The sequence below is a fragment of the Physcomitrium patens genome, chromosome 11, assembly GCF_059467195.1.
Source record: "Physcomitrium patens ecotype Gransden chromosome 11, ASM5946719v1, whole genome shotgun sequence".
NCBI lineage: Eukaryota > Viridiplantae > Streptophyta > Bryopsida > Funariales > Funariaceae > Physcomitrium > Physcomitrium patens.
Genome location: NC_143420.1, coordinates 6,875,575 through 6,946,752, shown reverse-complemented (window position 1 = coordinate 6,946,752; position 71,178 = coordinate 6,875,575). Strand labels below are relative to the sequence as shown.

Genomic DNA, 71,178 nt, shown 5'->3' with positions numbered 1-71,178 from the left:
GTTCACTAATATCATATCCGCGCCAATGAACAAGATATTCCAGCTTATTTCGGCGCCGCCTTGAGTCTAATATCTCTTCCACCTCAAATTCTTCATTATTATCTACTTCTATAGGAGGCGGTGGCATTTGTCTTCTTCCTTGTATATCCACTGTCTTATATGGTTCAAGAAGAGACACGTGGAATACAGGATGGATCTTCATTGACTCTGGTAGATGTAACCGATATGCAACTGGGTTGATCTGTTCAGAAACAGAAAAGGGGCCAAGCCTACGATAGTCCAACTTGTCACAAGGTCGAGTAGTCTTGATATTGCGACGAAGTAGCCATACCTTATCACCCATGTTGATTTGTGGTTGCTCCTTACGATATAGATCTGCGTTTATCTTTTGTCGTTCTTGAGCTTCGTTCAATTGCATCATCATTATTGCATGTAACTCTGACAACCGATTTGCCATATCTTCTGCTGCAGGATTATCAACTTTTGAAAAATCAAAAGTATCAAGTCGTGGATGATAGCCATAATTGGCAAAGAAAGGTGTTTGTTGCGTGGAAGAATGTATCGTATTATTATAAGCAAACTCTGCCAATGGCAGAAGGGTTGTCCAATCATCTTATTGGTAGTTGATAATACACCTTAAATATTGCTCCAAGACTTGGTTTACGTGCTCTGTTTGTCCATCAGTTTGAGGATGGAAAGCCGAAGATAGCTTTATGTCCACTTTTAAAATCTTGAAAAGGGTCCTCCAAAATCTTGACACAAATTGAGTTCCCCTATCCGATATGATATCTTTAGGTAATCCATGATAGCGATAGATATTATCAATGAAAAGCTTAGCTGTTTCTTCACCTGTGATAGATTTTGTACATGGCACAAAATGTGCCATCTTGGTGAAACGATCTACTATTACAAATATAGAATCATAAGATTTTGAGCTTCGAAGATCTGTGATGAAATCCATAGAAGACCATGGTTGTTCTGGTATAGGTAATGGCTGAAGAAGTCCGTAAGGTCGATGACGAGGAATTTTTGATCTTGAACAAATATCACATGATTGTACAAAGTCTTTGACTGACTTCCACATTTGTGGCCACCAAAAATCTCTTGATATGAGTTCCAAAGTCTTATTATATCCAAAGTGCCCTGCTGCTGGAAAGTCATGACGTGCTTGAAGAACACGTAAACGTGCTTCTCCTTCTGGAACATATAGGCGTCCTTCAAAATATAATAGATTATTCTTGAATTCGAACTTAGAAGGATCATGAGACTTAGAAGAATTATTCTCGATATCATAAACAAGAGGGTCTGAGGACATACTAGACTGGATTTGCTTGAGAAAAGTTGAATCAACAGTCAATGTTGATTTCATTGCTCAGAGATGAAATTGCTCCGGTTTCAAGAGGACCGTTCTTTGTTGCTCAAAAGCTGCATCTCCTTCTTTTGGAGGAAAATAAGAACGTCTAGATAGGGCATCAGACAAACCTTGTTGTTTTCCTGGCCGATAAGTGATAATGAACTCGAATCTTGACAAAGACATATTCCAACGAGCTTGACGATGATTCAACACGCGTGCTGACATGAAATACTCGAGGTTCTTGTGATTTATATACACAGTGACTGGACTAGAAGCGCCTTCTAGATAATGACGCCATTCTTGAAAGGAATCCACGATCGCAAGAAGTTCTTTATCGTGGATCTCATAATTGATCTCGGCTGCTGAGAATTTTCTTGAATGAAAAGCTATCGGATGAAGTTTGTCATCTGTTCCCATTTGTGATAAAACTGCACCCAAGGCAAAATCCGATGCATCTGTTTCCATAAAAAATGCCTTGGAAAAATCAACACGATATAAGACTGGTGCACAGACAAACGATGTCTTCAAGGCTTCAAATGCTACTTCCGCTTCTTGATTCCATTGGAATTTATCTTTACTAGTCAAGCGTGTAAGTGGAGCTGCAACTCGTGAGAAATCTTTGATGAAGATCCGATAGTAATTGGCAAATCCCAAGAAACATTGGACATCTCTTACTATCCTTGGAATCTTCCAATCCATGATTGTTTGGACTTTCTTAGAATCCATCATGAGACCATCATTTGAAATGATGTATCCTAAAAAGTCAACTTGAGTAGTGTGAAATACACACTTTTCCATCTTGGCGTACAATCCTGCATCTCTAAGTTTTTGTAATACTTGACGAACATGTATTTCATGTTCTTCGACCTTCTTAGAATAGATCAGGATATCGTCTAGATAGCAGATGACAAAATTGTCTAAGAATTCACAAAATACATCATTCATGAGATGTTGAAAAGCAACTGGTGCATTCGTAAGTCCAAAAGGCATGACATTATATTCGAAATGTCCATATCTGGTTCGAAACGCAGTCTTCCATTCATCTCCTTCTTTGATCCGTACTAGATTATATGCTCCTCCTAGATCTATTTTTGTATAGATCTTAGCTTGATTCAACTGGTCAAGGAGTCCTGATATCAAAGGTAATGGATACCTGTTCTTGATTGTGATCTTGTTGAGTCCTCGATAATCAACACACATTCGTAAAGATCCATCTTTTTTCTTTACGAATAGAATTGGAGCTCCTGTTGGAGATTTTGAATGGCGTATAAAATTCTTCGCTAAATTCTCGTCAATATATGTCTTGAGTTCAGCCATCTCATCTTGCGATAAATTGTAAATTGGTCCAAATGGTGGCTGAGTTCCTTCCTTGAGGTCGATTGAACAATCATATGGACGATGCTCAGGAAGAATATCTGCATTCTTTTTCTCAAAAACGTCTTGATACTCTTGATATTGACTTGGAATGCCAATTGAAGTCTTTACGTTTTCAGAAATAGGTACATCATAAATAGCAAAAGTTGATCCTTCTTTTGCTGCGTGTATAAATGCTTTTGCACCTATCAGTACGGGTTTTACTATACTAGACTTATAATTTTTTACTTGGTTGGTAGAACTATTAATAACGCTTTGGGAAAAGTCAAGTTTATGCAAATTCCAATCTATTCGAGGGTTATATTTTTCTAGCCAAGATAAACCTAAAATAACTGGATTGGACGGGGATTTAATTATGTTAAAAGCTATGTACCTATCATGACCGTCTATTGTTACTTTTATAGGATGAATTTCATGAGTGACATCTCCAGAAGACAAGGGACGACCATCTATGACTTCTACATGTACTGGTTTAGGTTTCTGTACAAAGGGTATTTTACGACTTTTAACAAATTGTTCATCTAAAAAACATGCTGAGGCTCCCGAATCTAATAAAGCAGAGGCTTTGTAATTCTTAGGTCCTAAATATAAGTCTATTATAAAACAAGGAGAGGGTTCTGAGGAGAGGATAGGACCTTCATTAGGAATTGTACAAGGTTCCAACTGCACGGTCCCTATTGTAGCTGAACGAATCCGTTTTTCGACATGTTGTCTTCTTTGACCGTCGTACCCCTCATTTTATAGTTGCGTCGTTTCTTTGGACAATGTTAAGTAGTGTGCTTAGCTTCTCCGCAATATAAACATAATCCTTCTTGACGACGACGAATCTTTTCTTGCTCAGTTAGGGGTTTAAAACGTACTGCGTCAATTTGCATGTCTTCTACTTCTGAATGTACGTTTGGCAAAGATGTTGATGTTGCCATTGAGTAATAACGTTGAGGTTCCCATGAATGATTCTCGGATCGAAATTCGAAAAGTCGATTATCACATTTTACCGCAAAATCGATTGCTTGACTCAAAGTTTGAGGATCAGGTAAGTTGAGCATCAATTTCTTTACTTCGTATTGCAATCCATAAAGAAATTGACTGATGAGTGCAGCATCATCTCACTTGATGTCAATTGCAAGTTATCAAAATTGTGAAGCATATACTGTTACTGAGCGGTTTTCTTGTCGCAAAATTCGGATCTTATTTGTTGCAACACGAGTTGCATCGTGTTCACCATACATAGATTGAAACTCCGCCAAAAAAACTTCCAAATTGTCCAATATTGGATTTCGTTGTTCAAGAAAAGACGAAAATCACGATAATGCAGAACCAGAAAGTAGAGTGCCAATAAACCTGACTTGTGATCCTGGAGTTGGATAGGTTTGCGGTTGAAGTTCAATTGCCAATTGTACTTGATTGATGAACCCTCAAAACTTTGATCTCGTACCATCAAATTTCTCAGGTAAGGCAATTCTTGATTTTCTAGTGCTTATAGGGTGTTGTACAATTGGAGAAGGAACGTGATTTGTTGTAGATGTTGAAGCAGCTCCGATCATCTCTATATCTCCACTTTCTGCTATTCTTGTTCTTTCCTGTGTTGGTGAATTGAGTTGATGCATCGCAAGCATTAACTCCCTCATTTGCTCTTGCATTTGTGCCATTGCACTCTTCATTTCAACAAGCTCTGTCATAATGACACTAAGAAGAAAAATTTGTTTGATATTGCTCAAGACAAAAGAAAAGAAAGACTTGATAATAAAGAAGATACTAAGAACAATATCAGTTTAGAAGTGGGTAATCCGCAAACTTCTAATACGCTTATGTCTTGTCAAGAGAAAGGGGTAATCCACTCTTACTCAAGAAAAAACAAAGCTCTGATATTGTAAGTGTACTCTTGTCAATCTGTCAAGGACAAAGACTCGATGAGGGAAAATATACACCAAAAGGCTATCTCGATATAATAAGTCAAAATATAAACAAGTAGGTATATTAAAAGGAAACTGGAATGGCTATTGCCACAAGACAAGAAACTAAAGACTCTTGAACCTGGACTAGAAGCAAGAAAGGAGTTGACAAGAGTGAAGAAGCCTTCACTCTTGTCTCTATATATACTATCTAACTAGGAGCTACGTGGCGACGTTCTATAGGACCTCCAATATGTGTTGACTTTGTAGGACACATGCCTTGACTTACAAGGCAAGTTTTTCTACATGTGGGCCACATAATTAGCTTGATCTTCAAGCTAACAACATGTGTGGCACATGGCCAACTTGTTGACCACGTTTCTAATCCAAAAAGTCAATTAAAGACACCTATGAAGTCAAAGCAGCATCTAGGAAGTTTCTAGGAAGCTTCTATATTAAATATTATAGAATTAACTTACTTTTATCTACTTTTACTTACTTCTACCTATTTCTATATGTAATTATTAACTTACATGATCATCGCCGTGACAAAAAGTTCATGATGTGAAAATGTTATTCTTAAAAAGAATTTCTAAGTAGACTTAAGAATTTGGTTTTATTAAAAAAAATTGGAATTCTTAAAATCTAAGAAGTAATAGAATTTTTCAAAAGGATTTAGATACTTGACATGTTTGAAGATACCATAAGCAATTATGACATACTTAATCAAACTTGGAAAGAAGCTGCTACAAAAAAATATTCTTAATTTTAATTTTTTGGAAATCAAATTGAATTCTATATTAAAATATGACTTTGCATTTAAGTAATATAATACTTGGTCTTAACCTTGTGCCCTTAAAATTTATTTTAGTCCTTCCATCAATATTAATTATATTATTTTTCCTTATTATTTATAAAAACTATTATTTATAGATTTTGAAATTTACATCAAGTACATCAAAATTAGAATTGAATCATTTTTATTTTATAAAAAATAACTTTTAATTTTTATAAATATGGTTACTTAAAAAGCCTTAATATAGAAGCAAACTAATTTTGTAAAACATATTTCTTTTTGATGTGAAGGATTTAGAAACATCTAGATACTAATAAAAAGAATTATACTTTTTGACAATATAGATTCAAAGAAATAAATTTATCTTTAAATACAAAGTGTGGAGTGACATCCATAATAGAAGTTTGATTTGAAAGGATTTAATAGAATATAGATAAATTAGTTGGACTAATCAAAAGAAAAAACTTACAAAATATTTTAAATAAAAGTTAAGTCTCTTCAGCAAGTAGAACAAATCTTTGATGATTAAACACATGATTGACTTTAGAATACAAAAGGTAATTAAATAAGATCCTAAAATACCACAATGTAGACTAATAATATATAAAAATATAACTTTGAATAAAAAACAATAGCAATATTTATCAGACAATATTCTTAACTTTGCCTTGATGAAATTAAGAAATCTTTTTGTAATTAGTCTTTTTCTAGTTTAATAGTTAAACTTGTAGAATTATCATAAAAAAACATGCAAAAAATTAGTTAATTTTGTTCAAAGAACTACTTCTGAAGTTCAACCATAAAAAACAAAAATTATGCTAAGTAATTTAAAGATGTATTTAAGTCAAATTTTGGAATTATAGATAAATAAATAAATAATAAAGTATATAAAAGAATTAATAATAATCAATTAATCGATTTTTCTAAAAAAATAATATTTAATATGGAATTCAAAATCTCATTTAAAAAGAGAAGAAACTTAATAGAATGGGAAGAAATACATCAAGAAAGTGTTACATAATTTGATGCAATGAATTACAAAAGTACTATTGTATATTGTGTCTACTCTTCTTTGTTCTACATCCAAAAAATTCACTAGCAACTACCTTCAACTTTAGCATCTATCTAACTCTACCTTTTGCAAGATTCTTGAGACAACTTTTGGTTTTTTTAAAGCCTTCTAAATCAACCAATTAAGTTAAGTTTAGATTAAAAAAATGAAGCAATTTTTTTTGATGAAAACTATGATAATTAAGAAATCTAGCCAATCAAAAGGTCAATTTATCTCCCCAGTTTATCACATTGATTTATACCTCCTAATATGTTTTATATAAGATATTTTACTATATTAATGCATTTTTTATACCTCATTTTTATCTTAAAAGTAAAAATAAAATAAAATAAAATAAAAGAGAATGATAAAGCAACCCAAATTTTCACTAAAGCGACCCACTTTATTTTAAGCATCATTGCACCCTTGGAGCCTCCATCCTTGTTTCCAATTCCCAATTGTTGTTAAGGACAAGGACATGAGGTTGGAAACTTCGGGAATGGGGGTGGCAGTTGGGAACATAAAAACGGCTAAGAACGGAGCATGTAGGTCGATTTAGTAAAAAAAAAATTGGTTGCTTCATCATTTCCCAAAATAAATATGTGTATATACATATATTTTAAAACATGGGGCTATTCTGTACGTGTGGTCCTGCAAGGACCGATGTCACCCGACGCTAAGGAGACTCAAGTAACAAGAAAACAATAATGCACATGTGCCATCGAAAGAGTACGCAAGAGAATCCCTCACACATTTGTCTTACATAGTATGACGTGGACGAGGAACTACAGTTAGTAGAGCCACCACCCCAATGCCGTCAGCTAAGCTGCAACTCCTCCTCCGCTTCCCAATGTCGACCAACCCCGACGAATGTCTATGGATGGATGTAGATGAAAATATTGGGGCCCTAGATGCGCGCACGTGAGTCATTTTGGGGATGCTAGGAAGAGCAAGTCGAGAATAGTGAAGTCCGCAGGTCAGAGGGTTCGATGGCGCTTTGTGTGGGGGGAGTGAGGAAGTGTTTGATTGGAGTCATTCCTTTGTGAGCATGGAGTTACAAAATGATTTTTGAACTGTGGTTCATTATTTTCAAACTATGATTCAATCTGCTGAGGTAAACTTGTGCTTCTAGTGTTCTATATATGTCTGCTACTGTCGATTGCTGAGGCAAAATTTTCCTGCACATGGTTATCTATCATACCTATCACTACATAACGTTGCAACCATATTAGTAGTATTTTACACCAAGATTGGGACCAAGGAATTTGTTGGCAAGATCAAGGTGCTCAATCTCTGAATTCCACTTTCCTTTGTTAGTGACGGTTAATTTCCCAATCTTAGAAACAATTTTTTATATTTTTATTGGATTAATTAAATAATCACGGCTCCACGGAATCCTTTGGCCATGAGGATTCGGTGGCAGTGATGAGCAGTGTGATCCTTGATGAAGGAAGTTGACTCTGGGTAAGATTTAGTCAGATGGTTACACACAGTCTTAATTTGGTGTGCAATAGTCGTAGTGAGGTCTAGCACAATCTACCATTAACTGTCATAGTAACGAGGTTGAAAAATTAAACCTTAGTTGTTTGGCTTGATGTTGCATCAGTTCTTGCAGACGGAGCTGGAGCAAATAAGTGGGTCTCAATCGATCAATAACTTCTTATTCAATAAACTTGCTACTCTTGCAACTGACACAAATTGCATGTCGGTTACACGAGGTCGGCAGAGTGCTGCTTCAGAAGGATTGTGAGTCCAGCTCTGCAGTTACAAAAGGTGGCGCAGCATCAGTGAATAGTTCGAAAGTAGATTCTGTCACAGTAGAGACTTGTTTCACTACTTTGAAGGCTGTAGTGGAGCCTCAACATAATAGATCACATGGAAACTTGAATATTTCTTAACCAATAAATAACCAATAAATCAAGACTTCTCGTTTTAATTTTTTTGTTGTCATTATTTAATTAAGTTTGAAATGACGAGTAAGAGGGTTGTGTCACATTTTTAGTTATTTACCCATTATCACCACATCTGCAGATGTATGTTCATTGAAGTGGGAGAATTAAACCTCTATGTATATGAAATTTCTTCCACGTATTTCTTAATTAGTATTTTTATTTTTATTTGTTAATGTATAAAAGATGCAAAACATAAAGTTATGTGTTAAACTATTAACCACCTTTTTTAGAATCTACTCCCTGAATGGTATTTTTTATGAAAATGGTGGAATATGGGTAGGTTTTAATATAGAGCATGTTGTAGATTTGGCTAGCCAAAAAGAATTCTTTAACACCAAATCTAGTGAGGAGGAGAGTCACAATGGTTTTGATAATGAATTAACTCAGAACATCTCCAATGACGGTCAACATTGGCTGCATGTTTAAATAGACTACATCAAATTTGAGAAGGTTTAAGGTGTGAATTGGCTACAATATACTAGAAGATAAATGTTTAACAATATGGATTGTACTCCAAAAATGTTGTCTCCTTCCCAACTATATGCTCATGCTTCAAGACAATAAATTTTGGGATCCATTAGTCAAGCAAGTGGCCACTTTAAGGATTCCATGACTAGTCATAAAAAAAAAGTATAAATTTTTAATAGTTGGGCTTTTTTTGTAACAAAATTCAAAGTATATAGCTTTCCAACTCAAAGGCCTTACTTGTATTTGCCTTGATGAGACCATGATATCCTGCAACCAAAAAGTCCTTAAAGAGGTCATAGTCTAATGCTGGAATTGGATTTATGTGAACAAGAGTAACTTATGTCATTTGTACTCCTTCCAATCAAATCCTCATAAGTACGATAAAAACTTCTTCTCCACATAAAACATTAATGAACTAAGAATGCTTTCTTGAAGTTATTACAGATTAATACTTTCAAAAAAAATTACAAATTTGTTGGACCTTGAAGAGTACAATTAAGTATAAACATGATAAAATCAAATCTTTTATTTTTAAAAACAAGCAGTTTGCCAATTGTTAAGTTCACAAATAAACAATCCAATTCAATCAACTTTAGTATTTTCTTTCATATCTGCAATCAATTAATTACCAAATTATTAATTAATAGAAAAAAAGAACTCCAAAGTCTTGTATAAGATAGGTGACTCATGGACATGAATGTATGCAATTGGAAAAAGACAATAAACTCAATTGAATTGATTTCAAGTATTTGAACATGATAATTTAAAGTATTAAATTAAAAAATAGATTACTAAATAACAAACAAAGAAGCTTTCAATTTAATACATTAACCATAATCAAGGAACTTTCAAAAGCATTAATAAGCTTTGCATATTCATTTTTCAATTTTTATTTGTTTATTACAAAAGCACTTTTTATGAGCTACAAAAAATAAGACTTATTATTCAAGCATCAAAATATAAGTATTTTTTAATATAATTTTTAAAAATTAAAAAAAATATAAAATAAGTTTTGATAGTTATATAGGATATCCATAAAAGTCCAAGTATTTATATAATTATCTAAATGTAAGAAATTATCTTGAAATTTCTTCAAAAAATTATCTATTTAATATTTTTTTATTTACTTCTATATACTTTTATGTTTTTATTTACTTCTATATACTTTTATGTTTTTGTATTTACTTGAATAATATAGTCATCCATTATATCAAGTTTAATTTAATTATTAATTAAATATTTTTTTTAATAAGCATCTATTTTGATGTTTTTTATTTTTATTTTTATTCTAATTAGAATTTATAGATAATATTTATTATTTTTATCATTATAAATTCTAATATATTAAATTCTTAATTTTTATAAAATATTTATATGATTTATTATTATTATTATTATTATTATTTTTTTTTAATAATGGTGCTCATAGGTAGGAGCTTTTAATTTGATATATGATTAGTTTTTTTGATATTTAATATACTAGAATAAAATTTAAAAAAAATCAAGTATAAACACATCTAACTTTATGACAATAGACCGTGATGCACTTTATTTTTAATACATAGCATTTAAATTCAATGACTTCTTGTGTTTATAATATAACATTATAATGATTATAAAAATATTATATTTTATATTTCTCTAGAGTATGTTCAAAAACAAAGAATTTAAAAATATATATTTTTTTTATGAATAATTTTAAATTTATTTTATATTATTAATCATTTATATTAATTTTATTTAACATCTTTTTTCGACCTTTGTCATAACAAGATGCATAGGAAATCGCTCAAAAAACTACAAAAATCTAACATCTTTGTGAATTGCATGTTTTTACTTAAATTTTTTCTTTTTTTTTGTCCACTATAAAGAAATACAATTTAATAATCCACAAAAATACAAATTAATCATAATTTTTAATCAATTAAGAATAATTTATAATACCCCTTAATTTTTATTTAATAATTGATTTTCTACTTAACATATCAATTTATAGATAAGATGGGAATTAAAACAAACACAAAAGTTATTAACTTAGATACTTTCAATATTAAACTACTTCATTTCAAAGCCAGCTAATTTTTAAGAAATTTTAATGGATCTATCTTATATAATTTATTTATATTCTTTAGCTAAATTGGTGATTAGGAAATGACCTTTGATCCTTAATTGACTTTTTTCAACCTTAATGTTGATTTTCCAACAACAATAACTCTTTATTGAATTGTTACATTGTACTAAAAATTATCAAAATTGTTAAAAACTAAATTTATATTTTGCTTACAAATATTTTTTTAATCTACCTAATAGATTAATCACAACTTAAAAAAATCTTACTAACCTTGAAATCCAAATTTATTTGATCTAATGAAAATTCTACATTTGTCGCTTTATTTGAAATATGACCAATTTTAATTAGCAATAGAGAGTAAAAACTTGACTAATATGCAAATGCCACTATATTTAATTAAGATGTGTACCTTATCACAAAAAGATATTAATTTTGTGGCAGATATGATGAATAGAATAAACTAGGTATAAAAAGATTTAATTCTAAAAAAGATTGTCATTTCTATATGATATTCTAATGAAAGGATGTATAGAAGAAAATAATGATGAAACCTAGGATACAAAAGAGTGTTGAAAATTTATTGCAAATCATATTGTTAATTGTGATAAGATTTTGACAAGGTTGGAAAAGGTTCATTTAACTTTTTTAGGGGCTAAACCAATATTTGGAGTAAGAGAAGTGATGATTATAGGACATGTATGTAGATTATATGGCCACAAGTCATCTATGGAGAAGATAGATGCTATTCAAAAGATAAAAGAACATACAAGTACAATAAAGATTTAAATGTTTTTGGAAGCATGTATCATTTATCACATTTGGATTCTATATTTTATACGTAAGGCAGATCCATAATATTTTTTGTTAAGAAAGAGGCAAAAGTTTTAATGGAAGGAAGAACAAAGGAAGGCGATAAAGAAGTTGAAGAAATTTCTTTTGTCACCATCAACTTTGAAGAAGATTGATTATGCTTTGGAAAGGTTTGGTAGTGTTGATGGTTGATGCAAGTATAATAGGAATTGATTAGGCAATTGGTCAAGATAATAATGAGGACAATAGAGATAGAGTCAAATTTGGAGCAAAAATATTTATTTCTTGTCAATGGTATCATATTACATGATATCTTGTTTGGAAATATACCAAGCACTTAATTGTAGAAGATAAAATAAAAATTATAACATCAAGATCCTAACAACTCTAATAGAATCATAAATAAACTCCAATCAAAGATTAATAATTCTTTAAATCAAATCCAATTGAAATCTTTAAAAATATATAAAATAAAAATAAAAATTAAATTAAATATTAAATAAATTCTACATAAATCCTGACTAAATCTAAATTAAATCCAAACCAAATCCTAAATCATAAATTCTAAATCAAATTCCAATAAAATCTTAAATTCTAATCAAATCCTAATGAAACCAAATCCTAATTTTTAAACCAAATCTTGATGTAATTTTAATTCTTAAATAAAATCTTAACTAATTAAAAAATATATTGGAAATTTAATAATTAATAATTCAACTATAGATTTTGACTCAAAATTTGCATACATCTCAATTACTAAATTGATAACAAAAAAAACAATTTGAAGAAGATCAAACTTACAAAATATAAGATAAATTCTAAAATCTACTTGAATATTATTTGGCCTTCTTTTCCAACCTTTATTCCAATCTCTCAATGCCAATATCTCTTAATTTTACCATCAAATGACTTTTAAACTTTACACAATTATTGAAATTCAAATCTACTACTATTATGAAATTTTTTATTTCAATTCAATTAGCAGATTATTATAAATCTTAAAAATCCTTACTAGTCTTCTAAACTTTAATTTTCAAGACTTTAATAGGTTTGAATTATATTGACTTTTGAATAAAATATTAGATTAAATTCAAATTTATAATAAAAAATTTTAAAAATGATAATTACTCAATCACTAAATTTTAATTATAGGTCATCTACTAATCTTACAAAATTTTCCAAAGTATAAATTTTTTCTATTTTTTGAAGTTCCAATGTCTACACAAAATAACATTGACTTTGCAAAGTCATTAAAAAGTCATTACAAATTCTAACCACTTAAAATCAATTTCTAAAGAACATATCTTTAGTTTGCTTTTAAATTCTACTTTCTAATAAATCAAAGAATCATAATTTTTTTGTAAATGCATGGTTTTGTATCTTAGAATCTAATTTTGACTCAAGTTCCTATTTGGTCTTCTTTGGATAGCTCTTCTTGATTTCTTAAAGAATTTTTTATAAAAATTTATTCTTAATTTGTTTTCTAAAGATGTATGTATTATTTATATTTATTATCTACATTTCTTTTTCCTCATTTATAGCCGTATAATGTAAATCGAAGCCCATTTTGTAAAGAGATAATATTAACACTTACTAGTTTTTTTATCTTATTAACTATTATCTATAATTTTAAAGTAATTTTTAATAATATTTTTAATTAAGTTATTTTATTTTATATATATATATATATATTCATTTTTCTTCACCTAATATTTATATTATAATACAACATCAACTCTCCTTGAACATGTGCATTTTTCAACATATACCAATTATTCTTCAATATATTAATATAGGATGTTCTTTATCTTCATTAAATTCTTAGTCTTCAATTCATTCTTCCACTCTTAGTTGAATATCACTTAATAGATTTTGTTCTTCATCAATATAAATACATGTACTTCTTTATTTAAATAAATTGACTTGCTTCTTTGTTACAAGTGTCTTCAATTCTATTCCATCAAGTTCCAAAAACAAGTATATACTATTGTCATAGAATTACATCACAACATATGGTCTAAATCAGTATTTAGAAACTTTTATAATATACTATATTTTTTATCTAAACTATTATCATAGACTAAGATTCAATCTCTTTCTTCAATTGCTTTAGGATGTAGTCAATATATTTTATCAAATATATCTTTTTTTTGCTTCCTTCAACATCTATATTACTACTTCAATATCCTCATGTCTTTTTTCCAATTTTTGAATTAATATTATTAAATTTTTTTCTTTATTAAAATCATTCTATTAAGGCAACACTTCTTATGTATATACTATTTTTTCTATTGGCAATATTAACTTTTATTTACACATCAATTTAAAAGATATATAATATGTTATTATACTATGAGTTGTACAATCTGCCTATAATGCAAATGGTAGTAGCATTAGCTACTAACATACTTTAAAATTACATACCTTTATTAATGCCTTAACAATAGGTGAATGTCTATGTTCACTTTTACCATTATTTTTGGATTATATGCTATTATTAAAGAAGGTTAAATTTCTATCCTACCAAAGAGTTTTCTTGCTTCTTTGCATCCAATTCACCTCTATTTGTTGAGCTTTTGAACTACACATCACCCACTATAGTGTTTATTTTCTCCACTTTGGATGCTTTTATAAATATTAGTCACATAAAAAATGAACATAAGATTTTTTATAAATTTTCTTAAATTCTTGATTTATATAAATTCTTATTGCTTTAATGTGCTTAGATTCTTTTTAATATATTTTTATTCACGTTTATATAAGTCTCTTAAAAATAATTCCAATAATGTATTCAAACATATAATGTATTCAAACATAATGTATCTATATCATCTTCTAAATCAATCCTATCTTTTTTATCATAATACCTTATCCTTAATAACATATCTATAACTAAATTATTTTTTCTTGTAATGTGCTTAAACTATAGATTTATAGATATAATATATACTATCTACCTTAACATTGCAATATTAAGAATTGAATAACTTGTAATCATGCCCAATAAAGATAGATAATCTATTTTTTTTATAACTACCAATATATTAATCAAGTAGTCTTTTTTTATTATTTTTCATAGCTATTATTACATTTTATAATTTTCTATTGATTTGTGTATGTGCCCATTGTTTTGCATTGAAAATCTTTGCTCTAAATCTTATTACATATCTTTTCTCTTATTCATCATCTTGTCCAATTGTCTAACCTTATCCAATTGAACTTACATCAACTATTAATACCACATGCCTTTCACATTTACAATTCACTTTTTTCAAAGTTAGAAATGAAAAAAGAAGTTCTTTCAATTTTTTCATAGCTTTTTTCAATTCTTCTTTGTTCTTGATTCAAGACTTCCTAAGTTCTATATAATTGGCAATAGCTACTCTAGTTTCTATCTATCTTATATCTATTTCTTATATATTTAGTTTTTTTAATGATATAAAAATATATTAGCTTTCTAAGATTTATTTATTTATTTATTTATTTGGATTTATTCCTCTAACATTTGATATATGATGTATTATTAAAAAAAACCTAATATAGCTAAATTCTTAAGTTGACTATGTAAATATTTAAGAATTTATATCATAAAAAAATCATCAACTATCAAATAATCAAAGAAATTATTATTCAAATATAACATATCAATATTAAAATTAAAAATAAAAATACTAGTCTTGGAGCTTAAAGCAACTTGATAAGAAAACTAAGAAATAACTTTAAAAATTGTCTTAATGCCAAAGACATAATTCAAGAAAAAACTCTAAAAAGACAATACATTCTTGTGTCATTGAAAGAGAGGTAATATATACATAAAAAATAGATATAAGATAGAAAGAAGTAAAATTATTAATACTAATAAAAAAAGAACTAAAGAAACTTGAACTAAGAGTAGATTATAAGATAGGTGTTGATAAGACCAAATATGGTTTTAGTCTTATCTTTTTATATACTTAGATATATAAATAGTATTGTAGAAGCTTTCTAAAAAGTAAAAAAATTATGATCTAAGTACCAAATTATAAATTGCTTTTAATGCAACTTCTTAAGAATTGTAATGAACTTCTAGTTTGATTTCTTTCTACAACAAATATGTTATTTATTGATAATAAGAGATTAATATTTAATGGAAAAATCACAAAAGGATTTATAAACGATTCATATGCATTATTCTAGGAAAAGATTTTATTTGATTTTTATACCATTTGGTTCCAATATGCAAAATAATTTAATCTTATCAAACTTATATAAAAAAGTTTAAAGTTTGGTGGTATTGAAGATCAATTGAAATCAATGTAGATGATAATACTTACTAAATATTAATGCTAGACAAAAGAAATAACTTGTATTTACAATACTTGGATTCTATACCATTCATATATACACATCTATCCTACCAACTTGATTAAACAAAATGGTTGGAAAATTATTTTTTTCAATAAATACTTAATATTTATAATATATTTTTAATTTTTAATTTTTTAAATTTAAATTTAAATTATTACTTGTACTTAAATTATTTGAACTTCTTAGAATGTAACATTACTTGAATCTTGATCAAGTGATGTTCTTAACTGTTTATATTATCATTTGATTGTGATATTAAAATTTAATTAATAATTTATTTTAATATCTATGAAGAATTCATATTCTCCCAAAAATTGAAGTATCTAAGAAAAATGGTTGCTACTTTACTATTCAAAGTTACAACTATCTTTGGTGATTTATGACTTTTCACCACCTTAAAATAATTAATAATAGTTGCATTTTTAAATTTTTGATATTTTAAGTTTTTATGATGAATAGAAATCTTGTCTAATTTATTTTTTCAATAAAAAAAATCTAAGTTGTAGGCACCATTCTAATGTTTTACTTGAATATCACTGATAAATTTATTTATCAACAAAATGTTTGTAATACATAAATTTGACTTTTATTAATATAATAAATGCTTTTATAACCAAAAAAATTGAAAAAATATTTAAAATTTTGAGATTTTTAAGATATCTAACAATATTATTGACTAAAAATTTACTCCAAATATTATGACTGGACTCATTAATAAACTTTCATACAATAATGTTGGGCTGGACGTTCCCTGAACGTAAACGTTGGAGCAGACGGAGCGTCAGCGATCGTCTCCCTCTCCGTCGGACGAACGATCACAATCTTCTCGACGTCGTCCGCATCGACGACCGTCGGTCGGAGTTCGTCGCAACAGAGCCAGCGTCGTTAGGGCAGAGTCTGGTTGCAAGCAAGCTTGGGGCTCAAACCATCTCCTCCGACTCCCGCACCGATCTGCTATTCCATCGCTGCATCTATCATCGGACCTCTTGTTTGGCAATCTTCAGCTTCGCCAGTGCAGCATACCCACCTATACATCCCTTGTTGCTGTGGGGAACCTTCAATTTCAGCTATGGGAGACAGCCAGTACTCGTTTTCGCTCACCACTTTCAGGTTTGTGCACCTCGGTCGCGCAGCCTCTTGGATTTTGTGGGATGGGCCTCTGGCAATGGTAGATAGTGATTGATCCGCATGCGAGGATTACCCATGTCTTGTTTATCTTGTTTTTTTTTTTTGGTTTTGGTTTTTTAGCTGTGATTGGTGAATAAGGAGATTATGTTAGTATTGAGGAGATGTGTACCCTGAAACTCTCTGGGGCAATATTGATGAGTTTTCGGGACTACGTGGGTAATTGAATGAGATCATAGGAAGTTGAGGATTGCGCAGGATGTGAATTGCGTGAAACAAGGCGCCCAGCTCTTGCTGTTTTTTCTTGTATAATGTTGGATTGTGCCGATGACCTAACTGGTATGAGATATTTTGTCGCTGTGTTTGGCTCTGCGGCAGTCCGTCTGGAAAATTGGTGCAGATCGAATATGCCTTGATGGCTGTAGGTGCAGGTCAAACTTCTCTCGGGATCAAAGGTAATGTGGTGTTCCCTTAGCTTGTTTTGACACTAAGGGTATGTTGTTCTTTGTGTGCAATTATCTGATTTGATCATTTCTTACTTGGTGTCCAGCTTCGAACGGGGTGGTGATTGCCACAGAGAAGAAGCTCCCTTCAATTCTTGTCGATGAATCTTCGGTGAGTCATCTCTTTCTGTAGTTTATTAGTTCATTTTTATTTTATGGGTGATGAAGGTTTTTCAGGCTGCCGAATCCCCCTGCGGCGGTCGTAGTTCCTTGCTTGTTGGTGATTTCCTCTGGAGTTGTACAGTCTTTTTGCGAAGTATTTGCTTCTGTTTATGCAAATTGGTGACGAGCGTTTGTGGACATTTGCTGTGTGTTTTCAGATAAACAAGATTCAGTCACTGACGCCAAATATCGGAGTCGTCTACAGGTCAGTGCTTGTGTCTGAGTTTCAAGGTCAGAATTGTTGTGAATTGTTGCACCTCTTACTTCACCCGCACTAAATTACTGTTCTCAACGCCTGGACTGTCTGCATAAAAAACCATTGTAGACATTTAAGGTTATTTGAACATATGTTCATGGCGCACCAGCCCACATCGTCTTTTGTAGTCCTGCCTTTGTTAAGGCGTCCTGAATTTTTTTGGTACTTGAGGGTTAGTTTGCTGATTTCAATCGGTGGATGGACAGTGTGCATTCGTCTTGCATTTATCCAATGGTTTCTCCAATTTCTATCTGAATTTTGGACCTCGTGAATTTCCTACTCCTACCTTCTTAACTGACATAGTGATGACTTGTGTGGGTTACTTCAGTGGTATGGGTCCTGATTCTCGTGTCTTAGTTCGCAAAAGCCGGAAGCAAGCACAAACGTATCAGCGACTTTATCAGGTTTGTGATCACCAATGTGAATGGTTTCATTTCTGTTTCTGGCAGAGGGTCCAAGTAATGGTTCATTTCCCAAATGTACTTGTGTTTGTTTAATGATTAGTCTCAATTTATTGCGGAGTTTGGTACTGTCGATCTGACAGTCCAATTGCATGTGTCCAGAACGAGTACTTTGTTTACGTATGTCTGCTCCCTTGTAATGAATGCAGGAACCCATTCCATTGTCGCAATTGGTTAGAGAGACAGCTGCAGTGATGCAGGAGTTCACACAATCAGGGTGCGAATTTCTTCGTGGTTATTTTAGATGCTCCTTGTCAAGCTATGACTTTGAGATTTCTATTGGTGCTTCTAAGTGTTTTGGGATATTGAGATTAATAGTCTTTGTGAGGCTCATAAATGTGTAATGAAGAGTTGCTGCATTTCAACTGGTCAAAGAAAGGCATGTTGTAGTTACCTTGCTTGTGGGTACTACTTGAGTACTCCCTGTTTAAAGAGATTGCAATTACAGATATTCCCGGTTTCTAATAATATAGCTGTTGATGATGATGCAGAGGTGTGAGACCTTTTGGCGTGTCCCTACTGGTGGCTGGGTATGATGATAATGGTCCTCAACTCTATCAGGTGGGATGTACTCACAAGCGGAATTTGTTTTTCATCATAGCGAACGGAGATCTATAGGGACCGCTACTTTTTCTTTCAATTTTCTGGATGTCGATGATTTATTGAGCTGGGTTTAGGACGAGTCAGAGTCTCGTGTGAAATATTCTGGTACTTCCGCTGCATGCTGCCTCTCAATTGTGAGGATTGCAGACTGCTCGAGACAGACAAGTCATTGTGGGCATTACACGTGTTATCCGATGACTTGAATGGAGAGTCATTTGCAGGGTAGGGTCATGTTGTTAAAAACTGGAGGTTTATTTGAATGTGCTTAACAAGATGTGATTTTGGCAAATTTCAGGTGGATCCTTCAGGATCGTACTTCTCATGGAAGGCATCAGCAATAGGCAAGAATGTGTCCAATGCCAAGACTTTCCTAGAGAAAAGGTCAGTCATCTTCATACTTGGCACATATTGTCTTTCATAACTTTATCCGTTACATCCATGATAAGTTGACAAGTTTCCATATGTAACTCGAATTGGTGACTTATTCACTGGGTTCTTCTGTTCAAGCAGGTATACCGATGACATGGAACTCGAAGACGCTATTCACACAGCGATTCTTACCTTGAAGGAAGGGTAAGTTTAGCGTTATGTCTTGAGAGGTGGAAATACTGGTCACATGCTTTCAACATGTGCTCGATCATATTTTTCAATCTGAGCTAGATCCCTACCACATGTACTGGTCAGTTTCGAATATCTAACAGTTGGACATGACAGGTTTGAAGGTCAAATATCGGGGAAGAATATCGAGATTGGCATCATTGATGACAAGCGTGTTTTCAAGTATGCTTCACCAACTGTGCTAATTGTATCATTGCTAAGCTTTCTGGTTAGACGCATGGTATTTTACATCTGTCGACATGTTGAATATGAATTTCAAGTCACTAAGTTCTACTCTGGACGATTCATCACCTTGGTGTAATAACTGAATCATGCGTGCTTTTCTTTGCAGAGTTTTAACACCAGCGGAAGTTGAAGATTATCTTGCCGAAGTCGAGTAAACTTACAAGACTGAGATTACTGATCAATTGTTCTGGTGTATAGAGGATGTATCTCTAGACAGGTTGGCCACTGTTATTCGTTTAGTTTTCAATTTACTGGGATTCGAAGTGAACATTTTGAAGTTGCAGATTACATCACAATTTCACATCAATGCAGTAAACATCTTTCCCTTCTTGTGTCATTACTGATCATCTGTCGCCTTCCTCTCGCCAAAGCTAATCACTAGAGCTTAAATCTATTTTTCACAGATAGAAAGTTGCTGAAAAGCATTATTTAAAGATAGTGGACAGAATCCATTATCCACTTATTAAAGTTGTTGAGGAAAAAACTCGTACGGTGAAATGCATTTGAACATGCACGACCATCTATAAAAATAAAAATAAAATAAAATCATAATTTAAAAGGTGTTATAAGAATCTATTTAGTAAATGAAATTTTATATAGATTGATTCAACTTCATTACTTCTTATTACTTTTAAGGGCAAATATAATTTTGCAAAAACAAGTCTGCACATTCTTATATATTTACATATTAGCAAGTTCATTTTCTTTGGCCAAATTAATGCACTGGAAATTAAAAACAATGGCATTTTTTAGCTTCTAAGTGTACAATATTGTGTACTGTTTGTAAGGATAAGCAAAGAAGAGATTAAAATATAACTATGGTAGAGTGCAATAGTTTATATTCACCTTTCTTAGCCTTTTGTCCATGGTCTCACCATGTTAGATTTTAGTTTTTTTCTTTGTTTTTAACCATTGTTTTTTACATAGAATATAAATCAGTCATTTGTAGACTATCCAACACATGGTAGTTTTGCACTACTCTCATTTGTTTGTGCAAGTTTGTTGCCATCTACTTGCAAGCAATGCTCAATAAATTGTCCTTCTATGAAAGAAAAGAGCAAAAGCTTCTTTAATGTGATGGTATAGAGCAAGTAATATGTTTTACAAGCATGCATGAGAAACAAAATATTATACTAAATTAATTTCTTGAAGAAAGAAATTATGGCCTATTTAGAATATGTAAGCACTTTTGAATAATCAACAATTGGTTTTTTAAGTGTTCCAAAGATAGAATGAGAGAGGAGAGCAATTCTACCTAATGTGTAAATAAAAGGGCTCCAATATCTATTCTTATTTGATATCTTTTTAGAAGACATTAAAAATAGAGAAATATACATATATGCATTAATATTTTTATTTTTATTTTTATTAAGAGTAGATTACTCATTTTTATAAATTTAGTATCAAAACTTATTTCCACCATTTTTTATCTAAAAAGTATTATAAAATGTTATTATATGCTTTGATAAAGTCTAAGTAGAAGAAAAAGAATTTATGGTTAATAAAGATGTCTAATAACCAATTTTATATTATTAAAGATATGTTCTAAGCAAAAGAATATTTTTTTGTCTTGATTAATTAATCTAAGATAATGGGTTGAATCTTAAATTGCAGTGCTCTTACAAGTATTTCATAAGCAATATCTACTAAGATTATTGACTAATAACTTGTCAAAGACTTTCTAACTTTAAAAAAAATATATAAATGCATAAATCTTTATATAGAAAATTAGAAGTAAACATCTCCCTATGTTTTATGTGGTTTTTTTGATGATGGACCAAAAGATTCTAAAATATTTATTTTTATCTTAATAAGGACCAAAAATTATTTTATTAGCAAAAAGAACTTAATAGTCTTGTTTAATTTATTGAGTGATGGTAGATCTTGATAGCATTTTTTGTTTTCTTATCTAACTTTTTATGATGAAATTTTCTAATCATATGTAATATGAAATCCATCTTATAATTTTATCAATCAAGCTCATATAGTTTTGTAATACAACCAATTATTTATAACATAGTCATATTTAGGATCCTTGGTACTTTTATTGGCATAGTTTTTAAGACTAAGTGTCTTTTATTGACTTTTTGCTTTTTTATTTTACAATAAATAAATATATATATATATATATATATATATATATATATATGTATGTATTATAAAATAATAGTCTTATTTGGCAATCCACTTTATTTGTTTCTATTATTTTTTATTTCTAATTTTTATTATTCTATTAATACTATATAATATTATATAATTTTAAAATAATATTTTATTAATTAATTATCATTATCTATTATAAATAGCTTTTAAGTGATTTTTTATTTCTTTTTACTTCAATAATTAGATTTATTTTTTAATAAGATGTCTTTAATATAATTTAATATTTTAAAACTAAAAAAAAAATATTATCATTCTTTATTTTGTTTATATATCTTAGATGGCTATTTGAGCATTATTATTCGTTTAAATATTTAGCATGAAACTCATAGTTAGCTAAAAATATCAAAAATAGTGACTAAACAATATTGAGGCTAATTAAGAGATGATTTGATAATATAACATCTTCAAAAATTAAATATTCTAATATTTCCTATTAAAATATAATTAATGACATATTAAACCTATTTCTTATCATTTAGATTTTTCTATTATTTCTTTTATTATCTTATAAAAATTAAATTAGTTACAGAGTCTATAGAAACAAAGCTATTTTTTAAATCATTGTATGTTTCTTATTAAATAGTTATTTAAATATATCTTATTTAATATTTTATTATTGTTAGAAGATTTTTTTTGTCTATTCTAAAAACTTGTCTATGATCTTTAAAAAACAGATTATAAATTATTTTTTGTAACTTAATTTTTTATTAGAGTTATTTATTGCATAAGTATCTTTTCATTTTTAAATTTTTTAGAATAGTATTTTTGGAATTTATCTAAGAAAAATTATTAAGAAAATCGGATGTTTAAAAAAGGAGCTCATGAGAATACATACATTTTTTTTTGCTTATTCTATTATTTATATTGTTGTAGCTACAAGCCACCACTAGAATATAAATTTTATTTCTTTCTATGAAATTCCTTCTAACTCTTATACATTAATGAAACTAAACTTATATTTTTAACGAAACACATAATAAAAATTATTACAAAGTTAAAGAACTTTGAAAAAATTATTTAGATTTCTAATGCCATGAGACACAACATACAATTTTACTATCAACTATATTTTAGAAGAAAGATAGAGTGCAATTATAAAGAACATTCTTATATTGTTCTAGAATACTTAATTGGATTAATTTTATAATTTAATGATTTTTATTATTCTACAAAATATCTTATTTCTTTAATATTTCTAAATATTCTATTAATAAAAAATCAAGCCAAGAATTTTTAATTATATTTGGTCTTTTAAATCAAAAGAAATTAGTTCAACTTCAAGACTAAATTTGCATTTATTAAGGTCCAAGTAGAAAATTACCAATACACCTTTGTTTTAGAAAATTGATTATTGTGGCTATAAGTTCATGCCAGAAAGAGGATTTTGCTTTGTATGCTGCTTCAATAGGTTCTTTTACATATCTTATAAGTTAATTATTTAAATTCAAAAGATGTCTATTTTATAATGTTTAAAATGGTTTTAGGATTAATTAATGAAAAAATACTGATAACTACAAATTATAGTTTGGTATGAAAATTTTGAATAATATTTTTTATTACTAATAATTCTTCTTGGTATTTTGATAGAAAAATAGAAAATAAATTAGTATAACCTTTTTGTTTTTATATTTATATTTAAAAATATAATATATTATTTACAATTGATCTCTTTTAATATAGCAAGTAACAAAGCATGCTATTTGGTAGCAATGATTTCCAAGACTTAATTCTTAAACTCCATTATACAAAGACATATTACTTTTAAAATATTTATTTCATAGTTGGTATAATATTTTTGTAATTATGAGCTACATGTAATAGTGTAAAATACAAATTAATTAGCGATGTCATGTAGAGGTTTGTATTATTTAAAGTTGTGTATTAACAAAAAATTCTAAGAGTGCATGAATTGTCATTGATCTTCCTACCCTATGCAATATTTTACATGTTAACATTGTTTTTGAGATTTTTGAAAAAATAAAAAGAAAAGAAAATAAAATGAAAAATGTAGTTAAGTTTTATATTTTGATCTAATTAGTTGTCTATGTAATATTATTGTTTCTTTTAGAATCTTGTTATAGTTGTGATGTTTTTTTTTTTTTTTGAAGACTTATTATTAAAGATAGAATTGATAGTATAAATAGAAAGATTATGAATATTAGTTATGATAGTTGTTATAAGATAGTTTAAATATATATACTTTGAGCTATGTTAATCACTCAAATTAAGAAATTTATCAATGTTGATGTAGATTCTTTATAAGTTTATTATAGTTTGCATAGATTAATAGGAATATTTACTAATAGAATCTTATATATTTTTTGTAATAGAAGTGTTTAAATTTTTTTTCTTTTAGTCTATAAAATTGTATTTATTATTGTTAAACCTTCTTTTCTCTTGATTCTTTGATTGCCTTGCATCATATTTTAGATTCAATTGGTGTTGCATTAGTAAATAAATTTTTATATTACTTCATAGTAGTTATCAAAATTAGTTGAGTGTTTGAAAAAAATTCAATAATCTATTGATATTATAATTAATATCTTTGCAATCAAGATTTGCAAATTAAGAGTGACTTCTATGAAAGGTGTAGTTGATCAACACATTGACTTATTTAAATAGTGCCTTTCTTAAAATAATTCTACAATCCAAGCTGGTTGCAGCTTTTAGAAATATTACATTAAAAGTTGATCTTTCACATTCTCCTTTACTACATCAATTTTCTTATGTTTGTTATCCTTCTAATTATACATATTTGTTATTAGCTTGATTCAATTTGTGGTGTATTGTTGTCACCAAAACTTCAATCGACATTCACATCACACAATTACATGATTTGGTTTCTTGCATTACAATGACAATCTAACCTCCTTTGTTTGCAAGATGGAAATTAGCTACAAAAAGAGGATTAGAAAATAAAGCAATTGTGATGGGAGTTGTGAAGAACAAGCCATAAACTTTTGCAACCTAAGCCATTTGCAAAGATTTGGCTCTCCACAAATTGGTCATTCAATATTATATATATATATATATATATAAATATATATATGAGAATGTTAAATAGATCCAAGTTTTTACTGAATCAACCTACCTTTGATGAAGAATATAATAATCATGATGAATGTGGTTGGTTTTCATTGGTTTTGAATCTAATAGTGGAGAAATGAATCTTGAAGTCATTTTTTTAGATCATTAGAATAGATGGATAAATTTAGTAAAAACCAGGGTCTATTTATCATTCCCTTATTTATTTATATTGATATATATTTTCAAAGTGATCATGTGGGTCTTTCCTCTTGATTGCAAAGCATCAGAACAAGCACAAAAAAGTGAGTGGGATCCAAATCACATTGAGGGACAAATATACAACTTGGGAAGCTGCCCAAGTATTTCTTATTTTTGGGCATTCTCATGTCTTCCTCCTCCCTATCCGCACTCCAGGGTGGGGAACATAGCCTTTGTCAGGGGCAGCTGGGGAAAACTTTAATATATAATAAAAATTAATAATAAATAATAAGGGCAAGCAAGGAGAGCTTCAACCAAAGATTTTGTGTTGCCAATCTGGACAGGGCCGGCCTTGGGGCAAGCGCCCCCTATACCCACCCACTCTTTCTCTCTCTTTCCCCATGTGTCGCGGCACGGTATCAACACGAAGCCCGTGCGGACCCATTCCCGAGACGGACCCCCACCCCGCTCGGCCAGGAAAGAGTCCTTTATTTGACCCCCACGCCAGAGTGTCAGTTCCCCCTCACCCGCTATTCCTTTTTTTCTTTTCCTTTATCCTTTCCTTTTCTCCTCTCTCTTTCTCTCTGTTCCCCCTTTCCAAGGCACGTGGAAAATTCAAATCTCAAGAATATGGCTCCACTTCTTCGCCACTTGGATGATTCCCTCTCGTACTCTCGCTCTCCCCCTCCCCAGGCCCGACCCACTCGGCCCGGCCCGCGTTTTGTCATTAATTCTGAGGCTGGGATTCGCCTCAACCCGTTTCGGTGGGGCCCGAAGACTTGATCCCTAATTAAGCCTCGTTGGTTAATCCTCATTTGGGGACAGCATGGTGGAAGTGGAGCAGTAGGGTGGTAGGGTCGTTCGTAGGTGGGCGGTGGATCATTTAGCAATAACATTATCATTACTACATGTTTTAGGGGGAATGGTCTAATTAAAGTTAATGCAATGTTCCTCTGGGTTTCCCAAATCAAACCGGTTATTACTCCAAGTTGGCAGCGTCCCTTTTCAACCAGGCTGCCCCCCCCCCAAACCCCTCCTAAATCTGTTCAACTATGAGATTAACCGTAATCGTATTTGATTAGCACTAATGAGACATAGAGCCGCCATGAGCCGCGCGGCCCACGGCCTGCTCCTTCTTTGCGGGGCCCCTTCTCTCTCTGTATGTAATCGTTCATGATTCCTCAGCTTGATTTCGGACTCACTTGCTGGGTTGCGAGGTGCGCTTGAATGGACTTGGAGCCGCCGATCACATTGTTTCGAGTCATGGCGGTGTGCTGGTGGTGTGAGAGTGTGGTGGAGAGGGGAGGGGATGTGGTGGAGAGAGTGGTAGTGGGAGCAGGAGTCATGGATTAGCGATGAAGCAGCAGGTTGCCTAGAGAATGAAGCAGCGAGGAGATTTGGGTTCCACTGCGATTAGGGGTGCGCCCATTCGGCGGAGTGTTCGTGGGTTAGTGCTTTAGAGTTGGGTCGTCTGTTTTGAGGGCGGATGAGTTGGGTGTTGTTGTTTTTTTGGAGCGAATGGACGATTCGATGAAATAGGTTGCGTGAATGAGCTCGTGAGCGGAGGGATGCTTCATTCTCTAGGTTACTCTGCTTGCATTTGTGTGTGTTTATGTATTTTCTGGGGTTGCGTGGTGAGTGTACTTGGGGTTTTAGAAGGATTCTAGTCGATGACAGAGTGACGAGAGATGGAGAACTACGAGAAGATAGAGAAGATTGGGGAGGGAATGTATGGGAAAGTGTATAAGGCCTGGGATAAGAGGACAGGAGCGATGGTGGCGCTGAAAAAGAATAAGATAGAGAACGAGAAGGAGGGTATTCCTGCCACGACGTTGCGAGAAGTATCTCTCTTGCAAGTGCTCTCTACGTGCATCTACTTCGTTCGGTAATCCGCATTCTGGCTCTGGAAACTCGGTTCTCTAGGGATTATGCTCAATTTGGAAACTTTGGCCTGTGCGCCTTATTGTCAATTTTTTTTTTCTAAAACTTTGTTTGCTATCTCATTTGATATACCATTGCTGCTAACTAGCAATCTCTATGATGAAAATGCATTTGACATTGTGGTCCCTTGATTGACACAGATTATTGAGTGTGGAGAATTCGCACAAGAATGGAAAGACATCGTTGTTCATGGTTTTCGAGTACATTGATACAGACCTGAGAAGGTTTATGGATTTATCTTGGCCAGGCCCTGACAACCCGCTTCCTCAAAACACCATCAAAGTTAGTAAACATCTTACCTCTCATGAACTTGTCCATTGCGATTACCTTCGCAACTACATGCGTGACCAGTGCTTAATCCCACTGCTCCATATTGCTCAATCTTGAACCACCGTGTCAAATCACATTCTAATTGAAGGCATACTTCCTCCATTCTCTCCTGAATGAGCGCAGAGCTTCATGTTCCAATTGCTGAAAGGAGTTGCTCATTGCCACAGCCACGGAATCATGCACAGGTATCGCTCTGATGAAGTCGTGCCAAATTTCAAAATCCGCCAGGGCATGGATTTTCGCCTTCCATCTAGACTCCGGATGCATTGAAGCTTATCAAAACCCTTTGTAAGAAGGATCATTGTGTAAACTTAATTTCTGTTGTACGCTTGTTCCCAAACTCATTTCTAGTGAATTACCTCTCCTTCGTGCAGGGATCTGAAGCCCCAAAACCTCCTCGTTGATTGGAAAAAGGGCCTCTTAAAAATTGCGGATTTAGGACTAGGAAGGGCTTTCACTGTCCCAATGAAGAGCTATACCCATGAGGTCAGTTGATTGTGACTCGCCTTTTATCCCTGCATTGCGATTGATGCGAAACCGCCTTCACATTTTTGGTCTCGCTTTTGGTATCAAGATGCTGAATCCTAGGACTTGCCGCGCAGGTTGTTACACTATGGTATCGTGCTCCTGAAATTCTGCTGGGAGCCTCACATTATTCAACGCCCGTGGACATGTGGTCTGTAGGATGTGTATTTGGTGAGAATCAATCAGAACTCTTTGACACTCTTCAACAGCTGTAAGGACTTCAAGTTCGTGATGTCCTGACTGTGTGATGTTCTTTGGTGTAGGTTGTATGTTTTTCTTGATGTGGCTACCATTCAATGACCTCAGTTTGTTCTATCTGCTGCATGCCTATAGCTGAGCTGTGTCGGAAGTCGCCTCTATTTCCAGGAAATTCTGAACTTCAGCAACTTCTCTTCATTTTTCGGTAAGAAACCGCCCACGATTCTCTCTTGGAGAATTTTCTTATTCTACACCACGACTATATTCGGTCACTTCCCAAATCCTTCGCTTGGTGAAGACTAGCAAAAGAGAGGCGAACTGAGCAAGCACGTGATGTTCATTAATTTGGTTCATTGCAGGTTGTTGGGAACGCCAAATGAGCAAATATGGCCAGGTGTAACTACTCTGCGGAACTGGCATTCTTACCCGCAGTGGAAGCCTCACGAGATTGCACAAGCTGTGCCAAGAGTCGAACGAAGTGGTGTCGATCTCCTCGATGTAAGTATCCACCATGCACGTGGCCCCTGTGATGTGGAATCTTGCTTGGAAACGAACATTAAATTATTTATAGTTGGTCTTGCTTGCAAGTAGAAACTAAGTTCTACCCTTCTTTGTTTCTGTACACTCATGGTATAGGTTTTGATTTGCAGCGCTTGTTGCAATACAACCCAGCGAATCGAATTTCAGCTAAGGAAGCTCTAGTCCACCCCTATTTTGACAGCCTTGACAAATCACAGTTTTGAGTGTTTGTCATCAGTCTCAGTTTAGCCATTTTTTGAATCACGAAACCCCATTCTTTGCATGCGGAGGGATTAATCATCGAATCTTAGATTTAGGCTCGGTTGTATGAGCCCACTACATCACTGGATCTTACAGCTGTGGCCTAGGTAATTCAGAAAGATCCCATCATCATCAATAACCGTATCCTCTACACACAGAGAATTCGATTGTATCATAATTCTATAAAAAAATTCCATGATCAGTAAGTTAGGCAGTAGTGGACGTGTAGAGATTTAGATTGTTCACACGCGACTTACGCATTCTTACCACTATGATTCGAAAGTGGTTTAATTATTTAATTCAAAGATGTACTCACCGGTTCTGAATATCTTAATGGAAATTTCACTGCCTTCATCGCAGCCTGCATGAATATTTCAATGCATCTTGGCACCTCAACTATATGTGTTACTTCACTGTTTTTTCTCCTTTACTCTGGATAACTTCACCAGTTTCGTTCTCGTTCTTATTTCTCTTATTCTACACTCAGAAATCCACGGAATAAGCACACTTTGTGCGTTTTAATTTTGTGGCCAAAGAGCATTCTCTTGTGTGTTATACTTGTAAGCAGTGGCAGGCAGTAACTCGTGTGTCATACTTTTCAGGACTATGACTTGCCGGCAGTGGCAGAAGAATTAAGATTCTTTCTTCTGGGAACAAGGGTTTGACTCTCAATTGCGTTTGTCCACGATTGTATGTGGGAACTCATGAGGAAAAAGAAAATATTATGTTCCTTGTAAGTGGTAATGTTGGAGGTAGAAAAATGAGAGTACATAATCAGGGTTGACCATTGTGACATGAAATTGGAGAATGGCATTGCAACTTTGTTACATCTTTACAATAACATACACAAAGGTTATTGCTAATGTCACCACAATTTTTGCTACTACTACCCCAACCTGCCACTTCTCATGTCTAGACATTAAAATTTTCATTGGAAAAAAATACATACCAATTAAATAAATTCCCAAAATCTTTATCTTGATGTATGTTTTTATTTATGACTTATTATTTCTGTCATTATTGATATCAACTACTTATGAAAATTATTTAATAAATTAATTTAAAAGAATAAAAAATCTCATTCCCACAATGAGATCAAAAAATGTATAAAAATATTTTCACTGAAATTAATAATTAAAAAGTAAAAAAAGGGTTAGAAGAGGTTATACAGAAAAGGACAAACAATAAATGTTTCATTCAACTTTGTTAGTAGTGAGTATGGACCATATCAAACACCTTTGCAGCAGTTCGTTTATAAGCCAAAAGTTGAATTCGGCCACATGGGTACCGCCTCAAATTATCCAACAACAGTTTTACTTTGCTGATAGTTGGGTACTATCAGGTACTTCAAAACCAAAGGTTCTGATAGTTGGGTACTACCAGATAACTCAAAACCACGGGTTCTGATAGTTGGGTGCTATCAGGAACCTCGAGACCATGGGTTCTAATAGTCGGGTGCTGTTAAATACCTGAAAACCTTGGGTTCCGATAGTTGGGTGCTATCAGGAGGTTCGAAACTATGGGTTCTGATAATATTCAACTAGCTGCCTTTTCAACTCTTGGTCCAGATGAAGGCCTAGCAGTTGCATACCACCATGGCCACCAATACAATCTCCAACTGCAATTGCACCCAGTTGGATCTCTTCAGGGATTTGGAACTCAGCCGATTCAGTTGCTTCTGCTGCTTTAGCTGATGCAGCAGCAGTTATTAACAATCCGACGAGTTTAAACTCAGGCCACGTCGTTTAGCGTCTTCAAGTAGGTGCGCTGGTTTTCTTGTAAGCCACAGAAGTTTAGATTCGAGTGTGTATTGTTTGTAAGGGTGCTTTGAGGAGCCTGGATGCTTTCGCGAAGGATCAGCAGTGGTCGTTGTTTGCTCATTCATGGGGAAGTGGGGTAGGTGGTTTTCTGAGTTCGTGGTTGATGCAACTTCTTAAGCTTGTGTAACTGCCCAGAGCAAGGCTTGCGTCCCTAATTACGATGTCGCGTGCATCTCTGCGAATCCTGAAGCTGCAGGATTCGACAGGATGCAATCGGTGTGAGTTACGACGACGCAATCGTCATGTCGTTGCATAAAATAAGTATTGATCTCTCACACTGCAGCGTCTGATTGTCATTTCCACTAGCTCTGTGCTGGTTTGAGGAATGTAGCTGCGGCAGGACATCTGAAACCCGTCAAGGAAGTTGTTACCTGCAGTTAAGAGATTGATAGAGCTCCGTCGTCGTCATCGTCCGATCGTTGGCTACTTCATTGCAACAGATTAACTCGGGCTTGAGTTGTGCTCCAAGTTGTCGGACACGGCACTCACAGTCCCAGGCTTCGCATCTCGTTTCACCCTACTCAAGCGGAGGTTGCCAGCTCAGGAATTCCAGAATCAAGAGACGTCTGTGGTTTAGCGACTGCTAAAGCAATTCACAATGAGAAAGTGTCTATCCATCCACGTCGGCCAAGCCGGCATTCAGATCGGCCACGCCTGTTGGGAGCTCTTCGTCTGGAACATGGCATCCAGTTGTGCTTTCAGTGTTCCTGATTTTCAGCAAAGTTTGTTTACAGTTCAGGTAGACTCGGCTCTTATGCCAAGTGACAAGACGGTGGGAGGAGGAGACGATGCCTTCAACATCTTCTTTAGCGAAACGGGAGCAGGTAAGCATGTGCCCCGGTGTGTGTTCTTGGACTTGGAACCCACCGTGATTGATGAGGTGCGCACTGGCACATACCGCCAGCTCTCTCCTCCCCCCCCCCCCCCCCCCCCCCCCGAGCAGCTCATCAGTGGAAAGGAGGATGCTGCCAACAACTTCGCCCGTGGACACTACACGGGTACAAGCTCACCACCACTGCACACAATCACTTCTACGTAATTAAATAGCTGCAATCAACAGTTAATGCGTCAGAAATCTTTTCCCCTGAAGTTACACTGACGATAGCTTGTTTTTGCAGTTAGGAAGGTGATCAAGGATCTCGCGTTGGATAAAATCCGGAAGCTGGCGGACATGTGCACTGGCCTGCAGGGATTCATGGTATAACACTCAGTCGGTGGCGGCACTGGCTCCGGCATAGGCTCTCTGCTCCTAGAGACGCTATCTGTGGATTACGGCAAAAAGTCCAAGCTCTCCATGTTTGTATTCCCAAGCCCACAAGTATCTAGCGCCGTGGTGGAGCCTTACAACAGAATTCTATCTTGCCACGGCCTCTTGGAGCACACAGAAGTGTCAGTCATGCATGACAACTAAGCCATCTACAACATATGCCGGAGGAATCTGGACATCGAGCGACCGACTTACACCAACCTGAACAGGCTCATCACGCAGGTGATGTCGTCCTTGTCGTCTTCCTATGGTTCGACGGAGCGCTGAACATGGACCTCACCAAATTCCAGACAAATTTGGTGCCATACCCCAGGATCCACTTCATGCTCTCGTCCTACGCGCCAATGATCTCCGCCGAGAAGGCTTATCACGAGCAGCTGTCGGTGTCGGAGCTGAGCAACAGCGTGTTCGAGCCATCCAACATGATGGCCAAGTGCGATCCCAGGCACGGCAAGTACATCGCCTGCGCGATGATGTACTGGGGCGACGTCGTGCCCAAGGGGGTGAATGTATCATTGGGCACCATCAAAACCAAGCGGACGATCCAGTTCGTGGACTGGTGTCCAAGGGGTTCAAAGTGGGGATCAACTACCAGCCCCCGACCGTGGTCCCGGGCGGCGATCTGGCCAAGGTGCAGCGCGCTGTGTGCATGATCGCCAACAGCACTGCGGTGGCGGAATGCTCGCAATGCTGAACCACAAGTTCGACCTCATGTGTGCGAAGCGGGCGTTTGTGCACTGGTACGTCGGCGAGGGCATGGAGGACGGGGAATTCTCCGAGGCGTGCAATGATCTGGCCGCGCTTTAGAAGGATTTAGAGGAGGTGGGTGCGGATTCGACCGAGGGCGACGGCGACGACGAAGGGGAGGAGTATTAGATCTCGCGTCTCAAACTAGCTTGTGAGCTCTCTGCGACATCGTTGTCGTCAGATTAGTGACTGCAGCTTTTGTCCAAATCCTTTGAAGGTGAAAGGGAGCATTAGGCTCCAACAACCTTGCGTTGCAAGCAGTGCAACCTTTGTTCAAGCCCTTTGAGTTTGCGGGTTTGTTTTCTCTGCCTTTTTTTTTTTTTTTTTTTTTTCATACCATTGTGCACCATTCTTACACACAGCAATAAATTCGGCAGTCATTTGCCCTTGAATTTCGTGGCGTCGATGTCGATGCGCAGTGTCTGCGAACGTCAAGCTCCTCAGCGATCATCCTCCTATACCATCGACTCTTCCATTCTCTCACCGCTGTGCCTTTCCCATGTGTGGGTGATTTCACCACTTTCATTCTATGTTCGACAGCTTGAATACTTGTTATCAATCTCAAAAGCTTCTATTTTTTACAACTGGAGCTTCATTTGTGACATATGAAGCTTCAAATTCGATAACAGGAACTTCGATACTGACAACTATAGCCTCAATACCGATCATAGATATTTCAATATTGATAACATAAACTTTAATATCGATACATAAAGCGGCAGTATCCATAACATATGCTACAATATTGACACCTGAGGACTCCATCTTGGCAACTGAAGCTTCTTTAATTGATAACTAAAGCTTCAATATCGACATTTGAGACTTTACTATCGATAATTTTTGTTTCAGCATTGATACCTGAAGATTACAATCCGACAACTGAAGCTTCAATGTTTACAACAGAAGCTTCATTATCTACATCGGAGGCTTTAAAATACAGTTACTCGTCTGGTTACACAGAAGTAGGATATTGATATTTGGTTTTAAAGATGAAGACAATTTAACGTATTAGATGATCCATTTGGGTGTTTTTTTGAGTGGAGTACATCCATCATTCTCTTTTGATCTTAAATTTCAGTGTATGAGATTGGCATTAGTTTTCAAAAGCAGTATTCTTGACAATATCAAAAAGATTAGTATAAAGAACATTTTATTTGTTCAGTTTTTTTGGACTTTTGAAGATTGTCTAAGACAAATTAATTTGATGTGATTTTTGAAATTTTGAATCAATAATTTGATTCTAATTTTCAAACTTGTAAGGGTTCTTTGGAAGATTATTCTAAAAATAACAGTCCATGTTGATAAAATCATAACAAATTTCAATATTGAAATGTGTAGTGTAAAATTAAAATTCCAGTATAAAAATAAAATCATTCAACTTTTTTAATATTCAAAAATTTAATTAATTCTTAAAAAAATTGTATAGGATATTTAAATTTTTTTATTTCTTTTTCAATTCAGATCTAAGTCAATATTTTAAGTGTCAAATCATTAAAATATTAAAAAAATAACTAATTGATTGATTAATTCTATATATATATATATATATATATATATCAATACAATGCAGTGGTTGATTGATCTTTTGTTTTACATTAAGTAGGATTTTAGTTTGTTACAAGTTATTTGAATATTTGCAATCACCAATGCAATTATCCTAATCAATTGTGTACTCCATTTACAGTATAATGATCCATCGATTAATTCATAATTTATCATAATAAAAATTTAAAGGTGAGTTAACTAATGTGATATTTATTGTGCTTTATGTATTTTATTTCTTATTTATATTGTAAAAAAAATAATAGGATTATTCTAAATTTTTGATATTGGTTTATATGTGTTTATCTGCCTAACTTTTTTCAAAAACTATAATCATAAATTTAAATATGTTACCACATCATATTGTGATACTTATAAAGATGGAGCTAATTTCTCAACTCTTTAACCTTAAAACTAACCAGAAATCCTCACAAATATTTGAGTAATACATTTATTTCTGTAGCTGAGATCAGGTGTCAGATCGAATTATTTCGATACAGAATTTAAAATAATCAATTTATGTAAAATAATGATTTGTAAATATATTTATTTCTTTATTTATACATTTATTTATATATAGTGAACAGCATCTTTTTTCCAAGCCATTATTTAATGAATAACAATACCATTCTATTTGAGATAAAATCAAATCAAATCAAATCAAAATGGTATTAAAACAATTTTAGAAATGTTAAACTCAATTGACTCTTTCTTGTAAGTTTTTTTTTTTTTTTTTTTTTTTTTTTTCTCTTGTTTTGCTTCCTTAGACCTCCTCAACTTGCTTGATTACTTTGTCAAATTGAAATTGATCACAACTTAAGTTAGCCAAATATTATTTAAACCCAATAAAGGCATTTAACGTGGAGATAGTACCCTTGTTCCATCAACACAAGCCCCAAAAAATTTGTTGTAGAGTCAAAGAATAGAAACTAGAGCAAAGGTGACAGAGAGATTCTCTCCATGCAATAATCAGCACCATTCTAACTAGATGGGTATCATTTGGATATATTTGGCTCCATTCTGAATTCATTTTTTTATAGGAATCATCCACCAATATTTTACAGTAAAAGAAAAAAATAATGAATAAATAAATTAATTATAGGGAATCATAGTTGTTGGAAATGACTTTATTTTTACAAGTTAAACTATCTTAGTTGGAATTCATGAGGTGAAGATATTTTATTATTGTAAAAATCAATAGGTGAGAGGGTGGTCAATTTTGGGAGTGAAAAAATTAGTTGTAATAGGTGATTGAATTACTTGTATGGTGAAAATTAGAAAGAGGAAAAAAGAATATATATAGAGAAAAACATCTATTTAACGAACTCTGTAGTGTATATTTTTTTTTTTCTTCTTGTTTGAAAAATAAGATTTATAAGTTTTATATTGTTGTTAGATTTGCACTAACTAAATTTTAGATTTTTATATTTACTTTGCAAGAATTTATTTATTCAAACATCAATGAATGGATGTAAAGAACCAAGTGATTTTTACGTTTTGATTTTAAAGAAATCTATTTTTATTGTAATTTAATCCGACATCCACCTGGTTGATCATATTGATCTTATTTTTAAATGTTTCATTTATATGTAAGTTAAATGGGAAATAAAAACTTTATCTTTATTTATTTATTTATATATACACACATATATCCAACAAAAAAATCATTCCCTGATTTTTTAATAATACAATTGTAGCAATTTTGTTGAAGTTGTTTTTTTCTTTTTTAGTCATTAAATTTCCGACATAAATTTCCAATAAAATTCTTGTAATAATACCCACATTTCTAATACATTTCGATCATATACAAGTTAAAATTACTATCATGAAACTTCGACATTTGAAACAAGTTCGTCGCACTAAAATATCTCTGAAGCTCAAGCACTTCCAAATCTCATTCGTCCATATGCCATCCGTCCTCAGTCTGGATCCATTACAGCCCCACGAGCCTATTTAAAGAGTTTTTAGGGCTCTGAAACGTGTCACGGCCGCCGACACCGTCCTACTTGTCGGTATCACCACTTGTTCTAAGATACCGACAAATCAGAGTGGACCTAACGCTGACATGGCTTGCAAACAATAATAATAATTAAACGATCAGAAAAAACAAAGAGAATCCAAACTTGAAAATACAAATTGAAAATGAAATCAAAATCAAAATTGAACCCCAATGTAAATTATTTTGCATATTACCAACTTGTGCTCATAAATAAGATTAAACATGGGCATTAGCTTTAGAAATAGGGGAATGTTAAATAGACCCATGATTTTTTACCCACTCTTGATGAAGAATATAGTAATCATGATGAATGTGGTTGATTTTTATTGGTTGCGAATCCAATTGTGGAGAAATAAATTTAGAGGTCATTTTTTTGTTCATGATGGTTGAGATGGGTGGGTCGATTTAGTAAAAGCATGGGTCTATTTAACATTTTTCTAGAAATAAGGTTTGAAATGGATTTTCTGTAGGCAACACCAAATAAAAAAGTATGATATGGTTTGGAAAAGAGAGAGTGAATGAAGTTTTTATTGATGAGAAAGGCATGCTTGATTTGGATTCAATTTTGTTGAATTGTCAACATGGTCTTGAAGACCTTAGGTAAAAGTAGATGGCATAGATGGTGAGTTTATTCTATGTCATTTTCTCTTGATTTTTTTTTTACATGTTTCCATTGGCTTGAGACAACTTCAACTCAAATTGTGAAACCTTGAATTACAACTCTTGTATTGAAGGGATTCCATTTGTGTGTTTTATGTATATATATAAATATATATATATCATGTGTGTGGATTGTTTACTTGTTCTTGTGTGGGATGAGTTGGAAAAAATTGCTAATCCAAGAAATTCTTTAGGTAGAGTAGTAATAGCAGCTCAACAACTTGGAGAGTGAAAAAATATTGAAAACTTGCAAAACGAGAAATTGACAAAGATGAAAATTGATAAATTAAAATTTGGTAATTTAATTATTTCTGTGTATATGCATATATATACTATTTTACCTCATTTGTACTTTCAAAAAGAATGAATCATACTTCCAATTTGCTGTAAACATAAAAGATCTCAGATTAATATCAAACTAATCTATGTTTCTGGAATTTTAGAATGAGTCTTACTAATTTTGTTAATGAATGTGGTGGCTACAAGAGGCAAATGGAGTAATGTTTTCACACTTTGATAATAACTATTAATCAGTGGTTTGAAAGAGGTTCTCCTTCTATCTGATAATATTATTTTTAATTGTAATGTTGCAATTTATCATATCATTCAAATGACAAAAAAAGAAACAAAGGATGAATCAATGAGTAATTAAAAAAATAAAAAAACTATTATAAATAATAATAATAATAATAATAATATTAAAAAAATAATAAAACCCTCTTTTCTTCAAGTATATGATTTTATATTTAATAACGTTTCTACTTTCACAAACAAAATAAACAAACACGTGCCACAGTGTGATAAACAGATACAGATATGAATATACATATATATTTAACAAATAAACAAATAAAACAATTGTGTGAACTACATCAACCTCCACCAGAAACATCTCGTTAAACACCAAATAAACAACAGCAACAACAAAAACAAACAAATCCAAGCACAAGATACAACGGATATTGAGTGTGTGGCAAAACCGAAACCCTAAACGAAACAAGAAACGAAACCCTAATTTCTCCCAAAACTAAGAACAACAACAAGCAGGAAAAGTCATGCTTGAGTCTAGACATTTGCAACCCAATTCAGTCAGTGGGCCATTCTCTCAAACCCATAACCTCAAAACGCCAAAATCAGAAACAAAGCTCTAGGAAAACACGAGGATGATGAAGATGAAAGAGAACTTGTGGACTAGGTCCAGATTAGGCACTGCTTGGGAGGGATGGGGTTTTCCACCAGAGCCTGGGGTTCCTCGTTGACGACCGCCGGAGAAGCCGCAACAAAAGCATAAATTCGTGGTCAAGGGGCCGCCATGCCGATTTACAAAAGGCACGACTTTGGGCAGTTCCCACCACATTTTCCACCTGATTGAATAATCCGAACTCATCCTCGTCAAGCTCACGCTCTTGCGGAGTCACCCCAATTATTGTTGTTTTCCTCGCTCGTCCCTTATTGGCCTTTGTCATGTGTGCGCCTCCTTGACGTGCCCTGCGATGAGTGGCGGCGTGGATGCAGCAGCGAATCCGACAAGTGAGGTGAATGGATTCACGCATGTGAGATCTGATTGTGTGTCAGAGGCATTCACCCCCGCCCCGAATTTGACGTCTACCATCCATCGTCAGGGGGTTCGAGCTTGGCGTGAATACCGACACCTGCGACGTCACCCAATGTGATGGTGTGAGCGAAGTGTGATGCGTACGAAAGAGGGACACTGTAGCTGCTGCAGAGGGGTATCGTCAGTTCGACTGGCTTCCACGAGTCACGACGCCTCGTCAGTTCAACGGTGCAGGATGTCTAGAATTTTTCTACTTTAGCAAGATTTTCCAGGTCTAGAAATCTCGTTGTGTTGCGGGCTGTGGGGGAGTTGGAATTACTCGGTTGTGTGCTCCCATCGGGTGATGCTACACGGCTGCCAAGGGGAAGTAAATGAAGGTGGTTTTCAACGTCGCCCGCCACTGGCTTAGTTGGCACTTGGGTGGTCTGCCAGGACTTGGTCAATTGGAGTACAAAAGCAGGCGCAACAGTCGATGATGAATGCTGCAGAGAGCTGAAGTTCGAGAATATATCATTCGCGTGGGTTGATCAGTTCCGGAAATTTGTAGCACGAGGTTCGTGAAGGATCGACCAGCGCGTGACTTAGGATTTCGAACGTGTGGAGCAGTTGCTTGGTAAAGACTTTCGCTGCGGTAGCATTGGACTCGTACAGATGGGACGGGCTCCCAGCAGTAGTAGGGTTACGACAGGCGAGGGGTTGAACAAAGGGCCTTGGACTGCGGAAGAAGACTCTATCCTCACCGCCTTCGTGAGAGCCAATGGGGAGGGGAATTGGCGCATTCTGCCAAAACGCGCAGGTATGGACTTAGGTTCACATTCGGAGCAGAACAATCCCTTGCGCATTGTTCCAAATAGAAGATTGGTAGGTATTTGATAGTGCAGTGCTTGGTTGTGCTGGCGTCTAACGGGGTCGGTGCTCTGGATTTCAGGGCTGAAGAGATGCAGGAAAAGTTGCAGACTACGATGGATGAACTATCTGCGCCCTGACTTGAAACGGGGCAATTTCTCGCCTGATGAGGACGAGCTGATCATCAAGTTGCACTCTCTTCTAGGAAACAAGTACTAATCTCTCGAATCTCTATGTTGTTATTGTTATCTTATTTTTTTTACTATTTCGATGTTAATATTATTCTTGCAAACTATAGCCAGGTGGACGTCACATGGTGGGAATGACGACCTAACTTGGCAAAATTTTGGTGCTACACAGGTGGTCGCTGATTGCTGGCCGCATTCCTGGACGAACAGACAATGAGATCAAAAACTACTGGAACTCTCGTCTGAAGCGCAATCTGCAAGACATGGAAGGAAACCAGAGGCAGCAACTAGTAGCGACGCCGCTGTCGGTGTCGTTGTTAGATTCCTCAACCGAAATCAAAGTTGAAGACTTCCCTTGCTCCAACCAGTTGGGCATGTCCGGTCCCCCATCGCCAATAGACGAAAAACCTCCCATGGAGGCGTTGCTCGGGACCCACCACCACTCCAACGATCTCGACCCCTCCATCATCACCAAGCCCCAGCTCCTAAACAGCACCGACTTCCATGCGATGCCGCGAGGTGAATCCACGCTATCCGAGCCCACAAGCAGCGACGGCACATGTTTTGAGGAATCATGTGACCATCAATCACTCGAAGGGTACAGCTCTTCGTGCAACTGGGCACCGTTTGACAACACCCAAAAACCTCTTTCCTTCACGCAAGCCTCCTCACCGGAAAGCGTTCTACTGTTCCAGCAATACTTCCCTTCGCAGCCACAGGACGACTTCCTATGCAGCGATTTCGGCTTAACTGACTTCACAAGCACCAACTACATCCCAGAGTTCACTAGCTTGCAGAATCTGTTACAATGTGGGCCATTTTCGCCAATTCACAAGAACCTACCGGCCACATGGATTGGAAATTACTCAGGGGACGGCTTCCAGACATAGGTATCTGAATAGCTCAATTCCAGCAGCAGCAACAGCAGCACCCGTTGAGCCGTCACCACCGTAACTACTGTTACGATCTTCCAGACATGGGGTATGATTCGGCCCATGTCCGACCACTGGGCTCAAATAATACCCTCCCTGAGGATACAACCAACAGCTCTCTCAAACTGGCGTTGTTTGTGTTGAAGGTGCCCGATTCTACACTCCAAAGGAAGCCAAATGCCTTTTCATTCGGCAGCGCGAATGGATCACTGAGTGCGGATTTAAATAAAGCCCGAGGTCGACCCACCGCCATTGCTGCACACCCGATCGAGCTCGTCCTGTGGACTAGATCAGCAGCAGCGTCATCGATCGCGTGGGAACTGAGGAGATTGATTTTTATCTTTCGATTACGATGGGGTTGTCCGTGGTACCAAAAAGTAGGAAAATTGTTGCATCATTTTCAATCCGTGAGGTTACGATGATCGAAAGGTTGATGCCGGGACGGAACACATCGCATGCTTGATTTATTCAGCGGAAAAAACACAGTTTTACAAACACTCACAGACACACACACAATGTTCTGTGCAATAATTGCTTGAATGAATAAATGGGTTTTTGTTTTTGAAAGAAAAAGACGTTGAGATGTTCTTGTGGATGGCTCAGTGTTGCTTTATGCAAGTTTTTATTCTCTCTTGAGATCTTTTGATGTTGTCTCAATCATGATATCATTGGATTTCTTTTTACTTTACATATTTATACATATATGGTTGTAGGTCTCTGTGATGCAATATTTATCCTATTGACTTCTTATTATTCTTTCTTATTATTCTTTCTTATCATTCTGTAGAAGCTTGTACAAATAAGTAAATTCACATTCATAACCAAATTGAGGCATAAGTATAGAAACTTTGTATAGATGAGTGCTTAACAAAAGTTTTAGATACAAATGTAGGTTAAATTTACTTTTGTAAATTTTTTTAAAAAAATTAATAACTTATATATATAGGGAAATGTTAAAGTAATCTAGTTTTTTGATAAATTAACCCACCCATCCTAACCATCGTGAAAACAAAATGACTGTTGGATTCATATATCTACTACTAGATCCGCAACCAATCACATTCACCATTACCCTAATCTGCTTCGTTGATAATGGCGGCCGCACTATCTCTTGCCTCTCCTAAAAAACATTAGTTTTTGAGTTTGAAAAGGAGCCAAAGGCCGACCTGGATTCAGTCGTACAGTCTCCCAACTCCCATCTCGCGTTGCGCTCTCCCTCTCGCATCCTTGGCTGATGTTTGGTTGAGCTTGTAGTTGTCCGAGGCGTGTTGAGGATGTGTTTAAAAAGGATCCAGAGGTCGATCTGGATTCACTTATTTCGCAAGTTCTTTGTCAATCTCACTCCTAACTTTGTGCAGAAGAACCAAACTAAGCCCCTTCACCAAATGTGTGTGCTCAACATCACCTACAATGAGGGTGTCAAGATTGATATAAAATAGGCATACGTTTGAACTAAGTGAAACCTTCCGAGGTACTTAATTCATGCTAATATTGTGTGCATCGGTTAACCTAAGATAAAGCCCAAAACATTCTATGATTAATATGGGTTTTAAATAATGCTGCCGTTCACTGTAGGTCAGGAACCTGTCCCTCTAAAAATTGAAAGGAAAACATGTAAAACTAGGATTTTAGGATTCAGATACCTCATGTCAGTTGTGCCCGAGTGTCCCAGAGCATGCAATTAATCAAGCTCGGCAGATGTGTGACCATAATCGGGATTGATATCCACGACACCTCGGTAGATTGGCGTCCTCGCCAGCCTTCTTCTCTCCGAAAACAATTCCATATTGTTCATGCGTCAAATTGCAAATTTAAGCTTAAAAGTCCCAGTAGGTATCCATTTATAAAAATCCAGAGGATCCCGCTAGTCGGAGGTACTGTATGATGTTTGTGTGATTTTGAATTTTATTGAATCATTTATGGCGTTTACTTGCCCTCGGATGGTCTGTTAACAAGATAAGCATTTCAATGTTTTCGATGTACAATGTCATGTAATTAATATTTAGTTTATTTCTAGTTGTAACGTTTATGTTATGACAAGGCAGCAGAAAGAAGATCAAACCATGTCAATTTGTACTGCTACTGCTAAAGTATAACCAATCAGAACTTGTACATAGTTGAGTGCAGTGTTTTGACAAGTTCTATGTTGTCAAAAGTTTCGCAAGATAATCACATTGCTTTTGCTTTTCTTCATTGTTGTATAATTTTAACATATGGTGTCCTATCTCTAATTGAAGACAAATAGGTTTTGCTTTGCCTACTTGTGGATAATAAAGTCATATTATTATTAAAGTATTATGTTTGTTACTTTCTAAAGTTGACATTCATTTTTATTTTTTATTTATTTTTATTGATTTCATATTGTCAAAGATATGAATCTTAAAGAACTAATAAATCAATACATTCTTGTGTCACTCAATAAGATTGGAGATTCACTCAAAGATGGTATAATATTAAATTAGAATGGCTATTGTTAAAAATAAGAAGACTAAAAAGTTTTGAAATAAGTCTAAGGATTAAAAAGGCATTGGCATGGTTAAAAAAAATCTTTTACTCTTGCCTCTATACATACTATCTAATTAAGAGCTATGTGATAATATTCTATCAAACTTACAATATATATCTAATTTGCAAGACATGTGTCTTAACTTACAAGACAAGTTTCTTATATGCATGCCACATCATTAGCTTGTACCACAAGCTACTTACACATGAGACACATAGCTAACTTGTTGGCCAAATTTTTAATCTATTAATCAATTATAAACATGTATAAAGTCAAATACATGTCTATGAAGCTTTTAAGAAGCTTTGCCACAAGATAATGTCAAATTTGCCTACATTTATCTTATATCTAATATTTCTTATCTAAATAAATATGCATGTCCATGACATATATTTAATTTTTATATGCAAACATAATGGAGAAGCTTGGGTTGTAAGCACTATCAAGCAACACACTCATGCATCATGTAAAGCCACTCAAATCAAATGAACATTCATGTCAAGGCATAAGAATTGTTTTTGTAATATTTTTCTTCATTAAAAAAAATTCAGTCTGTCTATGCTTGTTCAAATGAATACATGCACAAATCCATGAATAGCCAAACAAATCTAGCTTGTTTAATCTTAAACACTCCTTCTTCAATCCTACTAATTGCACATAGTTAGTACTTACTTGCACTAGTAGACACTTGTGACATAAGTAGATTTCAAGTAGGGCAAGTCTGCACATTGTGCCCTTGTCTTTGGCAATTCTTGCAAGAGCAAACATTAGTTGCTGCTTCCACAACTTCAAATTATGAAGCACTTCATTCTGTAGAATGTTCATTGTATCTTCTACAATTAAGGGCTCCTTGTGGATGACCTTTTAGTCAACTTATTGCTGGATTTTCTAATTAGATATTTGTAGATGCTAACTCCAACAGTTTAGCTCGTACACTTTCTTATTGGTGAAGAGGTAGTAGTTCAAAAGTTTGTCCTACAATGTCAAAGTACACCCATTGAGCATCAGTGCAAATATCTCGAGTTCGCTGGATGTTTTGATCTGCTCATCAGTAACCACATTGACAACTTCTTCGGTTTCTGTCTTCTTGGTTGTAAGCCCTCGTTGTGGATACATTATTTTGTGGTTCAACATTTCAGTAGTGTTTCAACTGAAGATGAATTGAACCCTTCGAACAATATTTCTTTAAGTTTAGTAGTCACTTTGTCGAAGACGAGCAGGTAGTTAGTTGGTTCTAGACACACACAACAGCAACCCCCTACTTTGCTGGTCGCAGAAGGTCAAGCAAGCTATGGGGAAAAGGCCTTGTCCCTGAGAAGCGGCACACATCAACGCTTCAATGCAGGTTCATTACAGGTCTTAAAAATCTGGCGAAGCTGCTAGAGGTTTCGAATCCGAGTTGAGGAATAGTAGAAAATATCTCGAACTTGGTGGACCGAGTCTTCGCACAACAGCATCCCGAACACCTTGGAAGAAATGATTCACAATCCGTCCGAAAGCAGCGCTCTATTCTGCTCCCTCTCAGAGTCATCCACATCCGAGTGTTGGGAGGCCATTAACAGAGACCCTGCAAGTGATGTAGTTCAAGCTACATTAACTTCTTCAATTTCCGCCGTCCAGTTATTGACTGCAAAAAATAATCCCAACAGTAGATCAGTGAAGTTCGACGCAAGCCATTCGAGGAATAATCTTCAAAGTCAAAGAAGTCCGCACGGGAAGTCCTGGTAAACCCAGTTAAGATCACCTCTAGCAAAGGATTTATTCTAAATCCTGCACATGAGGCTCAACCTGTACGACATAAATGCATGGAATTACAAACCAGAACAGAATATGAAAAGCACACTTGTCACTCATGTCTGACATGAAATATAAGACTGTTCCCATTATATTTCCACATTTAAAAAAAATTGCCATTTCACACAATGCTTTTTCTAAGTCTGAAACGATGATACACGAGAGTTGCTCGAAGAGCTCTCTTCTGGTTGTAACATCAAATATTAATCTCGATGCTGTACATAAAAATGCTCAGACGTGGTTAATTCAGCGTTTAGGAGAGTGCCAATGACCACAACAAATGCTCAGTATTCGAAGGTCCACATAACTAATTAAGTAGCGTATAACTCTTGGTATAACCTCTATGGAGCTCTGCGTTTAAGAGCATGTCTCTGTAGCTAGGGCAGAAAATTCTTTACTGAATACACTAAGGTAGGTCTGCAAGGTTTAGACTCTGCTACAGCTTTCGTGGACTACACGGACAGGTTTCGCTCCGTAGTGACAAGTGCATTTGTTCACTGAAGGCAGACTTTAAGATCTGCAATTTCAATCACAGATAAACAGCTGTGCACGGGTAATCATGCTCTAACCCAACGCTCCAGATCCGCAGTTGACAGAGATCTAGTTGTAACGTCTTCTCAATCACGGCTCAAGCGTATTATCGGACCGGACGGTGAATTCACAGTGTGAATATGGCCCAGACCTAAAAGATCCCGAATGTGGAACCGCATACCAAGCACAGAGTATTGCAAACGCCGTCTCTCAAGTGGAACTTGCAGCATCTCCTTATACTTCCTCCTTGACATGAAAGAAATGATCTCTTTTCTCCCACCCGTCAGGCTCTTCAGCAGAAATCCCACGTTAGGGATTGCCAGCCAATATTCAGTTCCATCCCCAAGTTGCCTTGTAAGTAAGCCTGCGTTCATGAGAAGCGTGATGTGGCTGTCCCTGACTTCACCCCCTTCAGACAACAAGTCCACGAGCTTCGAATGAGTAATGCCGGCATCGAAATGAACAGGAAGTACGTGACGCACAAACCAATCAAACACAGCCATATCTGCTGGTGAATGTTTGCCTTTCGCCAATCTAGCCTTGGAAGCGTTAATCTGCGCGACATAATCCGCCATTAACATGATGGCATGCTCGTCCTGTCCGGTGCTGAGCTTAAAAACTCGAATTAAACGGTCCAGCTTCATACGCTCAAGTTCCCTGTCCACTAGGGTTCGGTCGTTGACACTACTGTAAAGCTGAGACCGGAGGACGAAGGGGGGCACGCTGCTCTTCTCGACCTTCGGAAACTGCGAGCGCATCAACTCGAGTGCAATTTTCGTGTCACACGGCATCGTCCACTCTTCCAAACCCTGCTCTAAATTGCCCTCCGCAACCTCGTCCCCATTCCGTTCCACCACATCCGTGGATTCCGCCCTCTCGTGCTCTCCCAACTCATTCCCTATTCTTCTTCGCGACTCCTCCGACGGCTTCACATCCGCCACATCGTTCTCCTCACCAGAAATTTGCCCACTACCACCGACTGAATTCTCGTCCTCACGCGACCTCTTGATCAAAACCCTATTTCTCTTCACGGAAGAAGAATACAAATCCAAAAACTTGCGCTTACTGATTGCAGGGAGTGAAGGTGATCCAGACGCCGGGGCCGGCGTCACAACATCGTTGATGTTCGGCAGCGACACAAGGGCGGTGTGGTTTCTCGGAGCTCGTGGTTGAGGCTTTCGATGAATCATTGTCGCGCCTCCTCCACATCAAGCCCTCAATTCAATCCCTCTCTTTTCTCAGCCACACTCCGTAAAACCAGTTCAACTCCAACACCAAAGGCTTCAAGAATTCAGCAACAAGCACCCCAAAATCTCCCCCAAAACACCCACTTCGGCGAATTCGGTCCCTTAACAAAATCAAGCCTCCGACGAAGCACCCGAGAAGTAAGTCTCCTCTCGTAAGCTTCCGGAGTGTGACGTGGCACAAGAGTGCCACCATGGACTGTTTCGTCCAAGTATCGAGTATATTCTGAATTGAGAATTCTCAGGAAATTACTTGCACGAGGGTGACCTGGCACAAGGTGCCGATCTGGAATGTTCCATCCACGTGTCGGAAGTCTTCTTGGTGGAGAAGTTCGAAGAAATTATCTCCCGTTTTACTATGAATTCCACTCCTGGTCGTGTGCATGGAGAGGAAAAATTATGCACGTGGAGAAAATAGGTGAATAAATGAAAATGGTGATTATGCTTTTCACAAAACATTCACAAGAACCCTAGAACCTTGATCAATGAGTGTGTGAACTTTTTATTTCTATATGAAACAAATGACTTAAACTAAAAAAAATGTTTGCTTATTGAGTGGTTTGTAATTTGGGTAATAATACAAGAGTTGTAATGAGGTTACTAATGATTAAAAAATTAATAATGGCAGCTTAATCAAGTCAAAAGGAAATTTAAAAAATAAAATAAAGAGAGTTAAAAATTTCTTCCAATTGAATGAAACATTTTCGTTATTAAAAAATCATATTACAGTGGATAACAATATTTAGAATATTGAATTTAAAACTATATTTTGTATTGTAGACAATGTGGAAGAATAAATCTATTGGAAATGAAGTAACTTATTGGAATCCAATTAGTTAACATTAGTAAAGTCTAGTGAAAACTATTATATAAATTAATAACAATCATCATGATTTGAAAAGAAAAAGCACTATGATGTTTGAATACAAATTGTAGACTTGTGGATTGCTATCTAAAATTTGATAATTATGCATTTGTCTTTTATTATTATTTTTTATTGTATAAAAATTTATCATACACAAAAATCATACAATTTTTATATTATTTGATGCAAAATATAAAATTAAGTTTTATATTTTATTAATTTGATAAATATTGGGAGTTGTTAAAACCACACCCCATATTACCATCTCATGATCGATTCCGTCCATCCTTGTCTCCATCCCTTATCTCCCAAAATTAATCACCACATGATTTGGATGTTGTGGCTTTAACAACTCCCTAAAAATACTATGTGGTTAATGCCATCACAGTTTTTGCTAATGCTACAATAACTTGCCATCCACTACATGCTATCAAAGTTTTTGCTAATGCCACCACAAGTTGTCCTAAACTTGCATTGCACATCAGAATGCATTAAATCATAATCAAATCACTCATTAACTTCTCCAATGCCCCATTTACGTATTTTTTCCAAATTGAATACATCCCCTAAATTAATGCTAAGATCATTTGTGTAATAACTATCAAAATGGAGTTCTTGAAATGTTCTAGCATAATTCATAAAAGAAATTAGAAAAAAAAAAAAAAAAAAAACTTACAATTTAACTTCTAACTTCTCCATTAAGACCCTATTTTTTTGTATAGTTGGCAACACATAGCCACAACTATGAGTAGGGTATGAATAAGAACCATGTAATACTTCTATTATTGTAAAAACAATCACGCTTTATTATTTGTGCTCATGAACCGAAGTAACATATTACATTTAAAATTACTAAAATGAAAGTCAATGTACACTCACAAAGTAAACAATCACCGGGAAATAGCTGGGCAATATTCAAAGGAAACGCTGCACGAGCATGGAAAAGAATTCCCTCCACAATAACGTAGTGAGCCACACATTGTCCAACTCAGCACAATTCCCATGCCAGGTGGGACCGAGCGTGCTGATCTGGCCCTGCTTTGACCTCCCATTCGGATCCCTCCTATTTTCATGAGCGGGTGGACTTGAGAGTTCACACAAACTGCCACGTCTGCAGCCACGAGTCACATAGTTTCCCACCCCCGTGGTCCAATGAAAGGCGCCTATTACCGTGGCCAATCACCGTGCCCCTGTGTTGACACGGAATTCAGGGTGGCAAAGCTCTTCCGAGGTTTTCGATGACCTGGGATCTCACAAATAAAGGGGCTTGCAAAATGCTAACAGAAAATTCCCAGGCACAGGTTTATTGGTTTCCTCCCCCTACATTAGAACACCTTTTCATAATTAAAGAGAGCTATTTGATGGCCAATACAAAAAGCCATGCTATGGGGTGCATTTCCCTCAAAAAAGTTGGTGTTGACTTCCTAGAATATGTTGAAACTTTTACTTTTGCAACTTAGATGGCTTCTAAAATCCTTTTTTTTTGTTTAGACTTATACATGGATTATTAAGCAAGTTGTGGAAATTGCTCTGGGTGATGGAAAGATACGATTATTGTGAGTTGGGTTAAAAAAAGTTGTAAATATCTGACTCGGAAGGTGAGGTGAGTGCCATGTGTCAACGAATTACTTGCAATCAATACATGACGTGGCGCCCCTGTCATTAAATAGTGGGCTCTTCAGTGCAATGATCGATATGTAACTGCTATATACTTATGTGTGTATATATATATATATATATATATATGTGTTGCATAAATTGTTTGGTAGAGATGTCCACTCTGTTCAACATTGATGTATTCAAAAAAACTGCACTTGAACTAAGGTCATGCATTGTTTTAAGGGATGTTCCAATGTTACAGGAAATAATTCCATGTTACAAGTTGCTTGTATATAAATACCAAATCAAAATGGAAGTGGTTTGTTTATGCACATTACTTTTTCTATGCTGAGCATTAGTATGAATTTTTTTTATAAAGATCAAAGTAAGTTCAAATCAACGTTCACCCTGCGTCTAATTAAACAAAGAAACAACCTATTCTAGACATAGAGATACGTTCAAGACGGCTTAAATTGGCACAACAAAACACATGTCATAAAATTCATGCCAAATTCAATCCTATGAAACAACGAGGGCCCCACACATCGCCCCCAATAACAAGAGTCCTATTGGGAATAGAACCCCCCTTCACAAAACAAAGGGCAACTCCCCCCCTCCACGACCAAGCCAACCGCGTTCACACACACAAGTATCCAGATCCCACCCACCGACCCGTTCTTACATATCCCTCTCAACATCTACGAAACCAGAATACCCTTCTCCATACATCTAGGGTTTCATTGGAGCGGCACATGTACACGTGTGGTAGAGAGGGCGACGAGGCTAGGGGGTAACGACGACGAAGAAGGGCAGGGCAGGGGGGCTGGCTTTATCAATGCAGAAGGGTTGGTCGCGTTCTCTGGTCGCAGACAGACAGACGAGGTCACGAGGGGAGGGGAGGGAGAGGCGGGGCCGAGACTCGCAATCCTGATCTGATTGCCGCATCCTTCCTCGCGACCTCATCTCTCCATGCCCGGATCGTGTGTGTTTGTGCTCGTCTGTTGTTGACAAAGGAGGGGCAGGGCGGGGCGGGGAAGAGAAGGGAAAGGAAGAGGGGGAAGGGAAGAGAGGGAAGGGAAGGGAAAGAGAGAATAGTTGCGATTAGGGTGCGGTTGTGGAGGAGGAGGGGAGGGGGGTTTGTAAGTGACGCATGAGAGGAGAGGAGAAGCCTTGGATGGGAGGGTCGGGGACGGAGAGCATCACGGCATGTTCCGCCAGGGCAACAAGCGCCACCACCGCGGCTGGCTTGCAGCAGCGCCCTGCTGCGAGGCAGAAGCTGTTCGCGGAGAGGGTGACGCACAATAGCATGCCCGCGGCGCTGGTGGCCAGCACCAGCGAGCGCACGGCGGAGCTCGTGCAGAGGCGGAAGGGGACGGCGGGAGTCGCTAGCGTGGCGAAAGCAATGACGCCTGTTTCGGAGTTTGGGTTTCACACGCTCGTCCCTAGCGAAGCTGAATTTCGGTGAGTGAGGGTGTTGAGAGAGGAAGCGCTCCGTGGTTTTAGAGTGGATGTCTTTTTTGTGGTGATGGTTGGGAATGGGAACCTTGTTGCTGATGCAATTGTGTGGTGTTTTAGGGAGGTGTTTGGTCTTATGACGAGGGTGGAGGTGGAGGAGGTGAAGGAGAAAAAAAAGTCGAAGAGAGTCTTCTTCAAAGGATTCAAGTTGAAAGTGGGAAATGCTTCGTTGAGAAGGTTAATAAGTGGAGCTGTTGCGGGCGCCGTGTCAAGAACCGCAGTGGCGCCTTTGGAGACAATTCGCACTCATCTTATGGTTGGGACTGGTGGTAAAAATTCTGTAGTTGATATGTTTCATACGATCATGGAAAGGGATGGCTGGCAAGGACTGTTTCGAGGGAATGGAGTCAACGTGCTGCGAGTGGCTCCAAGCAAAGCAATTGAGGTGAGTTTTTGTGTTTCATGCCCTTGGCAACAGTTCCTTGCTGGTGCATCTCGTAAGTACTCAGGAACTGTAGATGTCGTACTCCACTGTTGAATCTTGTTAGCTTCTCCTGCGTGCACATTCGTTTTTGAACTTCCTACTCTGCATTTCATATATGCTTCTGGGACCCACCGGGAGTACAATTGAGCAGGGCGGGTTGTGATTCAATGTTAATCAGAATAATTCCCTTTTGCTGTGACATGTTGGAAGAATTCTCATTGAACAGACGGTTTTTTTGTACAGCTCCTCGTCTATGACTCAGTGAAGACTTTTCTGACGCCTAAAAATGGTGCACCATCGTATATTCCTGTCCCTCCCTCAACAATTGCTGGAGCAACGGCTGGTATATGTTCCACAGTGACTATGTACCCGCTTGAGCTGCTCAAGACTCGGTTGACTGTTGAGGTCGGTTGCTTTACAACTAGAACTAAATGTGGTGCGATTCCCTTTGCAGAATTGTAACTTTGTTTTATTCTACGATCACCCCACTTATGCGAGTGTATGTTCTGATCGCGTGCATTCGAGGCAACGTTAGGATGAAATACCATGCAGGTGTAACTAATTCGTTTGTCTTTTATGTTCCAATCTGCAAGCAAGGGGCGAATTAACTATGTTTTACTCTTCAGTGCAATCTATAAATGCTCACTAATGTCATCTTGCATTGCAGCATGGTATGTATAACAACCTGCTACACGCATTTGTCAAGATTGTGAGTGAAGAAGGTCCTTTGGAGCTATACAGAGGCCTACTTCCGAGTCTCATTGGTGTGATTCCATATGCAGCGATGAACTACTGCTCTTATGACACATTGAGAAAGACGTACAGGAAATTGACGAAGAAAGAACACATTGGAAACCTAGAGACTCTTTTGATGGGATCTATCGCAGGAGCCGTGGCCAGTACAGCGTCATTCCCATTAGAAGTCGCACGGAAACAGATGCAGGTAATAATACTCCTCTAAATTTTAAGTGTTTCCTTGGAGTGTTGGGATCATTTGCTCAAATGATTGGAGATTCTACATCACAATAGTAGTCTATTGATTAAGTTAAATTCTCATTTGCGTCGGTGATGTATGCCTGCTTTTGCAATTTATTTCTCCAAGCTATATCTATCTAGATTTTATTGGTGATGTTAATATTTGGTGTATTTTATAGGTCGGAAATATAGGTGGGCGACAGGTATACAATAATGTATTTCATGCGTTATCTAGTATTGTGAAGGAGCAAGGCCCTGGAGGCCTTTACCGTGGTCTTGGTCCTAGCTGCATAAAAATCATTCCAGCTGCGGGTATATCATTTATGTGTTACGAAGCTTGCAAGCGAGTTTTAGTAGACGAGCAGGAGCAGGATAAATCGAAGGATACAGAAGAGAGCAAATTGGTTACTGAGGTCAAAAGATAATGCACTAGCACATGCATTCCGATGGACACATGCAACGCTGTGGACCGTCACTGGCTGACAACGCTCGGAGCGGTAGAAGTTTCCAGTATTTTTGCATACAAAAGACACGTTACTTGTTAAAACCAAGTATTTAATGTGATGGGTGATGAAAGAGCCATCATTGCGGCGAATCACTACCTGTACCGAGCTCAAGTTTGGTGTTTGGTAGGACGTACATATTGGTGGTACTTCAATTGAGCGAATGAAGAAATTAAGCTTCACGTCGTTTTTTTCAAAGTCATGGTATCAGGTCGGCTTCTCCTAATTAGGTTGGGATCATATCGTGGACAGCGTGTGTTCCAAGTTCTAAAATTGACAGCCTGGAGCTGAGGGACTGCATAAAGCTGGATGGCTCTTGAAGAGGTAAGGTAGTTCTTGGAAGCCGAAGCTGAATTTTTAGAGATACATGTTAATTTTCTACAGCTGGAAGGTTGGATATGAAGTTCATTCAGGACTCGCGATGTGTTCACACCAAGGTCCATTGTACACGAGTATCATGGCGCTAGGCTAACTACTCGTAAAATTTTGGCACAGTAGTTCTGAGTGTTGATGAGTGTTGCTCTAAGAGTGTAGCTTCTTGGGGCGTTTTTTTCTTAGTTCACTGGAAACTTACTCCTGAAAGAGAAGAGGGATATGTCCTCATTTGGCCAGACTTGGTCGCTCAAGCTGATCTCATACTTTTGTTCCTTGTATATGTACCATGACATACTAGACTCCTATTCATAGTTTGAAGAATTGTTCTCAACTCGTTGGATCGTAGTGTAATAGTTGATCAGATAGAATTCCTACTATTTTGCTTCTGGCCTATTATAGAGAGGTCTCATCTATTTCTAGCTATATTTTGGTACTCATGTGTATTGCTTTGTGTAGGAGTGCACGTAACCGGGATTCCGGTCCATTGGCATCATTTTGTTTTCATAATTAGTCACTGTAGACTTAGAAACTACTGTTACTGTTCCTTGGAATAAGCTGTTAGCAGTATGAAGTAGATTTCTACGTGCAGTACGATGCATGGTCTGAAACGAGACCTGAGGAAACCCCTTGGTACTAATCCACGTTCAACTTAATCATTGTTAACAGTATTGAAAACGTGTCAGCATTAGTGTGGATGGGATAAATCTATCACTGTTTTTTTGCATGTTCACAATTGTGAAATACATCCATCTGGATTGCAAATTTCTTGGCAAAGGCCGCTCCTACTTCCATAGCTATAACTAATGGTCTTTTGGAAGAAATTAGACCTCTAGAACACAACTGAGATAACACTTCTCTGTGTAAACAACAAAAAAGTAAAAGGTATGAATGAGATGAATATTACATTTGAAACAATGTGTCGGCAGATACAAACATAGTTTCAAAAGATATTCCTGTTGCAAAAAATTGTCTATTTTAATTCAATAACAAGGTTTGAAAACAACTATTATGATTACACTAAAAAACGATGTGTGAAAGCAGTAAGCATGATTTTGATGACAAGTTTCCAAAACTAAAAAATACACAAAGGATAGTGATTAAAAAAAATTCCAAACTCTTTGGAAATTTTAATATGTACATACACATCCAAATATTATATAAATATCTTACTGTTGTGATATATAAAAGTTCTGTATTTAGCTTCAACAAATTTCAGCAATTTCAACATTTTTTGTGTTTTTCTTTCTATTCTTAGATTGCAATTGTGATGGGTAATCAAATAAACACATCATTATAATTACATGAAATGCATAATGTTGATTGATTTTTTTACAATCTAATGACGATACATAGTTATGTTGCACGAGAAGTTGCCAGGCTATGCACAGTCAAATCATGTGAATGGAGGTATGAATGGCTTTTGCAACTGTGACCAGAGAAAACAAACCTCTAAACCAAACAAGAGTACTTGCTTTGTCAAGGTCTTGCAGTGCTTACTTGTCTGAAACAGACTGTGCAGCAAATGGTTGTGCAATGGCACAAGAATTTGGGAGCAGCTTGAATGCTTACCACCTGTTCTGGCGATTATTGCATTAATCTCATCTTCATACAATACATCCACTTCAACACAATCGTCCTGCACAGCACTTTTGTCGATCAATCACATTCGCCTCATTGTAGATATAATGGAGGGATCAGGTGTACTGACTTCCAATGACTAGCACCAATTCAATCACCTCGAGGAATTATGAACTGCTCTATGCTTGAAACTGCGATTTGCGACATCAGAGAGTGCATCGGGTATTGAGGAACAACAAAGCGTGGAATTTTACCTTGCATCACTGCACAAAGAGAGAGTTGAATGGCATACTTAAGCTGTTGTTACGCTTGCCTGTGGCTTGGGAGCTGGTGCTCCTTTCCCCGTGTAGGCAGTTGCAGCTTGATCGAGCATTAAACGCTGAAGGGTACACACATTGTCAATTGAATGCCCCCTAATTGTTTGCAAACTTGTATTGAATCAGAAAGCCCGCCTTGCTAAACACATAACTACTTTCGTAAGATGTCCAATGAGGAACGTTGAAGCCAGCAAAAAATTGAAAAAGAATAAAAAGAACAAAAGAAACCGGAAAGGGGGATTCGGGGACAGTTGTTTTGACTCAGCATTCTTCAACTAAGATTTTTATGGTCACAAACCAATCCTACCAAAAAGAAAAACTAAAACACCTAATCTGTGAGTATAAAAAATGATTAACCCTTGCAAAATGCTAACTGTGCAAACATGAACACGAGCACTGGAATCAGCATTGACACTCACCCTCTCTTCCACGAGTTTCATGATGTCCACATTATCCGGAATATGCACAAAGCGTATGTTGCTTCCTCTTAGGAACACAAGTGGAAGCTGCTTCTGGACCCCCTGCCAAAACAATACAAATGAGAACTTTCAACACATCTCATCCAACGACTACGCTAACCCTAATTCTAATTCCCCGATTAAAAAAAACACATCCCGACCCACAACCACACACGAAAGACGTCACCTTCAGCACGATGAGAACAGAATTCTACAGTGACCTCCAACCATCGCCAGCTACAGAATCCTTGGGCGACAAGACGGGCAATCTCATTTCCAGCACTTGCTTCAACAAATGACACTCTAATTCAACCTGGAGGGAGAGGGAGAGGGAGAAAAAAAAAAAAAAAAAAAAAAAAATCCCAAACACACAAAACGCGACGCAGATAGCTAAGCACCTCTACATCTTCTACGGTCGCATCCTTGATTATCACGCTGCAGCAAAGCAAGCCCAGATGAGAGGCGTCAGAGGACGGGATTGTAAAGCGCACCCATCTAAAATGCAAATTTCTACTACAAAACCCGATTCTTTCTTTCTAAATGCAGGCCATAGGGAGTGGGTGCAAAGTGGTAGGAGAGATGATGGTCTCACTCACTTCATGGCATTGTCGCAATCGTCGAGAATGCCGCGTATGGAGAGGTCGTTGCGCAGCTCTACAAGGAGCTCCAAGCCCATAAGCGCCTGGATCACGCAGACAAGGGTGCGCTCGAAGGCTCGCTGGCCCCTCTTGCCCATCTCGCACGCCGCAGCCCCGATGTCTCGATGCTTCGGACCCTCGAAAAAGGACCAGGAAAGAAAGAGGAACAACGAAGAACAACAACAACAACGAAGAAAGGTCGAAGCAACAAAACAAAAACAAAACAAAAACAAACGCCTCGGAAGCTCCCCCCCTCCTCCCCACTGTTCCCATATTCCCGGTTACGTTCCCCTCAGGTGGGGACGCTGTTCCCTTGCTTTGGTGGCGTGCGCTTCTGTTAACATTTGAGATTTCTTCATTGTAACTGGATATCTAAAGCTTTGAAGAACAATTCTACATCTTGGTTAACATTGCATCCCTTTGTAATACTCTCTGTGGGGTTTGGCAGGCCCCCCCCTCGTTGTGAGCCACTTCCTTTAGTTACACAACACACAAACTTTTGTAGAAGACCATCCACCCTGAGTTGCTATTGTCCTCCAATAATTTAATGTAATGTTGTAATAACAAAAGTGTATATAATTTATTTTTTCCACAAATATCTTAAAGCATTGTATGTAAAAATTACACAAAATATATTTAACTTTCTAAAGAAGTTCTTAAAATATGTATATTTAATTTTAATTATTTATAAAAAATTATTTAAAAATTTTTAATTTTTAATTTGTAATTTATGTACATGTTGATATTTTGTAAAACTTCTAACATGTGTATAATTTCTAAGACATGTGTCTTAATTTGCAATACAAGTTTCTCATACATGCACCATATAATAAGTTTTTATCACAAGCTACTAATACATATAACATGTGGCTAACTTGTTGGCCAAGTATTTAACCTATTAATCACTCATAGATATATATAAAAGTAAAATTATGTCTATAGAGCTTCTAAAAAGCTTCTCTATAAGTTATTATCAAATAAATTTATTTTAATCTATTTCTATCTATTCATATTATTAGAGTATATATATATATATATGTAAGTGACACATTTGGATAGCTTGTGGTATAAGCTAAAAATGTGATGTGGCTATAGGAAACTTGCCTTATAATTTAAAACATGTGTTTCTCACATTGGACAAGTTTTAGAAGTTCTTTAGAATGTTGCCATATAACTCTTAGTTAGACAATATATATGGAGACAAGAGTGAAGCCTTTTTCACTCTTATCAATTCCTTTTTAGTCTTTAATATTGTTTCAAGACTTTCTAGACTTCTTGTCTTTGGCAAAAGACATTTCAATGTAATATTATACCATCTTTGAATGATTTTCTAATCTTTTTGAGTGATACAAGAATTTATTGATTTATTGATTTTTTTTTTTTTTTTTTTTTTTTTTTGAGATTCATGTCTTTGATATTTTACTCTTTTTTCCTTTCTAGGAAAGAATTCCATGAAGAGAATTAATTATATGTTGAGGAAGTCTAAGATGCAACAATTTGTATTTGCCACATAATATCAACTTTATCCTATTAAAGGTAGTTGATGGATCTTCTTAGTAATGAATAATGTCCCATATTAAGATAAGAAGATCACCTTGTTATTTGATTATTATTGAGACCTTTGTAACTTTCTTCAAATAAACCATTTGAAACATTGTTAAGAGTAGTTTCTACTTTCAATAATATCATCAAATATTGGGAGTCTCTTCTAAAGTTGTGAGACAAAATATATTATTTTTCACTATGTATTTGAGAAAAAAAATGTTGTTCTTGAAAGTCTTCATCTTTGTTACATCATCTTCAAATATCTAATAATTATGATGTTTCATTGAATAACTCAACAATCAATGGCTCTTGAGTTAAATCTGCTAATTGTTGATTTTCCATCTTAAAGCACTAGAAATATACAAAAACTACATACAAAAATATAAGGTAGAATGCATTCTTTTCAATGCTTTATTTCTTTTATAGAAAAGATTTGCTATTCTTTATCTTGATTTTGATGAATGCTCTCAATGAAAAGCATCAACATTCTTTGTTGTATTTGTAAGTTTCTTTCTTAGCTTTTATGTGCATTTACTAATATCATATATGTATCAATGAATACAATATTTCAACCTATTTTGGCATCACTTGGAGTTTAAGACTTCTTCTTTATGGCAATCTAATTTGTCACAAGATAATTAGTATTGATATTACAACAAAGTAATCATATCTTATTGTTAACGTGAAATTGAGGTTATTCCTTGTAATAGGCATCTAGATTGATCTTTTGTTGTTCTTGAGCTTCTTTTAGTTGTGCTATTATTGTTGAATATATTTTTAATAAGTGATTTGTCAAATCTTTTGGTGCAAGATTATTAACTTTTGAAAAGTCACAAACATCAAATGTTCTATGGTAACCATAATTAATAAAAAAATATATTTATTACGTAGAAGAATGTATTATATTATTATAAGCATATTTTATCTATAGCAATAGAATTATCTAATCATCTTGTTGATAGTTGATGATATATCTCAAACATTATTTCAAAATTTAATTTATATGCTCTATTTATCCATTAATTTGAGGATAGAAAGCCAAAGATAATTTTATGTCTACCTTTAGAAACTTGAAAAGAGTTTTTCAAAATCTTGGTACAAATTGAGTTCTTCTATTTGATATAATAATCTTGGACAATCCATAATAGCAATAGATGTTGTTAAGAAAAAACTTGGCTATTTCTTTACTTATGATAGATTTTATACATAGTATAAAATATTCTACCTTGGTGAAACGATCTACAATCACAAATATATAATCATATAAAAGTAAAATTGAAAGACTTGTCATGAAATCTTTAGAAACAAAAAACCATGGTTGTTTAGATATTGATTATGGCTGAAGTAGTCTATAAAGTTGATGACAAGGAATTTTGATCTTAAACAACAATTACATGATTGTACAAAGTTTTTAACTGCCTTTCACATTTGAGGCCATAAAAAATCTTTGGATATTAGTTTCAAAGTTTGTTGTATCAAAAATGACATGCTATTAGAAAGTTGTAATGAACTTAAAGAATACGTAATTGTGCCTTCATATAATGCTTTAACTTTTTTATTCTACTTAAGTTTGTTTTTACAAGTCAAATGTATAATTGAGTTATAACTTAAGAAAAGTTTTTGTTAAAGATCCAATAATAATTAGAAAATTTCAAAAAATATTAGATGTCTTATATTATTTTAAAAATCTTCTAATCTATAATAGTTTAAATTTTTTTAGGATCCATCATAAAGCCATCATTTGAAATGATATATCTTAAAAAGTAAACTTGAGTAATATAAAATATACACTTTTCTATCTAGATGTATAATCTTGTATTTTGAAATTTTTGTAATATATAAAAAATAAAAAGTTTATGCTTTTTAATATTTTTAGAATAAATTAAGATATCATATTAATAACAAACAACAAAATTATTAAGAAAATCTTAAAAAATATCATTTATTAGATATTAAAAAGTAGTTGAGGCATTTATGAGTCTAAAATGTATGACATTATATTCAAAATATCCATACCTAGTTTCAAATATTGTCTATTATTAATATTCTTCTTTGATGCATACTAAGTTGTATTTTCCTTACAGATCTATTTTAGAATAGATCTTAACTTAATTCAACTGATGAAGAAGTCTTAATATCAAAGATAGAAGGTACTTATTTTTGATAGTCATCTTATTGAATCTTCAATACTCTACACAAATCTCTAGTGATTCATTTTTTTTTCTTCACAAATAAAATAGGAGTTCTTGGTAGAGATTTTGAATGATGTATAAAATTCTTTGCTAGATTCTCATCAATATATTCCTTGATTTTAGAAAACTTATTTTATAATAAAATATAGATTGGTCCAAATGGCAATTGAGTTTATTCTTGAAGATCAATGGAAAAATCTTAAGAACAATGTTTTAGAAGAATATTTGCATTCTTCTTCTAAAAAACATCTTAATAATCTTTACATTGGCTTAAATTTTCATGTGAAGTATTTCCACCATTAGGAGTAGATGTGATATAAATAGTAAAATTGATGCCACTTTTGTACCATGCATAAAATCTCTTGCTTCTACTAATAAAAATTTGATTGTATTGAATTTATAGATTTTTACTTGACTAGTATAATTCTAAGTTAAATTATAAAAAATATTAAGATTTTGAGAAATTGAATTTATTTGATTGTATTACGTCTTTAGCCACAATAATCTTAAAATAAAAAATTTGGAGAGAGATCTAATTATATTTAATATTACAAAGCTATTATAACTATTATATGCTACATCTAAAAATAATTTTAGTATTAATTTTACTATTAATAAATAATTTTATAAATAATATCTCTAAAAAAAAATAAACAATCATCTATGACTTCTACATATATAGATTTATTTTTTAAAATTAAAAATACTTATTTATTTTTTAAAAAAGTCTTTGTCTATAAAATAAGTTAAGGCTCTTGAATGTAATAAAGCAAAGACCTTGTGATTTTTTGGTTGTTTATAAATTTTTATTGCAAAATAAGGTGAAATTTTTTAGGAGATAATAAGGTATAATTACGTATTCTTTAAGCTCATCATAACTTCCGAATAGCATGACATTTTAAATACAACAGACTTTGAATATAATATCCAAAGATTTTTGGTATTTTCAAATATAGAAGGTTGTTAAAAGCATTGTACAATCAAAGATAAGAATTCAATAAAAGTAAATAATTAAATGAAACTCTCTCAAAGAAATATAACAAAATAAAAATTAGAGAAGTATGTATATTGAAAGGAAATTGAAATAGGTATTGCTAAAAGATAAGAAAATTAAAAACTCTTGAAACTAGATTAAAAACAAAAAAAGAGTTGTGAAGTGTGAAAAAGGCTTCATTCTTGCCTCTATATATATTATTTATTTAGGATCTATGTGGCAATATTCTATAGGACCTCCAAAAATGTGTTGACTTTGCATGATACATATCTTGACTTGCAAAGTAAGTTTTCTATATGGATGCTACATAGTTAACTTGTTTTATAAGCTACCAATATATATGGTATATAGATAGCTTGTTGACCAAGTTTTTAACCTATCAATCAACTACAAATATATGTAAAGTCAAAACAACATTTAAAAAGCTTCTAGAAAGCTTTTCTAAAAGATATTATGAAATTAATATATTTTTACCTACTTCTATCTATTCATATTACTTAGATAATAATTACAATAAAAATATATATCTGTAACATAAGCTTGTCAATGAGGCAGCAATGTATGTAAATTGCCAAATAATATAGCAATAATATTTAACAAGGCATAAGAATGAGTAGACTTTAGAAGCATCTTTGAAAGTTAGATAATCCTCCAATGCTTTTACCTTATCTTGCTCCATGCACATGCCTTTGAAAGACAATACATGCTTCAAAAAGGTGACATCTAACTTTCAAAGTTCATACTTTGATTGCTTATAATAGAAGCTACTATCAGATAGTCAGTGTAGCACTTTTGATAGATGTTGCTTATGCTCCTCAAGGGTTTTATTATAGACCAAGATATCATCAATGAAGATGACCACATACTTATCCAAAAGGTCCCAAAAAAATCTGTTCATGTAATCCATAAAAGATGCTAGAGCATTGGTGAGGCCAAAAGATAATACAAGCTACTCAAAATGTCCATAGCACATACTAAATGCCATCTTTTCTATATCCTCTTTAGCAATAGGAATTTGCCAATAACCACTCGAAGGTCTAATTTGCTAAAGATAATTGTATCTTGAAGTTGATCAAAAAGATCATTCATACATAGAAGTAGATATGCATTTTTGATAGTCTGTTTATTGTGGCCTTGATAATCAATACAAAGTTAAAGTCCACTATTTTTTTTGGTACAAAGAGTACATGTGCCTTCTATGGCGATGTGCTTTCTCCAATGATGCCGTTCTTCAAGGATTTATTTAATGACTTTTATAATTCTTTAATTTCATTTGGTGTTAGGCAATAAATTATTGACTTGCCAATTTGGCCCTAGATACTAGTTCTATTTGGAGGGAAGCACCTTAATCAGGTAGCATGCCACTATATAAGTCAATTGGAAAGAAATCTCAATATTCACATATGAGTTGCTATACCTCTTCTACTCATTTGACTATCTTTTCCATCTTTGAGGCAAGATTTAAAACCAATACATATATCAGTTGCTTATGTGATATTTGCTTCTTGATAAAAGTCATTTTTTATACATAAGTTCTTAGTCGTAGATCATTTTACTATCCCACTCAATATAGACACATGAGGAGTCATCATGCGTCCTCTATCTTTGAAAGAGATAGTCCTTATTAAACAATCAACTTACTTATTTTTTACATCTAGCCATGGCATACCAAAGATAACATCATATCTATGCTTTGTTACTGTAAACTTCTCCCTCAAGGCATAGGTATCACTCAGCCTTAAGATTTCTTCTTCACTTGTCTTGCTCAATATGTTCTTTTGGTCATGTGCTAAGTATATAATCACTCTTTTGATTACCTTTGTTTTAATCCTAAGTTAATTGGTAATTGCCGTCAAGATGTAATTTTCTATAGAGCCACAATCCATAAGCACTTGACATGATTATTCTCTTAGTCAAGCCATTAGATACATTACTCAACCCTTTTGATAGTTGTCTGAGGCTATACTATTTTTCTTTGAGAAGCAACAACCATCCTCAATACTAGTCCTCGATGCCTTTATTAGGGAGTCCCATTTTCTTGCTCCACTTCTTTATCAACTTGATAGCCTTCTAGATTGTAAATTTGCAGTGATTTTTTAGTGCTTGAACTTTGAGGTTTTGAACAGTCTCTCGTCTGATGGTCTATCTCTTGTATCGATATTTGTCGTCTTTGTGGTGTCAATAGTCCTTGCAAAGCATTATTCTCTATGAATGTTAGTTATTGTGCCATAATATTGATTAATTGCATAGGACTCCGCACTATAGGTCGTACTCTACAATTTTTGAAATCTATAGCATTGACCCTCTTTGCAATCATAACTACCTCTTCAAACATTTTTGTATCTCTTAATTCCACCTCTCGCTAGACCACAAGTTTCAACCTTTGTACAAATTGATTCATCATCTACACCTTTGAAACATTGTCAATTTGAAGGCATAAAGACTTAAACCGGGAGACATAATCTTATATTGATATAGATTGTGTAAGATTAGCTAATTAATTGCGTTCTAACTTCTCCACATCGATGGGCCAAAATTGACTCTTAAGCTTGGTCTTAAATTTCTTCCAGTCACGAAATCCTCGTTGAGTTCCATAGCTTTGAGTTTAATGTCACGACCAAATAGCTACTACACCTCTTAAATAATTAAAAGCATATATAATTCCTTTGCTGGTATTTATTCCAAATAATTAGAGATACTATTGCATGCTAAAGAGCCATTGACATACATCTTCTTGCCTTGAGGTCTGTGAGTATGTATTGGACTTGCTCAATTTTAGCCTAGTAGATATCAACTCCTTTGTCTTCAAAGCTTTTATTTATCCTTATTAATTAGCTATTTGGCCTAAAAGATGTTGTATCAGTGTCTCTATTTAAGATTGCTTTGTCATATCTTCTATGCTACAATTCTCTTGCTAAACTTTGCTATTATAATACCTTCTCCCTTCCCAGCTAACTTCTTAAAGTAGCTCATTGTAGCTCTAAAATAGTACTCGATGCAATCACAACAATTGACTTCTAAATAAATAGTGGCTATCAACATACTACCAAAGAATATACTAGTATTCACTTTGATATCAATAAAAAAAGATTGGATTCTTTAAGATCTAAAACCTTACCAAATCCATAACAACAAAGATCTTGACACAATGTAAAAACAATAACACTAGAATAAAATTGAAAGTAACTAAATGGAATGGAACATGAAAGACATCATTGAGTAAAAAAAAATAGAAACAAGTAGAATCAAATAGAACCAATTAGAATGGAACAAAAAAACCAAACTATATAAAGAGAAAGAGTTTAAAGTCATATCTGACCAAATGCCCAAATGGCCTCAACTAATCTTATTTATACTTTGTTCAATTATCCTAGAACTTTTTAGAATGTCCATAATGGTGGATCCTATCATGACAAGTGCCATAAGTTTTTTTTTAGAAGATTCTATGGTGGATCCTACATAAACCACCATCCTAATTTCAATTCTAAAAACTTTCTACAAACAACTCCAACTACATACCTCTATGTATGAATAATAAAAATATCCTATCTATGCCCTGTTATAACACGTGTTTATTGGTGATTTATAGGTTAAAAACTTAGCCAACAAGTTAGCTACATATTACATATATTAATAGCTTATAGTACAAGCTAAGGATGTGGCACACATATAAGAAACTTGCCTTACGAGTTAAGACATGTGTCTTACAAATTAAACATTTACTGGAGGTTCTATAAAACATTGTTATATAACTCTTAGTTTAGTAGTATATATAGAGACAAGAGTGAAGCCTTCTTAATCTATTTTGACTCCTTTCTTGCTTGTCATCTAGTTTCAAGCGTCTCTAGTTTTCTTATCTTATGGCAAAAGCCATTATAGTTTCATTTTGAGTATACATATTTTATTATTCCTATTTTGTCAATATTCTTTGAAAAAAGTCTTGCTTCTTTATTTGCTTTCATTGAGTTCTTGTCCTTGACACATGTTCACTCTTATCAATGTTTTTTTTTATTTTTTATTTTATTTTTATTTTTTAGTCTTTGTTTAAGAGACTTTAATTTTCTTATCTCGTTTTCTGAGAATAATTTTAATATCTTTTGATGCAACTTTTTAATATTTTTTAAAAACCATCTTTCAAAGTGCTCCATTTTTTTATTTTTTAAATTTTTTATATGAAAAATATTTTTTATGCCATGTAAGAAAAAATATATATTTCCTCTTTTCTTTTAATCATTTCAATATTTTGACTAATCTTCTAAAGTAAAAAAGTCAACTCTATGGAACTTCTCAATTTTAGCCAATCAAAGAATTTTAATAGTTCCTCATCTTATCTCTCAAATATAAAGTCCTTATAAACTCCAATAATTATATATTACATACAAAGTAATAGAAACCCCTAATTTTGGCCATAGAAATGGTATAAAAGTTTAATTTGCAGTTATTGAGTCAAAAATTGACCACTCCTAAAAAATATGTTTTTAAGAGGAATCAAGGGAGTCTACAAGAATTGTCTTTCTTAGCACATCTAGTATTCTACAAAAAGATTTCAGCATATGAGTTGGTGCTATATCAAACAAAGCAAACAAACAAAAACATCAAAAAATGTATATGTATATATAATACTTTATCTAATATGAATAAATACACAATTTTTTTTTAAAAAATGAGGCACAGCTCTAAATAGAACCAACTTTAAGATTGGCAATTCAAACCACATGTATTAATGCATTATTTGTACAATAGAGTATTTAATTTTGATTCCATAGATTTTTTTGTTTTTATCTTTATAAAACATCTTAATTAGCAAGTATTTTAAGCAATTTCAGTATTTGTTTCTAATATTTTTATTCTAAATTCTCATAATAAAATATTAGTTTTATTTTATGCATATGATACATTAGATACTCAAGTTGTTGAAAATCAACAATTTATTTTCAATGAGTTATACATTAATTTCATTGATTTTTTCATACATGACTACAGAATTTATTCAAAAAGTAGTATGAAGTAGTAGTCGTAATAATCATAATAACAATAATAAAAACCCAATCACTGTAAAACACACGATATGACAATCACATAGAACCATAATCCTATTTTTAGTACATAACTATGTTCAACACACACATATTTAGTCATTGTTCTCACAAATATGTGAAGCACAATTAATAAAATTGATAGTTGCAGAAAATGATTTGACCCAAGCGAAATAGTATTTGATAATCATCTGCACACCAGTTCGTCAAGCGCCACGCAAAATCATGTCACTGAAAAAATGGCCTTATAAGCATCTTCTATCAACAATATTCAAATTCCACAATGTCTAGGCGTATTTTGGCACGTAGCGGTTTACGACTAATACCATTGCACGCCCGTTCCGTGCCGAAACGCGCCTCTCCCGGGGGACTACTCTGCTCCTACTTTTGTGAGGTTTCTGCCCGTGCCCAGTATTTAGTTGATTTGACGAGCTTGATGTGAGGCAGTGTCTTCAGTTCAGTGAGTGCAGTTTCGACTTGCATTGATTTGGCTTCAGAAGTTGCGTAGTCATCGTGAACTGTAGAGTGAATCCGTCACGATGGGCTCCAATCCGATTCCCCCGATTCTTCCTCTTGAATCCAGTCTGACCTTCCTGCCTGGTGAGATCGAGTATCTCTTCTATGGAGGTCCTCCGATGGCCGGTCCACATGTGCCTCCAGTTGCTATTGAAGTTGAGAACCACGAGGCCCGCGCTGCTGCTGGAGAGCCCGCCTTGATCGCACCATCTCAAGCTGCATAACGAAGATTGTCAACTTGGTTTGCCTACTTGCTGCAGCGCATGAAGTCCCTGAGCTGTGTTCACAACTTCAGCAAAGGTTCATTTGATAGAATGTGATGCGGGAGTAGTTTGTTGCTTGATGCGTTTGACTATCCACGCTGATACGTCTGTTGGCGGTGATAGAACTGTGATCGCGCTTGAAATTAATCCTATCGTTGCTTTAAATGCGGTCAGCATTCACAGCCTTACACTTACTCTGCAGCTCTTCAATTTGATGTTTCCATTGAACCAGAAACTAATATTTACTTCGAATATCGGTCTCTACCAATCTCCTCTTTCTCTTGGATTTCATACCGTCTGCTGTTTTGCTTGTGCATGTTTCTATGTTTTGTTTCTAAGTGGCAAACATTTCCAATTTCGAAGTTCAAAGTTTGAATTTCGAACTTCATCTGAACTGCAATGCAACACATATGTTGTCAATTGGTTTTAGCCTCTGAGGTTTACTGTTTTGCTTTACGTTTGCATGATCGGCGCTACTCTGATAATAATGTGCCAGTTGATGGATCAACAATGCGAATAATGCTTGGTGAATCAAAACCAACAAATATGCCTTCTTGTCCATGAGCTCCAATGGTACGCCATTGAGGTTCTGGTACTGGAATCCAAGAACGGCAACCAAATACTCGTAAGTGAGATACATTTGAAACATGACCCAAAATGAGCTCATGTGGTGAAACAATTTGAAGAAAAGAAGGGCGAAGGCATATTAATGCTGCAACATGTAAAATTGCATGACCTCACATAGATGTAGGTAGATTTGCATGAAGGAGGAGTGGCCGCGTAATGAGTTGTATATGCTTTATAAATGACTCTGCAAGTCCATTTTGAGCATGTTCATATGGAACATAATATGTCAACTCGATTCTTGTTGTAGTACAATAGTCTTCAAAAGGCTTTGATGCAAATTCTTTTGTATTATCCATACGCAATGTTTTTATAAGATAATCAGGAAAATAAATCTGAAAGCGAATAAGCATAAATATAAGATTGGCAAATACCATGTTTTGAGTTGATAATAATAAAACATGTGATTATTTACGTGATGCATCAACAAGGACCAAAAAATAACGAAATGGTCCTGATATTGGATTAATAGGACCACAAATATTACCATACAATCTTTCAAATATTGATGGTAATTCTTGTGGAAGTTTCCAAATTGAAGGCTGAGTAATCATTTTACCTTGCATGCATGCATGACATGATTCCATAGAGTCTACATTTGCAGGCTTTAAATTATGCCAAGTTATATATGGAATGATCTTTCTAAATAATGTGGATCCTGGATGTCCCAATCGTCCATGCCAGAGAGAAACACGACTCTTTATGATATATGATGCAAAATTAAATATAATGAGAGGCCGAATCACAATTCGGTATAAACCATTTTCTATAGCAAAAGCTTTTTCAACAACTTTATGGTTCTTCGCAAGAACCAAAACTTCTTTTTTATTTAAAGTGGCGATCGAGAGGTCATAACCATTAATACGCACATTTTGGTAACTAATCAGACTCCGAGGTGCTGAGGGTGTAAACATCGCATGTTTACATTTTATGATGGAACCCGCAGGTAATTTTACCATCGCTGTGCCCTCTTGGAAACAAAACGCATTTGCTCCAACGATGGTCATAATATTTTTAGTTTGCCAAGTTGAAGATTTTTCAATAAAAAATCGTCTATCTCATAAGATAGTATGTGTTGTTGCAGAATCAATGAGCACTGTCGTATTACGTGCTTTCCTGCTCGAGAACGTACCGGGCGTCTGGCTGTAGAAGGTAGTATAGAGATTCGCTAATATTCAAGCAGTTTATCGATTTTTGACTGCTGGAATATAAACAACTACAAGAATACACCATAAATCTATACGGATGTCCTTTGACTACTCGTCGAAGTCCTTTTTGCCCCAGCCGGTAGGTCTCTAGACGTTACAGAGAACCTCGAACAACCCAAACTGCTAATCTTGGATACCGCTTTATTCTCACGATCTTGTATCCACTGACTGTCTTGTTAGATTAACCCAAAATTTTTTACTCACTCCGCATACTCAATCCTATAGACACCCTTATAATCCTTCAATCACAGACGTAACTTCGATTTCACAAAACAGTCAAGAGTAATCACACCCACTTCATTAAAAATCCCGATTCACTAGTACAACCCTGACTTCAGTAACGATTGTCTCAGTCTTCCCAAAACCCTATGAAGAAAAAAAATCCAATTCTTTGTCTTTTTTTCCCTTCCGAAGCATCAAGCTAGTTCTTCGACCTTTCTCAAAAACTTATTCTCCTCCCTTCATTTCTTAACCTATCCTCCCCTTTAACCCTAATTCTCCCTTCTTTCAAACCCTAGCCTCTGAATTTCTTCAATCTTCCATCTTGGGTCCAGAATTGGCTCCGCCGTCAGAGCTTTCTCCTCCGTTTTTACCTTTAAGAGATCCTTCTACCGAAGAGATGTTCTCGGAACGACACAAAAGACGAAACAGCCTGAAACAGAATCGAAACCCCCGTAATCGGGACTACATTGAGTTGCCCGACTAATTCAGGTCTCATATTGGCTAAGAGGCCCGTAGTAAGACCTGGATGTTCCCGTAATTGGACCGCATTGGGTTGCCCGACCAAGTCAGGTCTCATATTGGGTAAGAGGCCCGTAATAGGACCTGGATTGGATGTCTTGAAATTGGATCCAATTGGCTCTTCGAACTAGGCTCACCCGTTGTTGAATTGGTCCTTTCCCTTTCTGTTGACTCCCGTTATTGGAATCGAACGGAGCATTTTAGTATGCCTCGGCTGACTGTAATGGGGTGACTGAACCTGGCCTCTCAGTATTTGCACTGGAGTTGGTCGTTGCTCCCAATATTCGAGGTAACTGAATATTAATGAAAGTCCCCTTTGTTTACATTTTCATGGTATACTCATGTTACAACACGACAGCGCATCATTTGATTCATCATTAGAGGTTCTATCATTCATATAAGACTCTAAGTCATCAACACCAATTGAATCCATGGACGCATCCATGGTATGAACTTCATGAACCTCAGCTCGTAATTTCTTATTTTCTTGGAACATTTTAATAAAATATTCTGAAGTACGGCATGCATGTGCTAAATGTCTAATTATTCCACACTTATGGCAAGAACGCATCTCTGATTTTTGTTTTCTACTATAATTAATAGTAGAACATTTATTCTTTCCATATGGATAGAAATGGTCTTAACTATGACTACCTTGATACTTATGAGCACGTTTCCCATGTTTATATAATTTCTTCTTAGACTTTGAAATATTAGGTGCATGAGATTCTAGAACTGTAGTTCCAATAGGACGAGCTTCGGCATTGCGCAAGAGTAGCTCATTTTGCTTCTCCGCAAGAAGTAGATAGGACATGAGATCAGAATGACTTTGAAATTTCATGTTCTTGTATTGTTGTGCAAGCACAGCAGATGCAAGAGGAAATGTAGAGAAAGCTTTCTCAATCATTTCTTCTTCAGAAATGCTTTGTCTACATAATTGTAATTGTGAGACAATACTATAGATTTCACTATTGAAAGTATTTAAATTTAGAAAATCCAAGACACGTAAATGTGTCCAATTATGACATGCACGTGGAAGAAAAATGGTCTTTTGATGATCAAATGTAGATTTAAGATTCTTCCAAAGTTCTGCAGGGTCTTCCATTTCCAAATATTGATGTTGTAATGCAGGTATAAGATGACGATGAAGGAGAAGAAATACTTTCCAACGAATAGCAAGAGATATAGAAATACTTGTTGTAGGAGATTCTTCAAACATAATGGCATCCAAGAGTTGTTCTGCAAATAAATTTGCTTTTATCATTTTTGCCTATAATAGATAATTGTTTCCATCCACAGTCAATGGTGGAAATAAAAGAGCTTGAAAATGTTGGGATGCACTAATAATAGTTGGAACCATAGTAGAGGCAATTGAAGATGTTGAAGCACTCATTATAAATAAATCTATAAAGAAAATACAAGATCAAGTAGAAAAGTTGAGTAAAACATACCTTAAAATATAAAGTCAAATAAAATGATAAACTTGAACTTGAAAAAAATAATATATATATATATATATATATATATATTTTAAGAAAAAAGAGTTGTAGATTAAGGCAATAGAATAGCAATAAGATGGCGGCAAAAGGCAGCGGTAGGGCAGTAAGGTGGCAGCGGTGGGCGGCGACGGGCAATGGCAGGCAACGGCGAGCAATGGCGAGCAGCAGCAGCAGGCAACGACGGGCAATGGTGGACAGCAGCAAACAGTGACGGCGGCGACAGTGGGCGGCAGCGTCAGCGACATATTCGGCATCTATTTGGCGACAGTTTGATGACAGTTCGGGGGCAGTTTGGGACGCAGCATAGACTAGGGAGCAAGCAGAGGGTGGAGTTGAGCTGGGTCAAGTATTCAAAGCAAGCAAGGCAGAGAGTAGAACAAGTCCTCTAAGCAAGCAGCTAATGTGTGAGGGGCCAGCAAGAAGAACAAGATCATGACCCAGACACTAAACAA

The 71,178-nt window shown here is 35.0% G+C and overlaps 6 protein-coding genes, 1 long non-coding RNA gene and 1 pseudogene across 10 annotated transcripts; 5 read left to right on the top strand and 3 right to left on the bottom strand.

Annotated features, from left to right (window-relative positions):
- The first annotated feature begins 17,050 nt into the window (after window positions 1-17,050).
- Window positions 17,051-20,405, top strand: LOC112288281 (proteasome subunit alpha type-2-A). Its single transcript, XM_024532313.3, has 11 exons — window positions 17,051-17,225; window positions 17,619-17,695; window positions 17,791-17,855; window positions 18,064-18,110; window positions 18,490-18,565; window positions 18,772-18,839; window positions 19,114-19,183; window positions 19,521-19,606; window positions 19,736-19,798; window positions 19,940-20,005; window positions 20,175-20,405. Exons 1-11 carry the CDS (start codon window positions 17,185-17,187, stop codon window positions 20,221-20,223), a joined length of 708 nt encoding a protein of 235 aa, XP_024388081.1. The 5' UTR covers window positions 17,051-17,184; the 3' UTR covers window positions 20,224-20,405.
- A 6,190-nt stretch (window positions 20,406-26,595) lies between these two features.
- Window positions 26,596-30,103, top strand: LOC112288351 (cyclin-dependent kinase B1-1). 3 transcript variants are annotated; one of them, XM_024532468.3, is made up of 8 exons: window positions 26,596-27,341; window positions 27,538-27,679; window positions 27,851-27,912; window positions 28,102-28,213; window positions 28,330-28,423; window positions 28,586-28,655; window positions 28,810-28,948; window positions 29,833-30,103. In XM_024532468.3, the coding sequence occupies exons 1-8, from the start codon at window positions 27,145-27,147 to the stop codon at window positions 29,893-29,895; spliced, it is 879 nt and encodes a 292-aa protein (XP_024388236.1). In that variant the 5' UTR covers window positions 26,596-27,144; the 3' UTR covers window positions 29,896-30,103. The 3 variants fall into 3 exon arrangements, with proteins under 3 accessions (XP_024388236.1, XP_024388235.1, XP_024388234.1); XM_024532467.3 differs by lacking the exon at window positions 29,833-30,103 and adding an exon at window positions 29,087-29,612; XM_024532466.3 differs by lacking the exon at window positions 29,833-30,103 and adding an exon at window positions 29,101-29,612 and having other exon boundaries at window positions 26,605-27,341.
- LOC149988129 (uncharacterized) lies at window positions 29,238-30,849 on the bottom strand. The gene is made up of 2 exons (XR_016505438.1): window positions 30,467-30,849; window positions 29,238-29,707 (listed from the first exon to the last, which is right to left on the bottom strand). It is a non-coding gene; the product is annotated as an uncharacterized LOC149988129 (long non-coding RNA).
- Window positions 30,850-31,096: 247 nt separating this feature from the next.
- LOC112288426 (uncharacterized) lies at window positions 31,097-33,456 on the top strand (annotated as a pseudogene). Its single transcript, XR_016505437.1, has 2 exons — window positions 31,097-32,048; window positions 32,169-33,456. The product of XR_016505437.1 is annotated as an uncharacterized LOC112288426 (transcript).
- Window positions 33,457-39,060: 5,604 nt separating this feature from the next.
- On the top strand, window positions 39,061-41,359 carry LOC112288276 (uncharacterized). Its single transcript, XM_024532310.3, has 3 exons — window positions 39,061-39,616; window positions 39,749-39,878; window positions 40,027-41,359. The coding sequence occupies exons 1-3, from the start codon at window positions 39,472-39,474 to the stop codon at window positions 40,742-40,744; spliced, it is 993 nt and encodes a 330-aa protein (XP_024388078.1). The 5' UTR covers window positions 39,061-39,471; the 3' UTR covers window positions 40,745-41,359.
- Window positions 41,360-43,887: 2,528 nt separating this feature from the next.
- On the bottom strand, window positions 43,888-46,971 carry LOC112289093 (uncharacterized). The gene is made up of 2 exons (XM_024534045.3): window positions 45,799-46,971; window positions 43,888-44,919 (listed from the first exon to the last, which is right to left on the bottom strand). The coding sequence occupies exons 1-2, from the start codon at window positions 46,805-46,807 to the stop codon at window positions 44,876-44,878; spliced, it is 1,053 nt and encodes a 350-aa protein (XP_024389813.1). The 5' UTR covers window positions 46,808-46,971; the 3' UTR covers window positions 43,888-44,875.
- Window positions 46,972-50,196: 3,225 nt separating this feature from the next.
- LOC112288689 (adenine nucleotide transporter BT1, chloroplastic/mitochondrial) lies at window positions 50,197-53,785 on the top strand. The gene is made up of 5 exons (XM_024533160.3): window positions 50,197-50,786; window positions 50,901-51,225; window positions 51,508-51,669; window positions 51,932-52,207; window positions 52,419-53,785. The coding sequence occupies exons 1-5, from the start codon at window positions 50,476-50,478 to the stop codon at window positions 52,662-52,664; spliced, it is 1,320 nt and encodes a 439-aa protein (XP_024388928.1). The 5' UTR covers window positions 50,197-50,475; the 3' UTR covers window positions 52,665-53,785.
- A 629-nt stretch (window positions 53,786-54,414) lies between these two features.
- On the bottom strand, window positions 54,415-56,334 carry LOC112288690 (uncharacterized). The gene is made up of 5 exons (XM_024533162.3): window positions 56,067-56,334; window positions 55,869-55,905; window positions 55,432-55,533; window positions 54,950-55,074; window positions 54,415-54,753 (listed from the first exon to the last, which is right to left on the bottom strand). Exons 1-4 carry the CDS (start codon window positions 56,204-56,206, stop codon window positions 54,988-54,990), a joined length of 366 nt encoding a protein of 121 aa, XP_024388930.1. The 5' UTR covers window positions 56,207-56,334; the 3' UTR covers window positions 54,415-54,753; window positions 54,950-54,987.
- Window positions 56,335-71,178: the final 14,844 nt, after the last annotated feature.

Coding starts and splice junctions, on each gene's coding strand:
- LOC112288276 (XM_024532310.3), top strand. CDS start 39,472: ATGGGACGGGCTCCCAGCAGTAGTAGGGTTACGACAGGCGAGGGGTTG. Junction 39,617..39,748: donor CATTCTGCCAAAACGCGCAG/GTATGGACTTAG, acceptor TCTGGATTTCAG/GGCTGAAGAGATGCAGGAAA. Junction 39,879..40,026: donor CACTCTCTTCTAGGAAACAA/GTACTAATCTCT, acceptor GGTGCTACACAG/GTGGTCGCTGATTGCTGGCC.
- LOC112288351 (XM_024532466.3), top strand. CDS start 27,145: ATGGAGAACTACGAGAAGATAGAGAAGATTGGGGAGGGAATGTATGGG. Junction 27,680..27,850: donor TTCCTCAAAACACCATCAAA/GTTAGTAAACAT, acceptor GAATGAGCGCAG/AGCTTCATGTTCCAATTGCT. Junction 28,214..28,329: donor TGAAGAGCTATACCCATGAG/GTCAGTTGATTG, acceptor CTTGCCGCGCAG/GTTGTTACACTATGGTATCG.
- LOC112288281 (XM_024532313.3), top strand. CDS start 17,185: ATGGGAGACAGCCAGTACTCGTTTTCGCTCACCACTTTCAG. Junction 17,856..18,063: donor TTCTTGTCGATGAATCTTCG/GTGAGTCATCTC, acceptor GTGTGTTTTCAG/ATAAACAAGATTCAGTCACT. Junction 18,111..18,489: donor AATATCGGAGTCGTCTACAG/GTCAGTGCTTGT, acceptor GGGTTACTTCAG/TGGTATGGGTCCTGATTCTC.
- LOC112289093 (XM_024534045.3), bottom strand. CDS start 46,807: ATGATTCATCGAAAGCCTCAACCACGAGCTCCGAGAAACCACACCGCC. Junction 44,920..45,798: donor TTTGCAATACTCTGTGCTTG/GTATGCGGTTCC, acceptor TATTTTTTGCAG/TCAATAACTGGACGGCGGAA.
- LOC112288690 (XM_024533162.3), bottom strand. CDS start 56,206: ATGGGCAAGAGGGGCCAGCGAGCCTTCGAGCGCACCCTTGTCTGCGTG. Junction 55,906..56,066: donor GATTGCGACAATGCCATGAA/GTGAGTGAGACC, acceptor GCTTTGCTGCAG/CGTGATAATCAAGGATGCGA. Junction 55,075..55,431: donor TGAAACTCGTGGAAGAGAGG/GTGAGTGTCAAT, acceptor TGTACCCTTCAG/CGTTTAATGCTCGATCAAGC.
- LOC112288689 (XM_024533160.3), top strand. CDS start 50,476: ATGAGAGGAGAGGAGAAGCCTTGGATGGGAGGGTCGGGGACGGAGAGC. Junction 51,226..51,507: donor CTCCAAGCAAAGCAATTGAG/GTGAGTTTTTGT, acceptor TTTTTTGTACAG/CTCCTCGTCTATGACTCAGT. Junction 51,670..51,931: donor AGACTCGGTTGACTGTTGAG/GTCGGTTGCTTT, acceptor CTTGCATTGCAG/CATGGTATGTATAACAACCT.